At 37.1% G+C, this 72089-nt stretch overlaps 4 protein-coding genes and 1 long non-coding RNA gene across 5 annotated transcripts; 1 reads left to right on the top strand and 4 right to left on the bottom strand.

Annotated features, from left to right (window-relative positions):
• Positions 1-10704: 10704 nt before the first annotated feature.
• Positions 10705-11136, bottom strand: LOC133856713 (uncharacterized). The gene has a single exon (XM_062291768.1). The coding sequence runs from the start codon at positions 11134-11136 to the stop codon at positions 10705-10707; it is 432 nt and encodes a 143-aa protein (XP_062147752.1).
• An 8093-nt stretch (positions 11137-19229) lies between these two features.
• LOC133856712 (auxin-responsive protein SAUR32-like) lies at positions 19230-19511 on the top strand. The gene has a single exon (XM_062291767.1). It carries the CDS (start codon positions 19230-19232, stop codon positions 19509-19511), a length of 282 nt encoding a protein of 93 aa, XP_062147751.1.
• Positions 19512-41685: 22174 nt separating this feature from the next.
• Positions 41686-43247, bottom strand: LOC133856711 (uncharacterized). Its single transcript, XM_062291766.1, has 2 exons — positions 42285-43247; positions 41686-42201 (listed from the first exon to the last, which is right to left on the bottom strand). The coding sequence occupies exons 1-2, from the start codon at positions 43245-43247 to the stop codon at positions 41686-41688; spliced, it is 1479 nt and encodes a 492-aa protein (XP_062147750.1).
• Positions 43248-51319: 8072 nt separating this feature from the next.
• On the bottom strand, positions 51320-52551 carry LOC133856710 (uncharacterized). The gene is made up of 3 exons (XM_062291765.1): positions 52426-52551; positions 51449-52326; positions 51320-51380 (listed from the first exon to the last, which is right to left on the bottom strand). The coding sequence occupies exons 1-3, from the start codon at positions 52549-52551 to the stop codon at positions 51320-51322; spliced, it is 1065 nt and encodes a 354-aa protein (XP_062147749.1).
• A 1070-nt stretch (positions 52552-53621) lies between these two features.
• On the bottom strand, positions 53622-54529 carry LOC133856607 (uncharacterized). Its single transcript, XR_009898229.1, has 2 exons — positions 54498-54529; positions 53622-53884 (listed from the first exon to the last, which is right to left on the bottom strand). It is a non-coding gene; the product is annotated as an uncharacterized LOC133856607 (long non-coding RNA).
• Between the last annotated feature and the right edge of the window lie 17560 nt (positions 54530-72089).

The following is a 72089-nucleotide window of genomic DNA, read 5'->3' as shown; positions in this document are numbered from 1 at the left end:
AAAAAAAAAAAGAAGAAAAGAAAAAACAAAGGGAGGCCTACAAGCCACGAGCCACCCCAGAGGTGTCCAACGATAACCTCCATTCACCTATCACGGGTTGCTTGAAAGCCACCCCTCTCCTATTGGAGATCATGCGTTAATCAAATTAGCCGCAGCAGAATACCAATCTCATTAAAATTTTCTTCAAGATAAACAAGGCTCAATAATATAAACAAACATGTTTAGAGTATTTACTTGAACGTGTTTAATAATAAACTGACACTCATTGACTATATGGGCTAGTTAACTTTGAAGCTTTCATGTTGAATGATAAAGAACTTATTCTTCATGTTCTTGGCTCAACTTTCAGACCTTCTCTTCTATGATTAAATATGACAATGAGTGTGGACTCACAACTTGAAGTAATAAAACTGTTGTCTAACAATTGTATGCTTAATACTTCACTATAGCCATCTATTTATAGACTTGGATTTACTTTTTCTGATAGGATTAGGAGATAAACCAAAGATGTAGTTAAGATAGCATAGGATTAGGAGATAAACCAAGTCTTATTTCTTTGAGAGTAGTGGTGAGGAAGATCTTAAGGAGGCTTACAAGACCCTGTTCATCAAGTTTGTGAAACTGAGAGAGAAATACCAAAAGAATGTGCTAGAGCTGAACATGTTGAAAACAGAGAAAAACACATTACTATAGAAGATCAAGGACTTGGAAGATGAATTGGTAGAAGCTCAGTTGATGTTGGAGAAGTTCACAGACAACAAGCTACCCCAGATGTTGTCAGGACAAAAGTGCTCATCGGACAAGACTGGTCTAGGCTTTGTAGCTACGACTTTTGATGTCTCCCACATTGTCTTGTCTTAAAAAACGGTGTTTATGAAGCCTAAAATTGCAAAGCCCCAAATTACTTGTGTGGACAAAGGTAAGGGCATAGTTATTAGTGAAAATGCTAACATTAAATTTGCAGAGTCTGTCAAGAAGCATTTCAACAAAAGAAGTCTGCCTACCTGCCATCATTGTGGCACAAGTGGTCACATCCGACCTCATTGTCCACAGACCCATGCTCTGAAGCCCAAGGTCAAGAAGCAATCGCCAAAGAAAGCAAAATCAGACACTAAAACTCCCAAGGCTAGTTATGCTCCTCGACATCAGCGGCAACATTCCTAGAGATTTGTTCCGAATTGCCATCAATGTGGTAAGACTGGTCACAACAAATCCAGGTGCTTCAAGTCAAAGCCCCATGAGCCCAAAACTAACCATCTCTATGAGGGGTTATTAAGTATGATGCAGAGTGTTCTAAGCATATTGGAGAAGCTGGACACGACCCACAATCCCGCTTCCAAGGTTAATAAGGTATGAGTAAGAAAGGATGAGACCATTCACCCCTTGAGGGGGAGTGGATTCACCTAGTTGGTTAGTACATGGCATGCCTAGGATCATGGTTCCTAATCCTAGAGTATGTCGGGTTCTATGCATTACCTCTTGCATTCATTGCCTTTTTTTTCACATGCTTTGCACTTTTGTTTGGAACTGTTATTTTTATCATCATATTTCTGTTGTTATTTTGAGAAAATCTTCTGCATGTATTTATGAGGATGACAAAAAAAAGTACGTCAGGCAGCTTCTTTTCTGTCTTGGTAAATTCAAACCTATCTATGATGACAAGTTTGTTTTAATCTTATATGCTAGAATTAGATTTCATCTTTTTCCCTAAGAGCATGATTTTGTTTTATTTTTTTTTATTATTATTTTTTGTTTCTTTCAAAAAAAAAAAAAAAGGTGGGGGTGAAAAGATGCAGTAATATTTATTTTTCTTTTATTAACTTTTCAGATATCGTATATATTTTTACCTGATATCTCAATTTATTGTGCGTTGATGGAATATGCTTATATATAATTGAGATTTTTAACTCTGATATCTGATGAGTTTCTCTGCTGCATCTAAATGCTAGATAGTCTATTCCTCTCATGTGATGAAATTATGCACTATCCAAAGCTCCCCTCAGGTAAATTTTTTCTCTCTGGTTTTTAACTTCTGACAATTCTAGTGAGAGAGATTTTTGCAAAGATGGTCAAATTGACCAACTCGCTAGTTAAACTTAGAGCCTAAAAATTCTGGTATTCTCTCTAGGTTGCAGCATAAACAATAAAAATCATTAAATTCTCAAAAAAATCTGGATATAAAAGAAGATTCATTGCTGAATGTGCTAATAAATAAATTCTTGCACTTGTCCCATATAGAAAGAGTCAGTGACCAAATCTTTGCCGAAATAGACGGTCACTTACGGATTAAGTAATAGAAAAAGTGTTGCTTCTTAGGGGGAGTGTATGAGATGAGGGTGATTAGGCCCTAGTAAGATAAGGTTTGATTTTTGACTAATCAAACAATAAATTTTCTCTTTTTAGAAAATTCAGTTGTTTTAAAAACCTTATCAGTGAGCATATGCCTTACTGAGAAAGTTTTCACACACAACACGTATAGTATGAGTTGAGTAATCCGTTTAAAATTTCTATCTCTTGAAAAATTTGTGCTCATAAATTACTTAACTCTCAATTATATATTTGTATATTTTTATTTTGCTATTTGATTGTGTTATCTGTTTTAAAGCTATGCGTGTTTTGAAGCTAATATTTGAAAAAAAAAAAAAAATTACTCTGCCTTATTTTTTCCTAAAAAAAATAATAATAATTTTCTTGGACGGCTATTTAGTGTGTCAATTTTTGTTTAAACTGCCCATTTCCTTCCATGGCTTGTTTTTATTTGATAAACAGCTTTTTTGTTTTTCTGGACTATTGAACTTTTTTTTTTCTTTTTTTCCTATTGGCCCTTTGTCCTTGTGAGACAAACAAGGGGGAGAAATTTTATTTTTGGGTTGCGATCATTTTTGTCTCAAAATAGCCAAAGGAGGACTTTCTTGGATACTGGATCTTGGTTTTACAATATTCAAGTTTGCGTATCATGTGTTCTACTGTTCGTGGCATTGCAATTCATGCATGGTCATTGATTTAATTGTTTTTATTACTAGCCACTGTGTTTGATTTTTTTTTTTTTGGAATCATTTTTCATTTCGTGACAAAAAGGGAGAGAATGTGTGATCAATAGTGTGCTAATGTGTTCAATGATCTATGCGTTTAATGGTTTGTTCATGTTTCAGAGAACAAGTTAGACTCAGAGATTGACAATTTATGTTGGGCCGTGGAATTTAATTATTCTTAACTTGAGCTTCTTGTTATAATTAGTTTTGTCACCGAATTGCCAAATGGGGAGTTTGTTAGGTTTTTAATATTGGCAAATTTGGTGTCAAAACTTATTTATTTTATTCAAGAAGGAAAGAGCCAAGTAAGAAAGAATATTGTAGAGTTTTCCTCAAGAAAATGAATGAGCCAAGAAAGAAAGAATATTGCAGAATATTCTTCAAGAAAAGGAAAGAGCTGAGTGATGAAAATATTGCAGAATATTAATCACGAAAGGAAAGATCTATGATGTGAAAAATATTATGCATAATTAATTGTTCCTAATTAGTTCTTATTCTGTTGGCATAAATCTTCTATATCAAGACACTACTTAATTAAGGACACCGTAATCCAGAAAACTTTCAGATATTGTTGCAGAATATTAATTCCAATATGGAAAGAGCTGAACAAGAAAGTATCTACATAAAATATCCCTAAGAAGGCAATTTTCTGGTGAAGGAAATATTCTGGAGACTTTACAGCTCAGAAAGTCAGTTTTCCCTACAGCTCGTCTCGACTTCCAAATGCTAAAGTCTGAACGCCTAGCTCAAAAAGTTAGAGTCTTTTGAAAGTTCAAATAGCTCAGTAGACGTTGAACTCCCAAAGCAAAAGTCCAGAAGAAGTCCAGACGGCCTAGCATACACGAGCCACGGAGAGCACTTGTTTGCATGAAGGTCCAGATGCAAATGCAATGACTACGGACAGTGGAAGTACTTTATGCAACCATCCAGACGCTAGGGTTGCAGGTACGGACGCGCTTCAGTTTTTGCCTAAAGTTTTAGTTGCAGGTCCAGATGCCACCTATGCAAATCCAAGTTTGAGTAGAATTAGGATTTCTGAAGCCTATTTAAAGAGGCTCATAGGCTGTGTAATTTTAAGAATTCCTTAGCTGCATTCTCATTATGCTAAGAGAGGGTGTTTAGGTAGAAAGTGTTAGATGTGCTAACTCTCTTAGAGTTTTTATTTTATTGTATCGTTCAACCGTTTGAAGTCTAACTTAGAGGGGAGCTAAAGGAATCCATTAAAAAACTCTCCACACTTGAAGTCTGGTTGAGAAGCGTTCACGTATAGGTACGTGTCAAAGTTAAAGGTACGACTACTGCATTGGGTTATGTGACTACAACTGTCTTGTAACTTGCTTTTTCTTCTGAATAGTGGATTCCCTGGGTTTGGCTGCCCCGAAGTTGCTTTTCTCTTTGGTGCAAAGAGTTTCCACTTTGTAACCAAAATATCTGTGTTCTTTACTTTTACGTTTTATATTTTGGTTGCATGTTTTATGGTTGATTATTTAGGAGTCTTTATTTTTCACTACTTAAGCCTTTGAAATTTATGCCAAGAGTCCATAGCTCTTAACTGCTTAAGCCCATAGCAATTAAATTGCTTAAGCTCATAGAAATTAATTATTAAACTCAATCATCTCTAAGTAATGAGCCACTTAGGAATCATATTCCTTTGGCCCATGTTTTTTTAAATAAAACAATCCAACATAAATAAATACATAACCAAGGCTTGTAATATCTGGTCAATTTACATCAGCTCAAAGAGGGACCTAAAGGAAAAAATACAATTAGCTTTAAATAGGTCTATGAGTATTTCACACGACCCTATTTAATCACAATTGATTCCGCTAAACAAATGTGATTGCACTTTAATATGTATTTTCAAATTAATGAAACAATTACTGTGACATTCTTATTTATTACATATTATCCTTCCATGGAATCATTTCGTAGTCCAAACAAAGTTAATAAACTATACTTAGTTCACTACCTCTTTCCTTGATACTCCATATTTAATTATATGATATATCTTTTTTGTACCTTGTGAGTTTTTCATCTCACCTTACACAAAATAAAGTTTCAGTAAATACCACCGAAACACTCAGGTCCGAGCTTTAGAATAATCAACCTCATTAAATTTACATCAAGGGGAATATTCCTTATCGCTTTGTTCCATGACAAAGGATTTGGATTCCTTATTGAAGAAGATGTTCCCACAATGCTACATACGATCACCCAACGTACAGAAGTTTTGACCAGTGATTTGATCGCATTCTTGTACATCAAAGTAACCTACACTTCACATCTGAGTTCGCAATCTTCTCAGGATTTAGAGTAACTGTTATAAATTGTCGTGTACATACATCATTCTTAATCATAGTGTTGAAAGAATGATGACTCACTTGGTCACTGTTCGGTGCATGGCACTACATTGCATTTACACCAATGAATCAACCTGAAGCCTTACCTATTTCTTCTAATCAAGATAGATTGTTAAGGTTGACATGTTATAGTCTAGATGGATTTTCCAGTTCTATTTACAACTACGAACATTCATTTATAAATTACAATGACCTATGACTATGATCTTCTGTGTGATAATCTCATTACTTAAACCTTAGTCAAATACAATATAACTTGGGGTGCTTACATGTATATCATATGACAATATATATATATATATATATTGTTTAATGTTCAATTTATACAATTTAGGAAAAACAACTTAATGCAGTTGGAGTTTTGGACACCAGTTCTAACATCTCTCCCAAGCCACCCCCTCCCCTAAGCGGTGGCTGCCGAACTATCAACCACCCCCTTTGTTTTTATTTCTTAAAAAATGATTTTTTTAAGTTTTATATATTTAATATATTGCTATTTTTTTCTATTAAAAGTGACGAGTTTCATCATTTTATTGGTGCTAACGTAGCACACTAACGGAATTTGTCAAGTATTTTAATGAAATTTGACTGTAGAGACTAAATTGTTATTTTTGCCTACCTGAGGTGGTTTGGCCACCCGAGGTCTTTTTTTATTTTATTTTTTAGTTTATTTTTTTATTTAATTCTGAAGTTTAAAATTTTAATTTTAGTTTTTGATATCTTTTTTTTTTCTTCAGTTGGAACTATTCTTTTTTTAAAAGAAAAAATTAAGTTTTATTTTGTGTTTTTTTTAGTTGTTTTTTTTTTTTATTATTTTTTTTCCCCATTGGAACTGTTGCTGATACATTGATAATTTTATTTTTTTATTATTATTTGTTTAATTTTAAGGATATTGTATGTAAATTTTGTTCATAAAGTTAAGGTATTTGGGTCATTTCAAGTCTTTAAACAAGGTTGACTAACAAAATGGGAATATGGGCAAGTAAATGGTAGGTCGAGGTTGTCGAGTGGTGAGGCTATCAATTCTTGGGGCCATATTGCTGGAGGGTGGTAATTCGTGGGGAAAAATGTAATTACCCTTTAAATATTCTTTCTCAAACAATCATTTTTTTGAAGCTTGTCATTTCCTAAAGCCCATATTTTTAAAATTTATCTCTTTCTAACGGTTATACTTTTTAAAAATTTGTCTTTTCCTAACTGTTGTGTTTTTGTTTTTCATATGTTCCAACAAAAGATGAAATATAGTGAATTGTTGTAATTCATGAAGTTCACGGCAAAAATAAATAAATAAAAAGAGTCGTCCATGGAGTTGCTTGGCCAAAAAGGAAAAAGGTCAGGAAGTTTCCGTTTTTGATAAATATTTGGACACTCAATAAAAAAAAAATGTTGAAATTGTTTAAAAAGTAAAGATTAATTTGTTACAAAAAAAAAAAAAAAGAAAAAAAAAAGGAACCCACACGAAAAAATTAATAAACTAATTAATTTTTGACAAGAGATATTCTGAAAGAGTAATCCTAGGTGCATTATTCTCTCATCATTACTTTGTTCACCCAAGAAAGATGCATGATTTTTTTTTTTTATTAGAGGAGATGAATCACATTTTTGTTATATTAGTTTTTTTATCCATTTTTTAGCACTATAGTAGCTAGCAAATTTTTAAGCGAAAGTGGTGGCTAGTCAGATGGGAAGTTTTTTTTTTTTTTTTTTTTTTTTGCTACAGGGTTATCTAAAATAACATTTGGGCTATTTTGTTCCATCCAATGTGAATGCTCTAAGAGTTTATAAATTTCAAGTCTCTATATGTAGGCTGGAACTAGAAATATTTCGAATTTGTAACTTGGGTAGTGGATAGTCTTATCTTTAAGGTTAAATTGAACTTACACTAGATGACCTCCTGAATTGTTTTAAATTGACAATGATGAGTGGGAAGAGATGGATGCGAAGGTTGCCAGTTTGATCCGTCTTAATTTGTAAGATGAATTCATTCACAATGTGATTGATGAGGAAAAAGCAGAGTCAATTTGGAAGAAATTAAAGAGGCTGTATATGGCAAAGAATTTGATGAATAAGTTGTACATAAAGAAGCAACTATATGGTATATAGATGTAGGAAAATACGGATTTGTTGGAGCACCTCAACAAGTTCAACATGCTGAATACCACTGCTAGTTGAATTTTGGAGGGAAGATTGAAGAAAAAGATAAGGCAATAGCTTTGTTGGCATCGCTTCCCTCTTCGTATGATCACCTGGTTACAACATTGTTGTATGGAAAAGAAACTCCGGCATTTGAAGAGGTGACTAGATCTCTTTTTTCACATGAAACATAGAGAAAACCTGTCAATGATTACCTGTATAGGCTTGTGGCGAGATTTGAGCCAAAGTGCAAAAGAGATAAGTCTAAGGGAAAGAATGACAGAGGTAAGCAGTCTCAATCTAAGTCACAATCAGCAAAGGATGAAAAATGTCGATCAGATGCAAAAGATGTGGTGTTCTATCAGTATCACAAGAAAGGGCACTACAAAAGATTTTGCATATTGTTGAAACAAGACTAGGAAGATAAAAAGAATCAGAAAGTTTCACAGATTCCTAGGGATATGCTTATTCATCCAAAGATGGGTTTATGAAAATAATTAAAGATGCTTTCGTGCTAATGAAGGGTAAGAAAATTGAAAATTTGTATAAGTTACTCGGGATATAGTTATAGGTGGAGCTGTAGCATCCAATTTGGCAAAACCATATACGGGTGATACAGTTTTGTGGCATATGTGGCTTAGCCACTTAGGTGAGCATAGTAAGTTTGAGTTTCACAAGCAAATTTTTTTGAAAAGTGTGAAGTCATGCAATTTGGGTTTCTGCAAGCATTGTGTGTATGCAAAGACATGAAGAGTCAGCTTTAAGGTGGCATCGCATACAAACAAAGAGTATACAATTATTTCCATTCAGACATTTGGGGACGAGTAGTTGTATCTTCAAATGGAGGTGCGTATTGTTTTGTCAGTTTCAATGATGATTTTTCAAGAAAGTTTTGTGCTTATTTTATGAAGCATAAGTCAAATGTTTTCACTATCTTCAAGCAGTGGAAGGAGCGGGTGGAAAATCAAACTGGAAGAAAAGTGAAGTATCAGAGATCTGATAATAACTTGGAGTACATGGACAATGAGTTTTTGGCATTTTGCAAAACAAAAGGCTTTACTTGTCATTTCACGGTTAAAGGGACTCCACACCAGGATAGAGTTACCCAAATGATGAATAGAACATTGCTGCAAAAGGCAAGATGCTTGATGTATTGCCCTAAATCGTTACGACTAAGTTTGTCAATTTATTCACTCAGAGGTGCAAATAATAATAATTTTTTCCCGAGTAATTAATTAACATGTTGAATTGTTTGCATAAAGAGGAAAATAGTGTTATTTCAAAACCACAATAAATGCGAAAATTAAAACAACATTTATGTCCAACAACATAAATGAAACTTATTATATTGAATTTCATGAAATGACTCTACTGTTATCCTAAGCTCACATTTCGGCCGCCTAATCCCCCTTGCTCGTAACCTGAAAACAAAACGTAGTAAGGGTGAGCGAAAAATGCTCAATAAGAAGATTCTCAACCATCAAAATGGTTTAGTTAAATTTATTTTCTTTAAAACTCTTATTCTTTAAATTTCAGGAATATATATATCACTTTTCAGACATTTAAATCATATAAAAATTTGCTTGTAAATACATTTTCTCATAACAGGGCCATGTACACCATTACACCTTGTGTTCTAGGGTTGCACAGTCCTTGTGACCATTGTAGCAACTGTGGCTGCAGACCTACTTGTCTGCTAATTAACCAAAGTGCGCTCAACGTGACATAGAGATAAATTATTGCATTCTCAAATGTCCTTTAGTTGTTGCACTTCCATCTCAAGTAATGGTACAACTTACATACATCTTTAAATATCTCTAGGGCCGAATTAACCTCCTCGACACACGTGCCTTTGTCAATCATAATAAATTCTTTCTCATTCCTTTACTTCTTATGAAACTTGTTAGTACTACGTGTGGGAGCATTTTTACATCACCTTTCATTTAAAAACTTCCATAATGGTTGAACGTTATACCCATATCAATTGGTTGTTAAAAATGGTTGCAATCACACATGATAGAGGATGAGAGAGTTTGTGATATTGGAAGAGGGAGAGATAGAGAGATAGAGAGACAGAGAGATTGAGGACTACACAGCTATGGTGAAAAAGTGGGGCTAGGGTTCTGTCTTATTCCTATTTATTTGGGTGGTGGGAAGAACAAGGGGAGAGAGTGTGGTATAGCGAACAATTGTGTCATGTGTGGGAGGCTAGGCTTTTGTCTTATTCTCACATCTTTACTTCTAGGGTTTAGAGATAATGAGGTGGATTTTGAGAAAAGAAAGAAAATAAAATAATAATAGGTGGAGACAATTTCGTGAATGCTAGAAACATTAAAAAAAAAAAATGTATGCTTATGGAGTTGGGGAAAGTATTAAATTTTGAGACCGTATTTTAAAATAATTCCCTAAATGTAACTTCAATTATCCTTTGTCACTTAATTATTCATTGACCAATATTTTGAAAGATTTAATGTGAATTAAAAATTTGTTCTCTTCCAAAAATAATTCTCCATGAATACTAAAGTTACATAAACTTTCTTTAATGAATATCGGGATTGTTACAATCCTCCCCCTTATAAGAATTTCTTCCTCGGAATTGCTAAGATCCTTCACGAAAGCCAACCTATGGTCCAAACTACCAAAAGGTTGAACTAAATAACTCATAATAATTTGACCAAGATGATAATTCATGCAATCAACGTAAGAACTCCATGTCTTTCGGCAATTCTCGCAATCGACGGCGGCGACTCCGTGGTGCCTTCCTCCTAGACTCATCCACTCTCTTGGGAATGGTTACTCTCTCTGGAGCCCTTTCCGGCAAAACCTAACCACGATCTCCCCTCCAGCAGATAACATTGGGAGTTCTCACCCTAAAAGGGCACAAATGGAGGATCTCATATCCCTCTCGACACACCCAACTTACAAAACTAAGCAACCGCCCGTTAGGGTTTTGAGCATCTTCTGGGTGGTGCCTGTCTGCCATACTGGTCTCGAGAATATATATATAGAGGAAAAAGAAACTTACATATGACAAAAAATAGCGCATGCATTTATTTTATTAAATATCCCTTTTTTTATAATTATTAAAATTTCATCACTAAAAAATGTGGGGGTAGTTTGCTCGCATGTCCTCCTCTAACCCCCATGAAGCTTCAGCTGGTGATTGATGATTATTCCACCTACTTTGACCATTGGGATTTGTATATGTGTAATTCATTCTCCTTCTTATCAACAATTCTTACGGGTACCTCCTTGTATGACAGAATCTTGAGGAATGTAATAGATTCGACCTCCAACACATGTGAAGAGTTGATGACATACTTTTGTAATGCTGACATGTGAAAAACATTGTGGATCCCAGATAGATGTGGCGGAAGTGCTACGAGATATGCTAATGAAGCTACTCGCTCTAAGATTTCATAAGGGACAATGTATTGAGGGTTCAATTTAACTTGCTTCCCAAAATGGGTCACTCCTTTCACTGGTGCAACTTTCAGAAACAACTTATCTCTTTCTACAAACTCCATATCTCTGCTTCTATGATCTGTGTATCCCTTCTGTCGATTCTGAACCTCGATAAGTCTTTTTCGCATTAGAGTGATCTTCTCCATGGTTTCTTGAATTAATTTTGGTCATGTTAGGTGTCGCTCTCTAACCTCATCCCAATAGAGTAGTGATTGACACTTCTTTCCATACAGGGCTTCGTACGGTGCCATCCTGATGCTTGCCTAGTAACTATTGTTGTAGGTGAATTCAATCATAGTGATATAGTGAATCCAGCTACCTTTAAAGTCTAGGATGCATGTTCTTAACATGTCTTCTAATATGTGGATTGTTCTTTCTGATTGTCCATCTTTCGGAGGGTGGAATGCCTTACTAAAGTTTAGCTTCGTCCCCATTGCAACCCATAGCCTCTTCCTAAATCATGAGGTAAAACGTGGGTCACGATTCGAGATGATGGACATTGGTACACTGTGTAACCATACAATCTCATCCACGTACTCCTTTGCCAAATGACCTATATCATAAGTTGTTTTATTGGGTAAGAAGTGTGCCGACTTCATTAAACAATCCACTACTTGTAATGCCCCAATAAAATTAACTAACTGGTAGTTAACCTCATGGTTCATCTCTCAGTCTTACTCGAGGAAGAATAAGACCACATGAATTTCATCCTCTCCGAAGAGAGTGCAGCAGAAGGCTTTCACTTAACAGTAAAGATAGCATTTTAAAGCCCACAATCAGATCATGAACAATCACAGCAATACAAAAGCAACATAATATAGATAACCACCAAATGTCAAGGTCAAAAGACCAGTCACCTAAATCACTTAAATATTACAACTTAATACAAGTAGTCATGTAAATAACATCAAAAGAGTCATGGCCTAATCTTGATAAGATAGAGTGCATAGATAATCTCAATTATGCTATCCTGGTTTCCCATCCTCATCCCACATTGTCTTAAGTCGAACCAGATCCAATTCTTGAAAAATCACACGGATCACATCCTCCAAACGAACCATCCTCCTCTCTGGCATCGACATCTAAATAACTAGCTATACAACAACACATGTTTAATAGGTAAAAATGATACAAGCGTAAGTCCATGAATTAGTGAGCAATAATACACATATTGCACTTGTTATCATGAAGTGAATTCAGATGTTTAAGATAGAAATCACAAGCAGCAATTTACATTTATAATTCCTCATTTCACAAATGGTCATGGTGTTGATCTGTAATACAACACTAATGCCCCGAATATTGTACGTTACCATTCATCATTAGCAGCCCGACTGAGTCCAACCATGGTTGGCCCATGCTGCTCATGATATCCGTCTATAATGACCACTACTCAAGCATGATAGCGCAGGTAAGAAGAACCATTTGATCCAAGGTCAACCATAACAACAAACCTTTGACCATAGAGAACAACTTGTATAATAGTAAGCCTATGGTCATTATCGCGTACGTACCAGTGTACCATGCCATACGATCCAATAATATATTCATCGTCTTTAACATGCTTGTTTTTCATAAACTGAGCATTTTCATTATCTTGTCATTAATTACTCATTTTTTCCAAAAATAGAGTTCACAGTAATAAAAAATATATTTCATATGAGTTATAAATATGTCTGTTTTAGTACACAAAATAATCATGCTATGCGAGAAAAATAATAAGTATCCATGTGAGTTTTTACTCATTTGAGTTGTTGGATGCTTCCATAAAACCTCGAGAGGTTCCTTGAAATCTGAGAAAATACCCAGTATTAGTTCTAGACCAAAATTGTAATCTTAAAAGCTTAAAATAGACATTCTGCACGAGGGTCAAATGTTCGTACAAATAGGCCAAACATTCATCCAATGTAAGGTCGTAAGTTTTATTCTGGGGAAGAATCTCATTTTCTTACCTAAAAGACACCAAAATACCTCTAAGCAAATCATAAGACCTCAATATGGTCCGTAAGAAAGTCCTAAACCTCAATAACACCTTCATGCAGCATTTGTAGGTTAAATTATCGACATGACACTAAACCAGTGCTAAACTATTTTTAAGTTCAAAACTAAGCAAAGAGGTATAACTATCTACAGACAAGGCCTAAACAATAAGCAAGTAATATGATATTTCTACAAAAAATGAACAAGGTCAAGAAGATTACCTTCTTAGTGTGAAAATAGCTAATTCCTCCTCCAAAACACTTCTTACACACACAGAAGGGATACTATGAGCAAAAATGCATGTAAGTGGGTTGAAGTGTGAAGGGGTAGGTATTTATAAAGCTAGGTCGCATGTAGATAAGAATGAGATGGTTATTACACACTTCAGCATATCATCGAACATTCAGTCACTTTAGTCGGACGTTCGATGTACTATATTACCCAGCGGTTTTGGGTCATGTCGAAATTTTGGTGGTCCCTTTCGACACAAAGGTGATGCTTGAAAAATAACTTTTGTCAGGTCATTGAATATTCATTGACTGAGTATCCAAAATTTTGGTGTATCATGGGATCGAAGATTTGGTAACCCTAGTAGAACGTTCGATTTTGGACATAAAAATCAAAATTTATCTCATATCCAACGCTAAACCTTTATTGACACTAAGTAAGGCTTACTTATCCCTAAATAATGTTTGGGGTATTACACTACTACCTAAACTGCATCCAGCCCGATCACTGTCTTCGATAAACTTGTGACGAAATCCATTTTTATGTGTTCCCACTTCCATTCCAGAATAGTTAATGGCAGAAGCATCCCTGTTGGCAAGTGAGGCAACGTCCGACAAATTGTGCTACTTCTTTCTTCATACCGTTCCACTGGTAGTGCTCCCATAAGTTCCTAATACATCTTGGTGCTACCCGAATGTATGGTATACAATGATTGGTGAGCTTCTATCAAAATTACCCTCTTCAGATTGTCCTCATTAGGTACACTTAGGCGGCTTCGGTACTTCACGTTCCATCTTCAAAAATACAAAAATCATGCTATCCACCTTTATCAACTTCTTCCTGGATCCTAATTAATTCAGCGTCTGCTAGCTGGGTAACTCTAATTTGTTCAAGTAAAGTTGGTTCCAAAGGTTAACTTATGAAGGTAGGACTAGATTTCCTCCATTGCCAATTCAATGCCTGCTCGGTCCATATCAAGGAGTAATTCCTTCCGATTGGTGAACATCGCTGCCAATCCACTTGCTGTGATCTTTTTGCTGAGGGCGTTGGGCACCACGTTTCCTTTCCTTGGGTGATAATTGAGTCGTAATCATTAAGAAGTTCTAACCATCGTCTTTGATGCATATTAAGTTCCTTTTGAGTAACGAAATATTTTAGACTCTTATGGTCCGTTTAAATTTCCCAATGCTCCCCACAACGATAATGTCGCCAAATATTCAGAGCAAAGACCACAACAGCGAGTTCGAGATCATGGGTCAGATAGTTACGTTCATGCAATTTCAATTGCCTACAGGCGTATGTGATCACTTTCCCAAACCTTTGTGAGAGGCATCTCTATAAATCGCAAAACCACTAGTAGCTGATGGAAGTGTAAGGACGAGAGCTGTGACCAAACGGTGTTTCAATTCTTGAAAACTTCCTTCGCATTCGTTAGACTGAAGAAATTCCTCATTCTTCTTGGTTAGTTTAGTTAAGTGTGAAGCTAGCTTGGAAAACCCTTTGATAAACCTTCTGTAATAACTTACGAGACCCAAGAAACTTCGTATCTAATGGACGTTCATCGTTCTTATCCAATTTATTACCGCCTCCACCTTACTGGGGTCCACTAAAATTCCTTCTTTTGTTATGATGTACCTTAAAAATGCAACCTTTTTCCAACCAAAACTTACACTTCTTAAATTTTGCAAAACATTTATGCTTCCTGAAGGTACTCAACACAGTACATAGATGCTCCTCGTGTTCCTCCTAGCTCTTCGAAGAAATCAATATGTCGTCAATAAATACCACCACACTTAGATCAGCGAAGTCTCGAAAGACTCGATTCATCATATCCATGAACGCGGCTAGGCGCTGGTTAACTCGAAAAGCATTTCCAAGAACTTCTAGCGCCCGTATTGCGTTCTAAACGCTGGATATCTTCTTCCTTTATTTTGAATTGATAGTAACTGGACCATAGATCAATCATAGAAAACACTTGAGAACTGTGGAGTTGATAAAAAAGGTCATCAATTCTTAGTAGCGGGTACTTATTTATTACAGTTTCCTCATTCAGTTCCCTACAATCAATACACAACCTCATCAATCCATCCTTCTTCTTCACAAATATAATTCGCGCTCCCTAAGGAGATACACTTGGATGGATAAATCATCTGTCTGGGTGTTCTTGCAGCTGCTCCTTTAGCTCTTTAAGTTCAAGCAGAGCCATTCGGTAGGAAGCCTTTGATATAGGATCCTTGCCTAGTAATAGGTGTATGGTGAATTAGATCTCCCTGTCATGAGGTAATCCAAGTAGTTTTTCCGAAAATACATCCGCAATATCTCGCACGATAGGTATCTCATCAATTTTTTCTTTCAATGTCTCTTTCGTCACACAAGCCAAAAACCCTAAACATCCCTGCTTTAATAACTGAGTTGCCTACATTGTTGATACCAACTTGGGAAGATTGGTACCTCGATCCCCATAAAATTTGAATTCTGCTGCCCCTAATGGCTAGAACACCACTTCCTTGCGAAAGCAGTCCACACAAGCATGATACATCGCCAACCAATCCATGCCTAGGATCACATCAAACTTGCCCATCTCGAAAACAACAAGATTTGCTGGCATGACATGATACTACAAAGAAATAGGGCAACTCTTAATTACAGAGGTACATACTACTATTTTTCCTACATGAGTAGCTACTTCTAGGTCCACATCCAATCATTCAAACTCCAAACCACAATTCCTAGTAAAAGAATGACACAAAAGAATGTATCGCCCTTGAGTCGAAGAAAAGCACAATAACCTTGCCAGATGCAATCAAAAGTTTATCTGTCAACACTTCGTTCAACGCCCCGGTATCTGCTAGCGTCAATGCGTTCACACGTGCTGGCGCAGAATTCTGTTGTCCCTTTGAGCGGTTGTAACTAGTTGAGTTATTGGCGAGGGATCTACAATCCTTAGAAAAATTTCCTAGTTTACCACATCTATAACAAACAGGTTTTCCAACACGACAATTCCTAAAATGCATCTTTCCACAATTTTGACACATAGGACGTTGTCCACTCCCTCCCTGCAGATTGGGCTATTGAGGAGTGTTGTTTCTTCTTGCGAGTGGGTTGAATCTTCTCTTGTTGGGGTTGTGAGAGTGTCCTCAATCCCACTCCCTTGTGGGGCATTTCTTTTCTTTTGGTTGAAATACTCTGCATTGATCTTCAATGTCCGCTCAATCATTGATGCTTTGCTGACAAGGTCCATTAGGTTACAAATCTCGAAGCCACCACTTGATTCACAATTCTTGGTTGCAAACCCCTTTTGAACTTCATTGCCTTCAGATCTTTTGTGGTTACTAAGTATGTTGCGAACTGTGGGAGTTCTACAAATTTTATAGTGTATTGCTCCATTGTTAGTGATCCCTACACCAGGTCGGTAAACTCTTGTGCCTTAGCCTGTCAAATTGACTAGGAAAATAAATGCTACAAAAATGCATCCTTGAAATTCTTCCGAAGTCATGGGTACACCTTCACCTAGTCACTGTTGTAAGTGTTCTTTCTTGGCTATCCACTAGCGTTCTACCTTAGTGGTTAGCTTGAAAGTGGCATAGCGAATCATTTGGTTGTTCGTACAACACATGACTTCCCTAAGATTTTCCATGTGCAAGACCCAATTCTCCACAACCACTACTTTAGGTTGTCCTTCAAAAATCGGGGTGGTGTTGCTTATTGAACCACTCAAAGTTGCAGTCACGTTGCTCTTCTCCATTTAGTCTCACGCCTCGATTGGCGTTAGTGCCCATCTTCAAAAGGTCCAATAGTTGAGCAGCAAACGCGGTCAAAGCCTCAGGTTTTTGTTTGGTGCCTGGTTTCCCATAGTTCTGTCATTCGCATTCTCGGGGTGGTTCCCTTGGTTGTGAGTTTGAGTTGCCATCTCTAGAATTGACGTTATATTGTTAGAACCAATCTAGGGAATATTTCCTTTGTACTACACATAAGACATAAAAGATTGACTATACTAGGACGGAATGTGACTTCTCATTTCCCTACTAAGTCTAACCTAATGCTCTAGCTCCTAAGAGTTTACAGAACCTTATAAACTTTGTTGTGATACCAAAATTGTAACGCCGCCAGACCATTAGGGCTAGTTTTTCCAATTTATTTACTTAGAGGTGCAAAAAATCATAAGGTTTTTGCTAGAGTAATTAACTAACATGCTGAATTGTTTGCATAAAAAGGAAAATAATGTTATTTCAAAAACTCAATAAATGCGGAAATGATTCCCTTAAAACAACATTTATGTCCAACAACATAAATGAAACCCAAAGAGTATAATTTTTGTGCTAGTGCATTTATTATAGTGAATTTCCTGAAATGACTATTGTTATCCTAAGCACCCATTCCGGCCACCTAATCCCCCTTGCTCATAACTTGAAAACAAAACATAGTAAGGGTGAGGGAGAAATGGTCAATAAGAAGATCCTCAATCATAAAACGGTTGAGTTAAATTCATTTTCTGTAAAACACTTATTGTTTAAATCTCATATATATATATAAATTCTTTGTGGCCAAATTAACCTCCTCCACACACGTGCCCTTGTCATAATAAATTCTTTCTCATTTTTTTACTTCCCATGAAACTTGTTAGGACTACGTGTGGAAGGGTTTTCACATCACTATAACTTTCCTTATTTAAAACTTTCCATAACTAAAATCCTTACCTTAAATAAAACTTTTGGAAAGTTTCGAAAAGTATAATTTCGTTAAAATAGATCACCTTTCATTTAAAAACTTCCATGAAGGTTGAATGTTGTACCCATACCAAATTGAGTAACATAAATAATTTTTTAGGCATTTAAAATTCTCTTATAAAAACATTTCATGTAAGCACAATTATTTGATGTAGGCATAAGAATAACATAACGTAAGCAATTTACATAAAGAAATAAAGAGCTTTTATATTAAAATCATGTGATGAAATTATATTTTGAAGGATTTAAGGATTCCACTTACCTCGATATTGCTGCTAGAAAGACTAATTGGTATTATCACACATCTGGATCGATAAAACTTAACTATATCAGCCATAAACTAGAATGTAAATCCTAATTAAAAATTAGACCTAACGTATTCCACCTTTCCTGATTTCTAACTATGCTAGTATTGTAGTTGTTTTAATTTTATTGTTATTAGGAATGTTGTTAAACAATAATCTCTTTTGTTTGATAGTGAATTCGGGTTTGTTGAGGCGATGGGTTCAGAGTGATCTATTCTCTTCACAATTTTGTACTCTATCTTTGCATAGTGAATTTCTTCTTGATCGTCTAGCTCTATCTGTTGACGTACCTCACATTGAGAAAATCACATAAATTGTGGTGTTATTGCTCTTATCTTATTTACCATAATTATGGTCTTTTGCACAACAGTTTTTATTCAAATATATTAGTAATAAGATTTTTTTTTATTTTTTTTTATTTTTTTTTTATTTATTTATTTTTTTTTTTTTTCCTTTTACTGCCATATACAATCACATTTCCAAAACTTAATTGAAATTTTCTATTACTTAAATTTATCGCTGTGGTCTCATCCTTAATTTGATAAGGTCAAAACCTTTTTCGGTTGGAATCCTAATTGCAAAGGGCACAACATGGGGCTTTTGGAGCATGATCCGAGCATCCCTTGGATCACGCAGACATTGTATCCCGTACAGTAAAGGGGGTGGGCACAGTAAGGAATCATAATCATGTAATAGAAAAGAGAAAGAGACCTCCGTAAAAGCCACAACATGATTCCGTAATTAAGGACGAATTACAGACACACAAACGTACACTTAATATCCTAAATTAAATAGAACAAATATTCCAAGTACCCACCTCTCCTTTTGGAATCTGGTCTTATTTATTTATATATATATATATATATATAACCCCTTCATTCCCTAGACATTCCCACACAAGCAAGCTAGTAGCAACTGAACATCTACATCGATCCCAAACTCTTCCAAATTAAGCCCTAGCTAGCTAGATTATTAGCCTTAACCATAATCAAGAAAGAGATGCAGGAGGACAAGAAGATGAAGGTGAAGAAAGGATGGCTCGCAGTTCAAGTGGGGTCGGAGGACGAAGACGGCGAGTGCCAGCGTTTTGTGATTCCCATATCCTTTCTCTACCATCCTTTGTTCAAGAGGCTTTTGGAAAAAGCTCACGAGGTTTATGGCTACCACACCACCGGCCCTCTTAGGCTGCCATGCTCGGTGGACGATTTTCTCCATCTCCGATGGCGGATTGAGAAAGAGTCCAACCATCATCCTGGTGCTTTGTCCTTCCACTCTTGTTGATCATCTACGTAGATATCACACCCATGTTTTCCTTTTTTGGGGCAAAGAACCATAAAGGGGAAAATAAAAAATAAACTTAGCTAGCTAGACAGGCATTCAGTTTATTAGTGGTGCTTGTCGCTGTATTTTTATTTTTCCTTTCTAACTTAATCATCTGGGAATTAAGCTGTTTTGTAATGCCAAAGGGAAATCAAGAAATAGATTTTACGCATGATCAAAAATTGTTGTCCTCTCTCTCTCTCTCTCTCTCTCTCTCTGGTTTTTATGTTGGGATCCATCAATATCCAAAGCGGGGGAGGAGTACAGAAAAATAAAATTAAAAAAAAAGAAAAGGTTTTGTTACCCAATTGTTATATATATATATATATGAGATTATATATCCTCTTTCTTTCTTCAACAAGGGATTGACGTATGGTTGGTGCATGCATGTGTTGCTGGTGATATATCTGGCACCGAAAAAGAAAAGAAGAAAAGGAAAGATCGAGGCTAGCTAGGTGGTATTAATTACCATGAGTCTGAGCCACCCCACACACACACACACACAAATGGACAAGATCAAGTGTGGTCTGCTGTGGCCATTATAAGTTTATTCATGTAAATCCCTACTTTTGCCAACACCAAGCACTAGTTCTATTTCTTTTATTTTCTTTCTTTTTCTGTAACAGGACTATTAGTGTTAGTGGGATGGATTACCATTAGTGTTAGTGGGCTATGTGTATATAAGGCTTAGAGTTTAATTGTAGAAGGCATCTGATTAGTGAATTAATGTGAAATGGAGTTTGAGCACTTCGAAATGTTCTAAGAGACTAGACATCTCGAATTGTCCAAATTCAATATAGTTTCGTTCATCAATTATATAGATCTTTTATTATTCTTCTATTCTCACATCAATTCATCAATTTCTTTCCATTTCATTCCATTTCCATTTATAATTCAGCAAAGCATACCCTAGAATTCAGTAACAGATAATCCTACTGTTACATTTTCTCTCGAGTTACTTCTGTATGATTTTGTTCTGTCTGTTCTCTAGACGTTTGTGCCTTCTTTTTCCTTCAATTATACTACAATAATTCTATCAAATTAAAAAAAAAAAAAAAAAAATTAAATAGGTTCTCTTTTATTTTGGATAATTAACAAATAGGTTCCCTTTATTCTAGTTTGTAATCTTCTAAATTCTAGCAGTTAGAAATAGCATATTTTTAAAATATTATTGACGCCGATTCTATAATGATATATATATATATATATACTTCACCTTCTTTAATCCATTCGTATATATAGAGAATTAGTAATTATTACTGTTTTATAATTGTATATTACTGAAAGAGAACAATAAATTTATATAGATCTTAATGAAACTGAGTAAAATTGCAAATCTTAAAACAGATTACGATTCTCCTTAAGACAGCGTGGAGTTAAACAACTTTTCTTGGCTTTGGAGACATTTTCCGATGTATCTCTAAGATTCTTTTTTATATATATTGCTAGCGATCCATTTGGGTCAATTGGACAAAATTAAAAAATAAAATTGAACTAAAATTAATTAAAAATATTAAAGAATGTAAACAACCAGATAAATAAACAATTCAACAAAAATCATTTGAAAATGTTCTTTTTGTAGATATGATATTCGGATTTGGTCTCTTTCACTAGGACAATAATTTAAATTTTTTTTCTTAAGCAAACATCTATCGGTAGATTTGCTAAATGGAATCTCAATGAAATCATTGCTATTCTCCATAAGCTCATATAACTACAATTATATAGTTCATACAATTAAAATATTTAATAAAACTATATATATATTCATAAACATTTAATTTAAAAGAGCAATCTAAATATATATAACAAAAGCTTACATAAACAATTTTATTAGGGAAAAGTACACATACTCCCCTCAAACTACCACCCATAGTCAATGTCCCACCTCCCTGGCGCAAACTATCAATTGTGTCAATATCCCCCCAAAATTACCAAAAAATTTCAATGTCTTTCAATGACAAAAATACCCTTTATAAAAAATTATAAGGGGTAATTATCTTCTCCCCCCACGAATGGAATATTCTCTTTTTAGATGATATGTTTCTTTTAAAGATAGACATACCCTCAAAAAATAATTTAATAAAATAAATAAATATTAAAAACTTAAAAATACTAGTAAAAAATAAATAAAAAACAAATAATAATAATAATAATAATTTTTTTAAGAAAAAACTTAAACTAAAAAAAAAAATGGATAAATCCAAAATCATTCTATGTGATTGGCCTAAATTACAAATCGTTCACTATGGTATAAAAAAAATTAAAAAATAATTCAAAGGTCCTCAAGGTAGGCCAAAATAACAATTTTGTCCCTGCAGTCAAATTATGTCAAAACATTTGACGAATTTCGTTAATGTGTCACGTCAGCACCAATAGAATGATGACACATGTAACTCTTAATAAATGAAATATTAAAAATTCAAATATATAAAACCTTAAAATTTTAATTTTTTATTTTATTTTTTTTTTATTTTTTTTATTTTTGTAAAAAAATGACCGGCAGCCACCCCCTTTGGGAAGGGGGTGGCCTGCAAACCACCCCCAGAAGTGGTGTCGGCCACCTCTAGAATGGCTCGCGCGTCGGCCCCGGCCTATGGGGTGGCCGCGCGGCCCTTTAGCCCCATCTGAGGTGGCTCGTTGGCCAACTGAGAACAGGCGGGGTGGGCTGAGCGGCCACCCAATAGATTAGATGTGCCACGCGAGGAACCCCAAAGGTGGTTGGCGCCACCTCTAAGAGTCGCTCGAAGGCCACCAACTGCTCTACGATGGCCACGCGACCACCCCAACCTGCTATGGGCAGGCGAGCCACAATAGATCAGGCAAGGGGTGGCGTGCGACCACCCCTATGGGCCGGGATTGGTGGCGAGCCACCCCCCGCCCCCAAGGGATAGGCAGCCACTTCCTTTCTTTTTCTTTTTTCTCTTTTTTTTTTTTTTTTTTTTTTTTTTTTTTTAATTTGTTTAACTTTAAGGGTATTATTTGTAAATTTTGTTTATCAAGTTAGGGTATTTGTGTCATTTCAAAGTTTTAACAAGGTTGACTTGTGGAATGAGGGTTTTGGTAAGTAAATAGTAGTTCAATGCGGTCGGATAGTGAGAGTGTCAGTTTGTGGGGCATATACGGAGACTAATAGTTCATGGGAAAAAAGGTAATTACAAATTACCCCAAATTCTTTAAATTTAAAAAAGAAATAATAATAATAATAATAATAAAGAAAGAAAAACGGAAAAAAAAAAAAAAAAAAAAAAAACCAAGCTATCCCTTGGGATTTTGCCCAAGCACCTAACGTTCTTCCTTCACTGGACGAACGAACGATGTCAAAGACGAACGTTCATCATTCATTGGACAAATGATCGCCAGACGGATATAAAGCCTATTTTGAGTTGTTTAGGACTTAAGACTTGTTTTAGCTTTAATTTAAGGCTGATGATAGGGTTTTTTTTTTTTTTTTTTTTTTTTTTTTTTTTTTTTTTTTCCAGATTTCAAGGTTTTGGAGCCTCAAAAATACTTTTTGGAGGATCCTTGCGATACAAGTGAGGAAAATTCACATGGATACTTATTATTACTTTTTCACGTAGCACAAATATTTTGTGTATCAAAATGCATGTTTACAACTCACATCAAATGTCATTTTACTACTGTGAACTCTATTTTGTGAAAATGTATGATTAATAGCAAGATAATGAAATTATGAAATTATGAAAGCATGCATGTAAAATACGATGAAGACTAAATTACATCATATGACTTGGTACATCGTCTTGTGCAGAAAAACGGTCATAGGCTTACTACTATACGGGTTATTCTATATGGTCAAAAGTTTATAAAATATGGGCCTTGGATCCAATGATTTTTTTTTTTTTTTTGGTGACCGGCACACCATTCTTGAATGGGGGTCACTATTACGGACGTTATTAGCAGCGTGGTCCACTCGAGATTGGACTCGTTCAGGCTACTAATGATGGACGGTAGCGTACATATTCGAGGCACCGATATTGTATTGCAGGTCCCTCGGGAAAGTGCCAACTCTACCGGGAAAGGGTTAATATCCTAGGTAGACCATATGAATTTGAACTACGACATGATTCTCTTATTACAACATATATTATATTTGTTGGCTTTATTGGCTACATCTAGTAGACAAAAATACTTCCTTTTCTGGACACTGACTTTTAGGGACACCGTAATTCATAGTCTATTTCAGATATTATTGCAGAATATTTATTCCAGAATGGAAAGAATTATACAAGGCAAGATTTGCAATATACTGCACAAGAAATGAAAGATTTTGAGACAACGAAGATTCTGGCAACTTTACAGATGTCAAAGTCGATTTTTTCTTGTGACCATCCGGACGATCCATAGGAAGCATCCGAACACTAGCCAGTGTTTCATCCTGTCCGAACAGCGTATCAGACGCAAACCACAGGGACTTGGTATTCGCACTGCCGTCGGGACTCCCAAGGACGCGACCCACAAAGAGCACATGTTCACACAAGTGTCAAGACGCAAATGTGGTAGCTACAAACAGTGGAGGTGTTCTGCACAACCATCCAGACGCGCTTCAAAAGCTTATGAAGAATTGCTGCTTACTGTTCGGACGTCGCCTGTGCAAATTCGAGTTTGAGTAGAATTAAGATTTCTGTAGCCTATTTAAAGAGGCTCATAGGTTGTGTATTTGTAAGAATTCGATATTGAATTCATGTGTGCTAAGAGAGGGTGTTTAGGTAGAAACTGTTAGATGTGCTAGCTCTCTTAGAGTTTTTAGTGTGTGATTTGATCAATCTATTGAAGTCTAACTTAGAGAGAAGCTCTAAGTTAAAGGAATCCATTGAAGAACTCTCTAGACATGAGGTTTGGTTGAGAGGCATTCACGTATAGGTACCTGTCAGAATTAAGGGTAGGACTACTGTATCAGGGGTGTGTGAGTACGATTGCTTTCTAGCTACCTTTTTCTTCTGAATAGTGGATTGCCTGGGTTTGGCTGCCCTAGAATTGTTTTTCTCTTTGGTACAAAGAGTTTGCACTTCATCACCAAAATATCTGTGTTCTTTACTTTCTGCATTTTATATTTCGGTTTATTGGTTGATCACACGTACACACAAATGAGTCTTTATTTTTCAATTGGTATCAAAGCGGGTTCACTTGTGTTTGGATTAAGTTCCTAAGTGAGATCCATGACTCATTTTGATATGAATTCTTCCCAGTTATCTAAAGTTTATTTTATTTCTTCTCAGTTATTTGAAGATGATTTTGATAATGAGCTCTCTAAAGATTTTATAAAATTAAGTAAACTTTTTATGACTTTTGATAAAGAGCTTAAAAAAGTTAAGCAAGAAAAATAGTCTTTGGTTATTCAATTGTCTGAATCACGTGATTTAATTGACTCTTTAAAATCTGAGAATATATGCCATGCTTTTTGAAACTGTTCAATCACTTGAAGATAAATTGAAAGAATCTGAAGATCTCTTAAATAAACTCTATAGTGACAATTTGAAAAGTATGCTTTATGTTCAAAAAGACGTTTCTAACAAGCCTAATATGATTATAGATGACTTGGGTACTTCTACTTCACATGCTTTTGATTCTGAAATAAAGTATCTATTTATTAAGCTTGTGAAAGTTGATGAAGTAAAAGCCAACATAGCTTGTTTGAAAAATTGTGATAAATCTTGCTTAAATAATTGTGTGAAGCCTGAAGTTGCAAAGCCTCAGAATGCTTGTGAAGGTAAAGGTAAGACAATTGTTATTGTTTCTTGTGAGAATGCTAACATTAAACCTGCAATACCAGTCATAAAGCATTCCAACACAAGAAACTTGCCTACATGTCCTCATTGTGGGATTGTTGGTCTCATAAGAAAAAATTGTTGTCAGAGACCTTGGAATAAGAAGGATGCTCCTAAGAAAGAAAAAGGTGTTGAAGAACCTTCTATGTCCAAATATGTCCCTCCGCATAGGAGACAATCTACTCAAAGGTTTGTCCCAACCTGCCATCATTGTGGCATGAGCACATTAGGCCACACTGTCCTCAGATCCGTTCTCAGAAGCCTCGAATCAAGAAGCAAAAGCCAAAGACAGGTAAGTCTTGCTCTAAACCTTCCAAGCCTCATCATGCTCCTCTGCCAAAGTGGCAATACCCTTAAAGGGGTCGTCCCTCATGCCGTCACTGTGGCAAGACTGGCCACACCAAGGCCGAATGCTTTAAGTTGAAGCCTCGCAAGCCTAAGTCAAATCAGATCTATGAAGGGCTTGTAAATGATGTGCAAATTTGTTTAACTCACAAGCGCACGAATCGTATGTAGCATAGTACGTGCAAGTGCGAGGTCGAATCCGCAGGGAAGTGTATGTGAAGAAAAGAAAATCACTTTCTATTTAAATAAATCTTGTTTTAACCTAGACCCAAAGATTTTGGAATTTTTGTCAACAAAATAATAAACAAAAAAAAACTAAATAAGAACAATTTATAAAGAAAGACACTAAGGTATCGGAATTCACCAAACCAAATCAAACACCCTACTCTTGCATTTTATTCATAAATTCAATTCAATGGGCTCAATAGTCAAATTCAAAACATGAAAACATTTGAAGAAATCAATTCAAACAAATCACAACGATTATCCATTTTTAATTGAAATCATCTATTGTATCCGGAAATCACAATAGATATCTTAATCTCAAAGAAATCAATCAATGTATCCATCGATTGAATTACAACAAACATTAAATAAAGATCATCAATCTAAAAAAATAAATTGACGTGGAATTTGAATATATATATATATATAAGAACAATGAATCTATGAATATCATAACAAGAGTATAGGTGTTATCATTGATGAGGTTTCATCCTCAACCTTAGTTGAGGATTTTAGCCTCTCATGATTAAAAACACCAACAACTTGTGAAATGAAATCATGAAATAATAAAAGCGAAGAAGAAAAAGAAGAACAGAAGTTTTTTTTAAAAAAAAAGTAAAATTAAAACAATGGGAAAGAAAGGAAGAACGGAAACGAAGTAACAATAAACAAAAGATAAGTGATGAGAAAGAAAGAAGAACAATTGAAAATTAAATAACAACGTCAAAGAAAGAAAGAACGAAAATTAAATAAAAAGTAAGCAATAAATAAAAATGAAAAGAAAGAAGAACAACTGAAATTTGAATAACTTAAAATTAAAAGAAAGAGTAACAACTTACAAAAGAAAAGAAAAGAGCTAAGACAAGTGCTCTGAAGAGAAAAGTTGATGCCCTAAGTAGTACCTAGCAGGGGGTATTTATAGCAGAAGATTAGGTTAAACCAATCTTTTACAAAATGGCACCTCTACCCCTCTAAACCCTAATAGGAGAAAAGAACGCTAGGGTTTAGGGCCATATTTTCAAAATGGCACCTCTACCCCTCAAAAGCCCTAATAAGATAAAAGAATGCTAGGGTTTGGAGTGTCTGCAGTCGACAGGAACAAGGAAATTTGCTCTCTTATATTGCGAGGCATTTATGACGTGGCAGACATTCGAATTGGGAAAATTATATTTCACAATGATTTGTAGTATTTTGAATTATCTTTCCAACTCCCCTAATTTCACTTCAATCCGATACTTGAGCTGAAAGTTATGATCAAAATATTATGACTTGTGCAGAACTTGAAATTTAATCCAATCCGATTTTGACTTCCAAAATTTGCAAATTTTTTTTTTTTTTTTTTTTTTTTTTTTTTTCACTTTAAAACTACGGTTTTCTCTCCAGGATCTGCAAAATACCAAAATACAAAAACTAACCAAAAATATTAGAAAATAACAAAACTAAAGGTCTAACTAATGCAAATTAAGGGGTCCAAATAGACAATATTTGGCACTCATCAGTAAACATGATGAAGACTGTCCTAACAAGGTTGGACAGATTGGACAAGGCTCACAGCCCTATGCCAAAGGTAAGTAAGGTATGGGTAAGGAATGATGAGGCCATTCACCCTTTGAGGGGGAGTGGACTCACCTAATGGTAGGTGAGTACTTGGCATGCCTAGGATCATGGTTCCTATCCTAGAGCATGTCTGATTTATCCAATGCATCTTATTCATTGACATATTGTTCATGCTTTGTATCTTTACTTGGAACCCTATCCTCATTATTCTCTAGCTCTCTTTAGAAAATTTTTTTACAGATATTCATGAGGATTACAGAAAAAGCACGTCGGACTTGCTAGTTGAACCTAGAACCTAAAAATTCTAGCATTCTTTCTAGGTCACAACACAAAGTATAAAAAGCAAATAAATTCTCAAAAAAATATGGATGAAAACTAAAGAGACTTTTAATTTACAGTGTGTGTGTGTGTGTGTATGAACAATGTGTAACAAAATATCATAAGTGTGGAATTTAAATGAAACAGATATTTTGTTAACAAAGTGAAAACTCAAATAAGAGAAAAATCACTCCGGGGTAGCCAAACCCAGGAATTCCACTATTAAGAAGACAAAGCTAGTAACAAGACAGTAACATTCACATATCCTTAGGCAAAGATCGTATCTTGCACTCTGACACGTAACCCAACGTAAACGCCTCCCAACCAAGTCTCCTACTTCAAGGGGTCTTCAATGAATTCCTTTATCTTAGGGTCCTCCCTAAGCTAGACTTCACACGAACAAAGTAATAGCACACCGGCAATAGTTAGAGAGCTAGCAGATCTTCACAATATCTCCATAAACACCATCTCTAAGCTATAGAGAATTCAATACCAAATTCTGTAAAAAATACATGCCTAGAGGCCTCTATTTATAGACTTAGAAAACCTAAATCGCTACTGATTCGGATTTCTCTAGGCGGCGTCCGGGCGGAGGCATAGAGCGTCTGAATGGTGTTGCCCTAGCGTCCAGACGGTATCAAGCTATCTTTCCCAATCCATGTCTGCAAAGGAAAACTGGAATCTTCTTGAATACTGAACAGCGTCCAAACGTGTTGCCCTAACGTCCAAATGGATGCAACACTGAGCTTGTCAGAATCTCCTAGACACTAGAGGGTGTCCGAATGGCAACTATGGAATCGACTTTTGCTGAGTTGTAAATTCTTCCAGATGCTTTCCTTCTTCAAGAAATTGCATTTTCAATGCCAGACTATGCAAATTACTTCATTGTTGAGCCCTTTCCATCTTGGAATTAATTCTGCAATAATATCTGAAAGTCTTCTCAATTATAGTGTCCCTGTTATGGAAATTTCTGACATGGAATCTTTTTGTCAACAAAATAAGAACCAATTAGACACAACAGAATATGTAGAATATTTTCCACATCACATATCTTTCCTTAATAGATTAATATTCTGCAATATTTTCTCCACTCAGCTCTTTCCTTTTCTTAAAGAATATTCTGCAATATTCTTTCTTTCTTGGTTCTTTTCTTTTCTTAAGGAAAGCTCTGCAATATTCTTTTTTACTTGGCTCTTTCCTTTCTTGAATAAACCAATTAAATTTTGACACCGAATTTGCCAATAATTAAAAACCAACAAACTCCCCCTTTGGAAGTTCGGTGACAAAACTAATTATAAGAAGAAGCTCAAGTTAAGAACAATTAAGGCCCAACATAAACTGGCAATCTTTGAGTCTAACCTGTTTTTTGAAACATGAACAAAACAATTAAACGCATAGAGATTTGAAGCAGCAAACCTTAGATTGCCATAAAGATGGATCATTGAACACATTAGCATACTGTGGATCAATCAAAATAAATACTCCCCCTATCAGTGTATTTCATCAGAGTAATTCACACATTCTCCCCCTTTTTGTCATGAAATGACAAAGCAAGACTAAACACAGTGGTTATAATAAAAACAAAGACTTATGTATGAAATGCAATACCATGAACAATAGAATGCGTGATCTGCAACCTTGAATATTGCAAAACCAAGATCTAAGAAACTCCCCCTTTGGCCATTTCGGGACAAAAAAGATTACGGCCCCAAAACAATTTCTCTCCCTTTTTGTCTCACAAGGACAAAGAGCAAACAGAGAAAACAAATCACATTTGTCCCAAAAAAAAAACAATCTAGAAAAAAACTGTTTATCAAATAAAAACAAGGGGTAGTTTAAGCAAAAAATGAACACACTAAATAGCTAACCAAAAAAAAAAAAAAATTTAGGAAAAAAAACATAATAAAATTTTTCCAATGTTAGCTTCAAAACTCGCATGTATTTAAAGCTGATAACACAGTCAAATAGCAAATAAAAAATATGCAAACATATAATTGAGAGTTAAGTAATCAATGAGCATGAATTTCCCCGCAGATAGAAATTTTAAATAGATGACTTAACTCATGTTATGCGTGTGTGTGTGTGTGTATGTGTGTGAAAGCTTTCTCAATAAGGTATGATGTTTGCTGATATGATTAAAAACAACTGAATTTTCTAAATGAGAGAAATATTCAAAGTTAAATCAGTCAAAAGTTAAACCTTATTTTACTAGGCCTAGTCACCCTCATCTGATACACTCCTCCTAAGATACGTCACTTTTCTTTTACTTAGTCTGTTAGTAGCCGTTTATTTCCGCAATGATTTGGTCATTGACTCCTTCTATAGGGACGAATGCAAGAACATATTTTACAGCACAATAAGCAGTGGATCTTTTTATTTATCCATACTTACTGAAATTTAAATGCTTTTTAATTACTTGGTGCTGCAACCTAGAACGAATGCCAGAATTTATGGGTTCTAAGTTCAACTAGCGAGTTGGTCAATTTGACCATCTTAGCAAAAAAAAAACCTCTCTCATCAAAATTTTCAGAAGCTCAAAATTAGTGAGTAAAAAAATATATCTTAGGGGAGCTTTGAATAATGCAAATTTTTTCATCGCATGAGAAAAGTAACTATTTAAGATGTACAAGAAAACTTAGTAGATATCAGGCATAAACTCTCAATCATATATAAGCATATTTAACCAATGCACAATGAACTGAGATATCAAGCAAAAAGACACGCAATATCTGAAAAGCTATCAAAAGAAAAAATAAAAATTTTGTATCTTCTCCCCGAATTTTTTTTTTTTTTTTTTTTTATGTTGAAAAAAAAAAGATAGAAAAACAACAAAGACATGCTATGAGGAAAAGAACCAATATCTAGTCCTAGCATGTGAGGTAAATTCAAAGCTGTCCTCAGGGAGAGAGGTTTAGAAATACCAAGACAAAAAAACAACTGCCCAACGTGCTTTATCTGTCATTCCAAAAAAAAAAATCTACAGAAGTTTCTCAAGACAACAAGAGAAAATATGGGGATAGAATAAATGGTTCTCCAAACAGAATGCAAGGCATGAATAAGATATGACGTGATAAATAATGCAATGCAAACGTACCTGACATGCACTAGGATTTAGGAACCAAAATCTTAGGCATGGTGAGACTGCACCTCTACTAGGTGAGTCCACTCCCCCTCAAGGGGTGAATGGTCTCATCCTTCCTTACCCATACCTTCTTTACCTGAGAGGTAGGATTGTAAGCCATGTCCAATTTGTCCGAACTGACTAGGACATTCTCCATCATGTAGACAAGCCCTTCATAGATCTGAATTTCCTTGGGCTTGTGAGGCTTCTCTCTAAGTATTTGGTTTTGGGGTGGCCATTCTTGCCATTATGACGACATGAGGGAGAACCCCTTTGAGGGTATTGCTGCTTTTGCCGAGAAGCATGATGCGGCTTGGAAGGTTTAGAGCTAGACTTACCTATCCTTGGCTCTTGCTTTTTGATCTGAGGCTTCTGATGCCGAATTTGATAACAGTGTGGCCTGATGTGTCCTATGACACCACAGTGATGGCAAGTATGTTGTCTTTGTTTGCTGAAATGCTTCTTAATAGGCTCTGCAATTTTAAGTTTAGCATTCTTACACAAAACAAAATTCTTACCTTCTTGAGATAAATGTCTCCTATGGCACGGGACATATTTGTTAGAAGAAGGTTTTGCAATATTTCCTTTTTTAGGAGCAACCTGCTTATTCCAAGGCCTATGGGATTTCAATAAATAACAATTTGGTCTAATATGAACAATCTTCCCACAATAATGACAAGTAAAAACAAACTTACCTTATGTTCCTAATTTCATAGACTTAGGCTTCACACCATCAATTAAGCAAGAATTTTTAGAATTATCTAAACAAGTTGTATCTACTATCACAGGCTTAATAACAATAGAATCTAATTCAGAATTAGAAGCATATGAAGTAGAAGCACTCAAATCATCAACAATTAAGTCAGGCTTGTAAGAAATATTTGTATGAATACAAAGCATGCTTTTTAAATTATCACTAGAGAATTTTTTCAAGAGATTTTCAGATTCTTTTAATTTATTCTCAAGTGCATCAATAGTATTAAATAGCATGGTATTCTCAGACTTTAAAAGAGTCAATCAAAGCATGTGATTTAGACAATTAAATGATTAAAGACTCATTTTCTTGCTTAATCTTTTTAAGCTCTTTATTGGAATTTTTAGAAACTTTTCTCAATTTAAGCAAATCTTCAAAGAGCTCATTATCAGAATTTTCTTTAGATAACTAAGAAGAATTCATGATAAAAGAAGTTAACAAAAATATGAATCACACTCAGGAAATTAATCCAAACATAAGTGTACCCCCTCTGATACCAATTGAAAAATAAAAAAAACTTCTAATTTACAGTGTTGTGAACAATGTGTAAAAAAATATCATAAGTGCTGAATTTAAATGAGACATATATTTTGTTAAAGAAGTGGAAACTCAATTAAGAGAAAAATCACTCTGTAGCAGCCAAACCCAGGAATTCCACTATTCAGAAGACAAAGCTAATAGCAACACAGTAACACTCACATACCCTTATGCAACGATCGTATCTTGCACTCTGACACATAACCTAAGGTGAACGCCTCCCAATCAAGTCTCCTACTTGAAGGGGTCTTCAATGGATTCCTTTAGCTTAGGGCTCCTCCTTAAGCTAGACTTCACAAGAACAAAGTAACAGCACACCGGCAACAGCTAAAAAGCTAGCAGATCTTCACAATATCTCCCTAAACACCCTCTATAAGCTATAGAGAATTCAATACCGAATTCTGTAAAAAATACATGCCTAGAGTCCTCTATTTATAGGCTTAGAAAACCTAAATCGCAACTGATTCGGATTTCTCTAGGCGGCGTTCGGAAGGAGGCATAGAGCATCCGAACGGTGAACTGTGCAACCGCCTTTCCATAACGTGTTTCACGCATATCCATATTAAGGTCATGTCCGGAAGGTGTTGCTCTAGCGTACGGACAGTTGCAAGCTATCTTTCTCGATCCGTGTCTATAAAGGAAAACTGGAATCTTCTCGAACACTGAAAAGCATCTGGACGTGTTGCCCTGACGTCCGGACAGATGCAACGCTAAGCTTGTGTAACGACCCGCTTTTTACAAAAAGGCGTAAGTGAAAATTTCGATTTCCACGTATCGTTATGAGATCAACAACGACGTAATCAGAGTATAAATTGACAGCGGAATACATTTTCTTCTTTTACAATAACACATCAGAGCTGACTGAATAACCTCAATATATAAAATAATAAGCATTTGTTCTTATATAATAAAATACATCCAATTAACAACATACATACCACATGTGGCACAAACATTACATAATCATTATATATAACATCTACAAACTAAAGGTCTCATCCATAACCTAGCAACTCTTGCCTTCGTTCCTGCAAAACTCGCATGTGATTGTGGTTAACACCACAATCTCATACTGTGGTCGAGTGAGTCAACGGTCCTCAACCACATAGTGACATACTGATTTATATAACCATATACAATGCATCCAAATGTTGACAGTTATATCCACGTATATATAATCACATTCACATAACCATATCTACATATTATCATGCTAGTTCATCTACTTTACCTCTTTACTGCTCATAGTCACATCTCTTCTTAACACATTATTAGCGCTATCTTCTTCGCTAATTTAACACATCATTAGTCAACCATATACCTCATTCTTCTATCACTTCTTTTCTCTATTATTCCTTCAACCTTTGGTTCATCAGTCGGTCTTATCAATGGATCCATGCCTCAGCACCTAAACTTTTGGTTTATCCATCGGTCTAGTCAACCTCTTGATGCCTTGGTACATAAACCTATGTTCATCTGTTGGTCTACTCAATCCACCGACGCCTTGGTACTTAAACCTCCAGTCTTTTTATTAAGACTTATATCACACCACAGTATAATCATACAGACAACATCACATCCATAATCTCAACCAAAACATGTTACACATATTAAATGTCAAACATCAAGTAGCATATAATTAAATAAAGCAGAGATCACTAGTCATTAAAGACTAAACCACACATATCACCCTCAGTGAGTAAGAAATACTCACAGTTCTTTCCTGCTACAAAGATTGATCCACATATATAATCACTGTCTATACATGTATAATACAAGCAAATAGTGAATCAATACAATTCACTAAGCATAGATTTTAACCCTATACTCATTTCTGATTTCATAATCTTATTATTGTTTCGATATAGTAACGGCATATAAAATCCTTAATCATAATGCCATATATTTCATGTGGACATTATAACTGCATTCATTATTAAATTACCAAAATATCCTTAACCATAACAATTACCAAAATTCAATTCCTTTAAAAACACTAATTTTAGCATCGCATAATCAACACATAGTTAACACTACACAACCCTAGATTAGCAAATCCACAATATCCCCACATCACAGTCCATTCGGCCAATTACCACAATTCTAAGATTCCCAACTATTCACAACAACAGAGTTTATATTTAAAACCCAAATTACCTAACTTTTCACACCACCCTAATATTTAGTTAATTAGACTTCAAACGCTCAACCAACAACAGGGGATTAAACTCCACTTTAAAAACCTTATTTTAAAAACATTACTTAAATCATTAAAGGATAAGAATCTTATCCGAAATATCTAAAATATCTTTTTAAAATATTTTGTAAAATATCTCAAAATATCTTCTGGGATACTTTGTAAAATATCCCAAAATATCTTTTGAGATATTTTGTAACATACGTAATCATAAAACATGTTATTCATTTCGTTTCTTAATCTGTTCTACCTCTTATCTTTTAAAGCGTTCTTTTCCATTTTCTTATCTCAATCCGTTCTACCTATTCTTTTAAAACATCTTTTCCATTTTCTTAGATTTCTACTAATCAAGAGATAACGTAGAGAGGATCTTAGAGATTCTTACCTTAATAAAAACCTGAGAGAAAGATTGATCCTTCATTTTCTTTGATGCAAGGCACCCGAGTGGAAGAGAAAGAGAGTAATTAAGAGAACCTTTCCCCAACACTCACACACACCAAATCTGGCCAAGAGAGAGTGATGAAGAGGATCCTATTTCATGTTTTCCTTCCTTTCATCGACCCCACCGAACACACAAACACATAAGAGAGAAAAGAGGGAGTTAGGAAGAGATTTGAACAACCAAAAGCACAAGAGAGGAAGATTGATCCTTCCCATACAAACCAAGAGGGAGAAGGAATGAACTTCTTCTAGTGGTTAAACAAGAATAATAAAACCAAAAAGAGAAGAGTAGAGAGAACTCACCAACTTCTGACTCGTGAGAGAGAAGAACTGTTAGTTTTTGTGTTGATTGCATTCTGTTGGACAAAATCACTTCTATGTAATGTTGCTGCTTTCACAGGGATGCTGCTTTATCCAGAGTCTACTCTTCAACTATGTTCTTCGAGAAGATTCTGTGAAGTTTTCAAGGATTTATTATGGTTCCCTGTTTGCCGTCCGGACGACGTGGTATTACGTCAGGACGCTCATCAGTCAGCAACATCCGTTCGGACGACGAGATCTTTCCGTCCGGACGCCCATCAGTGTCTAGAAGCTTCGAACAGTTCAAGATTGCATCCATCCGGACGTAATGGCAAATTGTCCGGACGCTCTTCAGAGTTCGAGAAAATCCCAGTGTTCCAGCTCATCTGTCCGGACGAAGTGGTTATACCGTCCGGACGCCATTCAGTGTTTGACAAGAAATAGGGTTTCTGCCTCAAGACACAGTTATGGGAAGACGGCTGCTACCGTCCGAATGATGTGTGATCCCGTCCGGACGATGTCCTCTATAAGGCAAGAGCGTGCATACCAAGTTCAACCGTCCGAACGATCAAGCTTCATATATGGAAATTGCGTGCACCAGTTCAACCGTTCGGACGTTAGCCTTCAAAGTCCGGACGCTCCAAAGCCTTATTATGGTAATTATGTGCCGTCAAATTGTAACCGTTCGGACGCTAGGGTAATACCATCCGGACGTGGCCTTGTTATGGAAGCTTTCAATGCTATTTTGGAGAGGCAGTTGCAGTTTACCGTCCGGACGCTCGGTCAAGCCGTCCGGACACCTTCCGGTATTTTGGTCATAACTTTTTATTCAAATATCGAATTGGGACGAAATATGCGTCGTTGGAAAGCTTAGAAAAAATGCTGTAATTTGAGCATCAGGACGGACCCTAGTAGCATCTGGACGGCCTCCCAGTACTCGATCAGTTTCTGATTTCTTTCCAAGTTCCAAGAAAGGGAAGATCAATCAACCGTCCGGACGATGTGGTATCCCGTCCGGACGCACGTCTTCGTAAGGTAAGAATTGTAATTCAAATATGACCGTCCGGACGTCTGACAGCTATGGTCCGGACGCGCATGCATCAAAGAAGGATATTGCCGATTCGACTTCAACCGTCCGGACGACTGCCTATCATGGTCCGGACGCGCGCATTACCGATGTGGAAATTGTGTGTTGAAGAATAGCCGTCCGGACGCCCATCCCCATGGTCCAGACGCTTGAGAGCCTTAAAAGGAAATTACTTGCAGCGGAAGTGTGACCGTCCGGACGATGTGCCATCCCGTCCGGACGATGTCCTTAAACAGGAAAGATTTCTCCGCGGGAATTTCGGAAAATCTGTTTGCACAGTTGTCCGTCCGGACGGCCCATGTCCACCGTCCGGACGGTGCCTAGGTATATTTTGCCTGACGCTCATTTGAGCCCCCAGCCTATAAATAGATGCCCTGGGCACTGTGAACTGCAAGAATTCGGTATTGAATTCCTCACTTGCTCAAAGACGTGATATTTCCTCTGAAGCCGTTTTACAAGTGTGCTGTGCTGTAAACCGAAGTCTATCTTAGAGGTCGGCTCTAAGGTAAGGAGTTCCATTGAAGTCCCCTTCAGGCAGGTGAACCTGGTTGGGAAGCGTTCGTGTTGGGTTACATGTCAGAGAGCAAGGTACGACCACTGCATCAGGGGTATGTGAGTGTTACTGCTTTGTGTCTAGCTTTATCTTCTGAATAGTGGATATCCTGGGTTTGGCTGCCCCGGAGTGATTTTTTCTCTTAATTGAGTTTCCACTTCGTCAACAAAAAACTGTGTCATTTACTTTCTGCTGTGCTTTAATTTTTGTTGACACTTATGCACACACTTTATTTTTAAAAGTCAATTCAATTTTTCAAGAACTTATTCTTCTTTAATGCAATTCCAATTAAAGAGGACTAGAGGAAGAGCTAGAGAGCTTCTTCCTTTCTCTTGATGCAACTGAACCAAAAGAGAAGAAGAGAGAGTTACAAAAATAAGAGAGAAGCTGAGAGAGAAATTTGAGAGAGTTTCTCCAAGAGAAGAAGAAGATGTGATTTGTGCGAGGATCCATCCTTTTATAAAAGAATGAATGGCCAAGATCTTTCCACCATAATCTCATCTAATGGATTAGAAACTAATGAGTGCCAAATATTGCATATGTGGACCCCTTAATTTGCGTTTACCCTTTAGTTTTGTTATTTTCTAATGTTTTTTGTTAGTTTTGGTATTTTAGTATTTTGCAGGTCATTGAGAGAAAACAATAGCTTTAAGGTGAAAGAAAGCACACTTTGAGAAGACTTAGATGATGTTGTTATGGTCAACCAAATCAAGGAGAGGACTAAATTGGAATTTCTCTAATTGGAGTCAAAATAGGATTAGAATTCAGATTCTGCACATGTCATAGTATTTTGGCCATAACTTTCAAGGCAAGTATCGAATTAAGGTGAATCAAGTGGTGTTGGAAAGCCAACTCAAATTATTACAAATAATTGTGAAATACAATATTTACAATTCGGAAGATTACTATGCCAAAAGTATCCCGTAATAAAAGATCGCAAATCTAGACGAATTTGGAATCATTTTCCTTCTTCAATTGAGTTTTTAGACTCTTACTCAAACTAGAAGACTAACCTCCGATTTTACTAGAAATTATAGGTCTTCTAGGGTTTGCTTTCTCTCTATTAATAGACCTCTAAGCCTCAAGAAGAGGTGAGAAGCTAGAGACCAAATATATTCTTTTGGAGAAAGTACACTTTACCCCCTGATGTATCCACCCATTGGCAATTTGACACCCAATGTTTTATATTTGGTAGATGACCCCCCTGAAGTTGTATCCGTGTGCCAACGTGGACCTTCAGTCCACATGCCCGTCATTTTAGATGGAAATCTTGTCATGTGCAGTGCATGTTCACGTTTAACACAGTTTACATCCCCAAATTACCCCCGACATCATCTAACCCACTCCACTTATATTGGACCATTATGGGGCTTATTTCTTGTCTTCTCCCACACCGAAACAGACCGTAGGAGCTAGAGAAATTAGGTTTCAAAGTCCTGCTATTGCCGATAATGCAAACATCTGGACCGTCGGGGACTGCTACCTCAGAGTCGGATTCTTCAACGAGTTGGGCAACATCTGCAGTGAAGCCACTCTGTTATTGCGAGCGTCCGACTTGTGTGTTAACCTCATACACCGAAAAAAAAAATTGGTAAAAGGTTTCGAAAATGCGAGAATTACAAGGTATAAGTCTAAAACTCTCATTAACTGTAAATTTATATGATGGGGATGCTGCAGATTTTCATTATTTTGAAAATTAGGGTACTAGTTGTGCCCATTGTTAAAGTGGACAGTGTTCATGACTTTTGGATTTGGAAAATTATTTCGCATTTATGGGTTTGCTTGATTTTGGAACAATGTAGAGCAATTCTTTCATGAGTTTTTGTCTAAAGGAAACAAAAATTCAAATACGCACACAAGGTGTATGATGAAATGCCTCAATCAATCTGCCGAATAATGGGAGGCTTGATGGAGATTCTTGGGAAATACTAAGTTGTTAATGCACTGTTCCTCAGTGTTTTGTTAATGTAGGTATGAGTTTTTGCATGAAATTGTGATCGTTAATGCATAAGAATAGAGATGATTGAAAATGTAGTTTCTTAGTAGTTGTAGTTGTTTAAAATGTAGTTTATTAAAATGGTCATAACATTTTAAGTGTAGTTTTATTCTAATTTATAGGTACATTTGGTGTGGTGGTTTGTTTTTAGGGTTGAGGGAATGTTGTTCCTATTTTATTTACTGTTTTTTTTTTTTTTTTTTTTTTTTTTTTTTTTTTTGTGTGTGGTTTTGTAGATAAATTGGGCACATGGTTTTTGGGAATGGATTGATCCTAAAATGTGTCAATATGGAGAGAGGGTAGTAGGTTGTTTGCGAGAATGGCATGTAAGTTTGATTCAAGAAGCCAACCGTTGTCGTACAATGGTTGAAACCGAAGTTTCAAAGTTGAAGGAGAAGATGTAGAGTGAAGCAGCTGAACAATGTCGTATAATGGTTGAAACTGAAGTTACAAAGGGGGTGGCGAAGATGGAGATTGAAAATACCGCCCTTCGTAAAGAACTGGAGATTGGGCATATCAATTATCAAGCAATGAAGAATAATTATAGGACAATAATTCAATGTACATGGATATTGATCGAGGCGCACCTTTTTATGGCAGGATCAACTTCAAAAGGTGTGTTTGAAGATGGACGTGGTCGTATGTTGTTGCCTTAAAGACAATGGCCTTTTGTTTTGTAATGTAGACGTTTTTGATGTAATGTAGGCCATGTTATGTTGTAATGTAGGCCCCATTTTTATGTTGTAATGTAGGCCATTTTTTGTATGTGTATAGGGTTGATCTTTTGGACACAAGTTTGTAACCTAAACACGAAGGGATGTATGTGATTTGGTAATTGATTATTTTTTGTATGTGTCCTAGAATTGTTGATCTTTTGGTTATTTTTAGCTTAAAATTTTGGATAGCTTGAAGGGTAATCCAACCTAATATGAGATATGAGTTATAGTTTGGTAAATTTGCACCTAAATTCTTAATGGAAATAGATAGATAGATTGGACTTGAAAAGCTTTAAAAAATGGGCTTCACTTGTTACTATTTTACACATCACTTACCAAATGACAACGTTTATTAGCTATGGTTTGTTATCAACTTATCATACTTTCCCATTCTCAGGACACAAGCCAGGTTTAGTCTCATGCCCAGTGGACATTGCCATGACATTTTTATCATATATAAGGGAGAAGATTCGAAAGCAAAACACATAATTACATTGCACATTTCATTGTGCAAAAATCCCTGCAGTTTTTACCATGCAACCCTAGCTCCAAACACATAATTACATTGCACATTTCATTGTCCAAAAAACCCTGCAGTTTTTACCATGCAACCCTACCTCCAAACACATAATTACATTGCACATTTCATTGTCCAAAAAACCCTGCAGTTTTTACCATGCTACCTACATATTTCATTGTCCAAAATAAAACATTACACCAAAAAAAGAAAAATAAATAGAGTTAATTAATGCTTCCACTCTGGCCTTTTCTTCTTCATCTTTGAGTCCATGATCTGTATCCCTTTCTCAATTGAATGCACCATTCTTTTACCGTTCCCTTTCTCCTTGGCAACCGTTAACGATTTCACAGCTGGGGTTGCTGGGCTTTTACCATACACTTTCCCTCCGCATCCATCTGTTGTTCTTTCAGTAAGGTCAATCCAAACTGGTGGTTTGGGATATATTGGAACTTTCAGTTTGCCTGACATCCTCCTCGGTGGTGGAGGTGGTCTAGGTGCAGGTGCAGGAGGTTGCCTTTTCCAGCTTGGCAGTGTTAATTCCGTAATATTTCCCTGCCATCAGTTTAGTGTCAGTTGGAATGATAAATACTCAAAAGACTATTACATGTGAAGTTATAAAAAAACAAAAATAAAGTAAAGTTCTTTCGGTAAATACCACATCTCTTTGCACAGATGTAGAAGGTGGTGCAGTGGGTTGCTGTGTCAATTCCATTGCATTTCCCTGCCATAGGTTTAGTGCCATTTAGAATGTTAAATACTCAAATGTACAGCTACAAGTTAATTTATAAAAACACTGAAACAAAGTAAAGTAGCAAATAAATACCACATCTCTTTGCACAAATGAAGAAGGTAGTGCAGTGGGTTGCTGTGTATTCCTACTACAACCAAGTGTTGAAACACCTGTACTTACAATTTTCCTTGCACTTGTCTAATAAATACAAACAAATAGGATTAATCAATATCATGCAAGCATGCAATATATTACTCAAAAGTGTGACTTTCTGCTTACTCTTTTGTTATGTGGTTGCGCACCTTCCCTTCTTATGTTCTTCGCTGGATTTGTGCCCCCCCTTGATACTACTGCTGCATCCTTCACTCTGTGTCTGAACCCCACTATGATGAAGAAAAGAAAAATGCCAAAGGTAAGCAATCCAAACCATGTAAGCATCAACAACAATAGTAATATGATTGGGTAGTAAACTCACACTGGCTGGGGGTGGAGTAGGCAACTCAACCTCTGCCACGGGTTGCCTATAATTTGATGCCAACTGCTTCTTCCTTGGACAAGTTATGCTATTGTGGCCCAACATTTTGCAATAACCACATTTACCCCCTAATCCAAACTTCCTCATCCTCTGAGGATTCTTGGGATCTCTTGACTCATCAGGAGCTCTTGTCCTAGCCTTTCGAGGTCTGCCTGGGGTCACTCGTAATCTAGGCAGTTCCAAAACACCGTGGTGGGTCCGAATCCACTGTTCCTCACTAGGAACTGGATATATAATGGGAGCATACGCCTTCTTGTACATCTCAATGCTATAGCAGTGATCTACATAATCCTCCGGTTTGTGTCCATGGAAGGTAATTGCAGAATGTGCATGAGCACATGGGATCCAAATCATCTCCCACTTCTTGCACCCATATGTCCTCTTCCTCAAATCCACGACATATGTTCTACGTCCCTACTCTACTTCAAAGAGGTCATCACCAGCATAATGGGAAAGACAGTTTGTTGCCTCTTCCCCAATTGCCTCAAGCTTGTTAACAATTCTAGGGCACAACTTTCCCTTCAAAGTTTTAATGCCGTCTCTTTTTACTTGATACCTTCTTTGAAGTTGCTTCCTAATCATCTCCAACATTGTCAAAATCAACTTGTCACGAGCCTTGAGGATATATGAGTTGAAACACTCAGACATGTTGACAAGAAGGTCGCACTTTGGATAGTCACTGAACCATGATCTTGACCATCCACTGGGGTCAATCTTGTCTAGATACTCGAAGGCCGCAAGATTCAACTTCTTAATCTCTTCCATGTGATGTCTGAACTCAATATCAGTGTAAGACGATGCTGCAGCCCACAATAATTCCTTCAATGCCACCCCCCTAAACCCTTTATCCCGAAAATTGGCATATAAATGCCTTACACATATCCGGTGGTCTGCCGTAGGTATAACAGCATCAAAGCTTGGAATAAGACCCTGCATCATTCCAATGTAAAATTATGTAAAATTATTTATAATTCTAAAAAAAAAAAAAAAGTTATGTAAGGAATAAAGCAAACCTTCTGCCGATTAGAAATGGAAGCAGGCCTAACGTGCCTCGCATGGGACCCAAGGTCTGAAACTAGGCACTCCATGAACCAAGTCCAGCTCTCTTTTATCTCAGCTTCCACAACTGCAATTGCAATAGGGTACATGTTGTTGTTGGCATTTCTGCCAACTGCAGCTAGTAGTGTTCCCTTGTAGGGACCTTTTAGAAAGCACCCATCCAGGCCGATAACAGGCCTACAACCCTCCAGGAATCCTTGCTTCATGGCTGGAAGGGACATATAAAGTCTTTGGAGCATAGGTTCTGAGTCAGGGGTAGGTCTCTCAACCTTCATCATAGCACAGCTGCCCTTGTTTGTTTGCCTCAACGTTTCACAGTAATCCCACAACCTGTCGTACTGTTCACCCAGATTACCAAAAATCTGCTTTCCTGCCCTTCTTCGACCCCTATATATTTGGCTCCTGGTCACTTCTACGTTCCATTTTCTCTTCACTTCATCTTGTATCACCTCAAGTGGCATGTCTGGTTGAATCTTAAACTTGTCAAACAACTTATCTGATATCCACCTAGAATTTACAATTGAGCTCTTGTATACACGAGTACAATACTGTTTAGGTCTTAAGGACCTTACTTCAAAAGACTGCTCATCACTCATCTGTCTACAATAGACTCTGTAGTCACAAGAGGGATCTCTACAAACTGCAACACATCTGGCTCTTTCATTTTTTACAAACTGTATGTCTTTGCCCCTTTGTGCATTGTACTGCTTAACAACTTCTCTGAACAGCTGTAAACTAGAAAATTTCATCTTCAGCTTTAGGCTTGGATTGACAAGGTCCATCGCATGGAACTCCGAACCAAGATTAGATGAAATCCCACCAGAATCATCATCACTAATAGGTGGTGACAACAGGATGTCACTTCTACCCATTTCAGAATCATTGTCAACCACCTCAACATCTTCAAATGACTGCATGCCGTGGTCAGATATAGATGGCCCACGTCTACCCTGCTATGTAGATGGCCCACTCCTACCCTCAACTCTAGCACCCTCAAACTCATCCCCATCCCCACTCCCATCCCCATCCCCATCCCCATCCCCATCCCCATCCTCATTCCCATTCCCATCCCCATTCTCCCCATTACCCTCCACACACTTATAAGTTGAGGGGCCAGCCCTATTCACATCATAATTAACTTCAAAAACATCTTCATCATCTCTAATTTTATCATCCCACCATGGATCATTAAGAGCAACCCTACCACGAACACCTTCCTCTTCATCATCTTTCCCCATCTCCATCCCCATCATCTTGGAAAGAAACAATATACAGCTCAACAACATTGTTCTCCACATGTACCGATGACATATATTGCACATCATAATCCGAGGACACTAGATGCAAACCCACAACTAGATCTTTATTGGGGTCACTAAAATAAACTAAGTCACCCGAATTGTACCCATATTGTTCCACAATAGACTCAAGCATAGAAAAAGTAAAACTATCCGGAACACTTTTAGGATGAATAACCATTTCACCCCCCATAATAGATGACTCCATATGCTCTGTCGAACCTACCCCCATAATTTATCTCAAACACCAATTTCATCCTACACATGCAAAAATATCACATTATCAATTGGACTAGGGGACCACTAGTACACAATTTTAATTTTACATTACATTTATAACATAATTCATCCAGGGAAAAATAAGCTATGAACCCACTGCCCTCAATATGCCACCAGGGAATTAATATGTTATGCACCAAGAGAGACCATGGGACCACTATATTATGCAACCTGTTAGTATTTTATTGGCTACATTCTAGATAAAACAAAAACACTTTATGTAATGGTTGCAATTTAAGAGGATGGTCGGTTTTAGATTCAGAATCTTCATGTATTTAGACAATGATCAAATCAAAGACAATAACTGATCACAAGCTGTTTAAAGATGTCCATGAAGTGTCCTTGCAAAATCCAAGACAAAAACAACCGGTTCTTGTGTAACCGTCTGGACAGGCCTTTGAAGACGTCTGGACACCCCCAGTGTCTCACAGATAAACATTGAAGACGTCCGGACGTCAGAACAACACCGTCCGGACGCTAGGTCAATCAATATTCAACAAGGACTCTGTTTTCAGAAGTCGACATTGTTTGGGAAGTCTCTGCAAGCCGTTCGGACGATGTGGCAACACTTTCGAACGATGTCCAGTAGTTCAGAATATTCCAGAGTTCCGTTCGAACGCAAAAAGGATTTTAGAGAAGACTGTCCAGACGCTTGGTCAAGTCGTCCGGACGTGAACCTGATAAAGATAGAATTATGCTGTTTTTGAAAGGATATCGCAAAAAATCGTCCGGACGTTGCTAACTTCCGTCCGGACGCTCACCAGCCAGAGTCCGAATCTTAGCAGTTTTTTAGGTCTCTTGAAGCCTATAAATAGGGGGCTCTAGGCTAGTGTTTTGTACAGAATTCGGTGGTGAATTCCATAGTGCTTTGAGAGGGTGTTTATGGAGAATCGAAGATCCGCTAGCTCTCAAGCCGGTGCCAGTGTGTGCTCAAGTGTTCGTGTGAAGCCTGGGGTCGGCCCTAGGGTAAAGGAATCCATCAAAAACTCCTTCAGGTGGAAAATTTGGTTGGGAAGCGTTCGTGTTGGGTTACATGACAGAGTTAAAGGTATGACTACTACATAGGGTTATATGAGTACAAGTGTCTTGTAACTAGCTTTGTTTTATTGAATTCATGTGTGCTAAGAGAGGGTGTTTAAGCAGAAACTGTTAGATGTGCTAGCTCTCTTAGAGTTTTTATTATGTGATTTGATCAACCTATTGAAGTCTAACTTTGAGAAGAGCTCTAAGTTAAAGGAATCCATTGAAGAACTCTTCAAACAGGAGGTCTGGTTGAGAGGCGTTCACGTATAGGTCTGTGTCAGAGTTAAAAGGTACAACTACTACATTAGGGGTATGTGAGTACGACTGCTTTGTAACTAGCTTTTTCTTCTGAATAATGGATTGCCTGGGTTTGGCTGCCCTGAAGTGGTTTTTTTCTTTAGTACAAAGAGTTTCCACTTCGTCACCAAAATATATGTGTTCTTTACTTTCCGCATTTTATATTTTGGTTTATTGGTTGATCACACGCACACATAAAGGAGTCTATATTTTTCAATATCTGTATTACATCCATGATCATTTTGTTAAAAGGAGAACTATAATTTACATTGCTGCATGTAATTTTTATATCTTAAACTGAGTTCACCAAATGATAACATAAGCCTCATGCGTATTATTACTCACTAAGTCGTGGACTTACGCTTGTATCTTTTTCAACTATGAAACATGTGTTGTTCATAGTTGAACCACCTTTAGATATTGGATTTGAGATTGTAACGCCCCGCTTTTACAAAAAGCGTAAGTGAAAATTTTTCGAATTTCCACAAGACATTACTAACTTATCAGAGGTAATTATTGGCAACGGAATAAATGTAATATAAATTGGGAATAGGTTGACACCTCAGAGCTACTACTGAAATACCTCAAAATATATAATAAGCTAGTCAGCATAATTATACAAACAGTAATACCAGTCATGCCTCACAGGGCTAGATAATTATACAAGCCAAATATCTACATATAACTGGAGAATTATAAGTACTATCTTAAGTTAGGCTAATGAACTACAACAGGGTAGTCCCAAAAGGTAGGCTATCCAGCCTTACAAAAACTGAACTAGGAACCATCTATGTGTCGGGATAGTCCTGATAATCCTCTTCTTCTTCATAGCCTGAACCATTACAAATACCATACAAAGAGAAGAAAACAACATAAACACTAAAGTGAGTCCGCTGTTTCCAATAATAATATGAGTGCTGATTTATTTAATTAATGCAACACAATGCAATGGCCATATAATCACATGTATATACAAAATATAATCTATGATCGCGAATCATAGACATAAAGTGAACATAAACGTAATCATAAGGCAATGACAGTTTTAAGTTTAGAGTTTTAGGTATTTCCCTTTTTCCACTACTCTATTGGCCTTGGCACGGTTAGCGTGTTATTTGAAACCTTGGTTTCCTCACTTAACTTTTAATTATAATCTTTGGGAACCTTGGCTCCTGGAAACCTTGGTTACCCTGGTGACCTTGGTACACCAGTTTTTGTATTTATTATTCTTTTCAGGTACCTCCTCATTCACTAAGAACCTTGGAACTCATGTGAAGCCTCACATACCCACCGTGGATCTTGATCCAACAGCTTGTTATTAGACAGGTTATTAAAAATAATAAAATATGCAAAATCACATGCGCAAACAAGTAAATAAAACAGTAAACATAATATTATAGGAAAAGTCAACCAGCTTCGTCCTCAGTAAGTATAGAGATACTTACTAGTTTCTGCTCCAAAAGTCTTTCTCTATAACTGCATAATTCCAATCATATAGTAATACTAAATTAGTGAAAAGATGCTACAATATGTTTACTATATTTATCCTTAAAGTATCATTTTAACCGTTGTCCTAATACTTCCGTTTTTGGTTCTCTTAATCAAGATATTGAATGCCATCTTAGGTTATTGAATAATGAAACTAAGACATCCTCTTTTACTAGCCATTAACTCCAACTAGTATGTTGATATATAACTCCCATTCATACCCATATGTAGCCAAAATAATACTTTCTACACACAAACACATTAGCCATATACCCATATACACTTACTTACTAATTTTATACTTTAATATTCTCATTCATGCAGGGAATTCCAGCATACAACACACACACACATTCACTTCACACATTCCTTTTCATTAATCAAAACTCCTATATTTCAGCAACTCATTCCCACACAAAAGTATTAAAGCAAAGCTACTATCTTGCTTGTTTAAAGCTTCATGAGTGTAATTCTTTTAAGAGGAGAAACTACCCATGATCCTAGGGAACACATACTGAATTTTAGAGAGTAGAAAGGAAGATTTACTTACCAAAATTTGCACTCAACAGGTTGGATAGAAGGAAGGGGTCTAACTCCAAAACAAAGTGCTTGAAATGAGTTGGAAGTTGCTGGTTTTTGAGCTAGAATCAGAGAGAGGTTTCAGATGTTGATTTCTGGTGTTTTGTTGAGAAACAAGAGGAGATTTAAGGCTTCATTTCTGGCTATAAGTGCTGGCTTTCACAGTGAAGGGAAGAGTAGCTTACGTGAGTGGTATGGGGAGAGCTTAGGCTGGTTTTTGATGTCCCATGCATGCTATATATAATAACTTCGAATGGCTGAGATCAATCCAGCACAAATTCTTCCAATGGTCGGATCTTTGACAGCAAGAGAGAGAAATATCCATGCAAGATCATCTAATATCCAAGATTAGATTTTCTTCCATATCTAGTGTCATGATTAAATTGTACCACCATATCTAGTTCATATTCAACCAAACTAAGCTAACTTAGGCTAACTAAATAAGTTTCAATCATTTGGAGCCGTCCATAAGCAATGGGTTCAAAATCAAAGGTAGGAAATCACTTCTCTGTTGTTTACCCGTAAGCTGCGTCGCACTGGATAAAATCGCTCGATCGAAACTTAGTCGATCGATCGACATCAACCTATAATCGCTCGATCGACCAGAAAGTCGCTCGATCGATTTCAACTTTACTGATCTATTTCTTTACATGCATAAATACATAATTTTTATTAGACTATATAGCAATTCTTAAGCCTTGTACTCATGCACATATCTTAATAACTTAAGTAGGGTGTCTTTCCCGGGTATTACATCCCACCCCTCTTACAAAAATTTCATCCTCGAAATTTGCAATCATAAAAGACATAATAAAAATCTAATAACAGTCAAGAAATAATAATTTATTTCTTGTTACCTAGTCATCTTCATTGTCAGTGAAGATATCCATGGGTGGCGCCGCAGGGATCTCCTCTGCCTGATCAAAAGGAGCTTCTGCCTCCTGCGGATTTTCATCTTCATGGGCAAAATTTTCCATCGGAATATCCCAACCCATCTCATGATGTATCTGAGCCATCCTATCAAGTATTACTTCATTAAGAGCCTGATTATTAAAGTAAGTCTGCTGCAACAACATGAATTCTCCTACGGGGTCGAACATACCCAAAGGAATAGGTCCTAAAGCAAACAATTCTGGGGCCGTTGGCTGCTCCAAAGGAATATCAGCAGGTGCCGGTAGGTCCTCTGGAACATTAAGAGGTACTAACGGAAAACCAGGTGGCATAGGATTCCCTTCTGGATCCATGCCTGAAAGTCAAGACAAATATATAACACAAATGTATGACATTTAAAAACATAGCAAGTATTTTAATCAAATACCGCAAAGAGTTTTCAAACCTCAAAACAAATGTGGATATTTGTTCCTCATTTCATGTTCAAGTTCCCATGATGCTTCCTCTACGTCGTGGTTTCGCCATAGAACCTTAACTAAGGGAATAGTTTTGGTCCTTAGTCGTTGCTCTTTGCGATCAAGAATTTGAATTGGCAGTTCTTCGTACTTGAGATTGTCTTGCACTTGAAGAGGCTCGAAGTCTATGATGTGGCGCGGATCATGACCATGTCTTCTCAGAGTTGAAACATGAAAGACGTTATGGATTCCAGATAAAGCTGGCGGTAACTCAACTTTGTATGCCACGGGGCCAATCAATTCTTTAACTTCGAAAGGTTCTACAAATCTTGGGCTCAGCTTTCCCTTCTTGCCAAACCTCATTACTCCTTTCATTGGCGAGACCTTTAGATAGACGAGGTCACCCACGTCGAACTCCAATTGACGGCGGTGCTTGTCTGCATAGTTCTTTTGCCGGCTTTGGGTTGTCAGCATCCTTCTTCGAATAACAGAGATCTTGTCCTTCATGTCTTGTATCATTTCCGGCCCGATGAGATATTTTTCACCCACTTCATCCCAATATAGCGGGGATCTACATTTCCGTCCATACAGAGCTTCATACGGTGCCATTCCAATAGTTGCTTGAAAGCTATTGTTGTAGGCAAATTCGACTAAGGTAGATATTTGATCCACTTACCTTTAAAATCCAACACGCACAATCTCAACATGTCTTCCAAAATCTGAATAGTTCTCTCTGATTGTCCATCGGTCTGAGGATGATAAGCAATGCTAATGTTTAGCTTAGTGCCCAATGCGTCTTGCAAGCATTTCCAGAACCTAGAAGTAAATCGGGAATCTCTGTCAGATACAATAGAGACAGGCACTCCATGTAATCTGACAATGTCTCTAACATACATTTCAGCTAACTTAGGTACCGGATCGGTGATATGAAATGGAATGAAATGAGCGCTTTTGGTAAGCCTATCGATCACAACCCAAATGGAATCTTGGCCACCGGGTGCCTTTGGTAAGCCTACTACAAAATCCATGGCAATCTGATCCCATTTCCATTCCAGAATATTTAAAGGTTGAAGAGACCCTGCAGGTCTTTGATGTTCAACTTTCACTTGTTGGCATACATGACATTGGAACACGTATTCAGCAATATCTCGCTTCATGCCCTGCCACCAGAATTTCTTCTTCAAATCTTGATACATCTTGGTACTCCCCGGATGAATCGTATATCGCGTTTTGTGGGCTTCATCTAAGATGTCTCTTCTCAGTTTCACATCATTAGGTATAACAACCCTAGTGTCACCCATTCTCAACAAACCGTCATCCGTGAAATAAAATCCAGAAGCGCTGTTGTGATTAGCCTTCCTCACCAATCCTTGTACTTCAAGATCATTCCTCTGGGCCACTTTGATTCTATCAAAAGTTAGAGGATAAATGACCAAAGTTGCCAAGACTGCTTGCTCCTCCGCAACGTTCAATTGAATCACTTCTAGACGTTGAGCCAGTTGATCTGGGGTGGTGATAGAACTTAAGATTCTACCGCACGACTTCCTGCTTAACGCATCTGCTACAACGTTTGCTTTCCCCGGATGGTACATAATATGGCAATCATAATCCTTGACTAACTCAAGCCACCTTCGCTGCCTTATATTCAATTCTTTTTGCGTGAAAATATACCTGAGACTCTAGTGGTGGGTGTAGATCTCCACTGTCTCTTGAAGTAGGTAATGTCTCCAAATCTTCAATGCATAAACGATGGCTGCAAGTTCCAAATCATGCACAAGATAATTTCTCTCGTGGTCCTTCAGTTGTCTTGACGCGTAGGCGATCACCTTACCTTGCTGCATGAGCACGCAACCTAGGCCTTGAAGAGATGCATCGCTAAAGATAACGAATTTCTCTGACTCCTTGGGAAGGGTCAAGACAGGTGCAAATGCTAACCTTTGCTTCAGTTCTTAAAAGCATTCCTCACATTCATCGCTCCAGATGAAATGAGCATTCTTCTTTGTCAACGCAGTTAAAGGCCTTGAAAGTTTAGAAAAACCTTCAACAAATCTTCGGTAGTATCCCGCAAACCCTAGAAAACTCCGTATCTCATTTACATTTGATGGTCGCTCCCAATTGGTCACTGCTTCAATCTTTCTTGGGTCAACTGCTACTCCATCTTCCGAAATTACGTGACCTAAGAATGAGACTTCCTTCAGCCAAAACTCGCACTTCTTAAGCTTAGCAAAAAGCTTCTTCTCTCTCAAGATGCTCAGCACTGTCCTCAAGTGCTCTTCGTGATCTTTGCTAGTGGCAGAATAAACTAAGATGTCATCTATGAACACCACCACAAACTGGTCAAGGTACTTGTGAAACACTCGATTCATTAAGTCCATGAATACAAAAGGTGCATTAGTCACTCCAAAGGGCATGACTAAGAACTCGTAATGTCCATAACGCGTACGTATTGCCGTCTTTGGAATGTCTGCTTCCTTTACCTTAAGCTGGTGATACCCCGATCGAAGGTCGATCTTGGAGTATACCGTAGCTTCCTTCAATTGGTCAAAGAGATCGTCAATCCTTGGTAACGGATACTTGTTCTTGATTGTCACTCGGTTGAGTTCGCGATAATCAATACACATATGCAGGGATCCATCCTTCTTCCTTACAAACAGAACGGGTGCTCCCCATGGTGAGACGCTAGGGCGAATGAAACCCTGGTCTACCAAGTCTTCGAGTTGCTTCTTCAGCTCCTTCAATTCTGATGGCGCCATACGATATGGTGCTTTATGAATGGGTTGAGTTCCTGGCATCAGATCGATAGAGAACTCGATTTCTCGATCAGGTGGCAACCCAGTTGAGATCTCAGCGAAAACGTCTGGATATTCGCGCACTACAGGTATATCTTCCAGCTTACGTTCTCCTTCCGACTCAGCCCTGACATAGGCTAAAAATGCTTGTGCACCACAGCTAATGTTCCGACTTGCTTGAATTGCAGAAAGAAGAGGTGGAGTGGCTCGTACTCGAGATCCACAAAATTTGAATTCCTCTTCGCCTGGAGAGCGAAAGACGACTTCTTTCTTCCTACAGTCAATATTGGCATAGTGCTTTGACAACCAGTCCATTCCTAGAATTACATCAAAACCTAACATTTGAAATACTGCTAGCTTTGCCGGTAGGATTCTATCTCCTATGACGATAGGGCAGTTTTTAATGGATTTCCTACAAATAACAATATTCCCAGTAGGTGTGGATACAGTTATGTTTTGGTTCAAGGGTTGAGGAGTCATGCTACACAATTTAACGTATGTAGATGATATGAAGGAATGCTTTGCACCTGAATCAAAAAGAGTACTCGCTACTTTACCAAATAGAGGAATGGTACCTGTTACCACATCCGCATCCTCTTCGTCACCTTCGACTCCTTCTTCTCCTCCGGGCATAAAAGAATACACCCGCGCTTGAGTTCCGCTTCCTTGAAGTTTCGCTCCTCCCGCAGTATTCATAGGACAGTCCTTCAGAAAATGCCCAGGCTTACCACATCTAAAACATGTGGATGCTCCTTGCTTACAATCCCCTATGTGCGTCCTTGCGCATTTGCTATTGACGGCCTTCTGATTCGAAAAATTCTTTCCCAGGGTAGGCTTGGAGCCACTTCCAACAGCCTGCCTCTTGACGGGGCGCATCATCGGTTGTTTCGAATGTTTCTTCAATTCATACGCAGTTGCTGATTCTCGTATTCCTCTTTCAGCTTAGGACGCCACTTCTACCAATCTGGCGTATTCCTTTATTTCCAGACAAATCACCTTTTCTCTGATGCGAGGGTTGAGGCCATTCTTGAATCGTTCTGCTTTCATTTCTTCGTCAAGGATAAGATTGGCTGCAAACCGAGCTAGCTCCATGAATCTGGCAGAGTATTGCTCTACAGTCATGTCACCTTATTCTGGAATTCTATAGCTCGTAGTTGCCTCTGAGATCGAGGGAAAAACCGTCGATTGCACTCCTCCTTAAACATCTCCCAAGTAATTACTGTTCCTCCCCCAAGCAGCACCTTCCTTGCAGTCCACCATCTCTTAGCTTCGCCCGTCAACTGCAGTACAATGTACTGAACCTTCTGCTCGTCTGTGCAACCGAGGGTGGCATACAGTACATCTATATCTGTGAGCCAAGCCTCTGCAACATTCGGCCCTTCCGTTCCTTCAAAAGTTCGAAAGTGATAGCTAGCAAAATCGTGTAATGAACAACCCACGGGTTCGGCTCGTTCATTGGGTCGCGGAATTCATGATATCACTTCGGCTAATTGCCTAGTGGTGTCAGCAATAAGTTGTACTAAAGCTGGGTGTATGCCATCATTGAATGGTGGCGGTGGAGGTGGGGCTGGCAGATCCTCCTCACCATTTTCTTCAGGACGGGGGACACGATTAGAGTCATAGAGGGGACGGCGTCTAGGAGGCATGATTCTGTGTTTTAAAGGAACAGTTATTCCACATTTGTTGGATACTAACATTCCTTTAAGCGACTATACAATGTTTAAAACCAAACAATAAACTAACAACCTAACTATTTAACAATTAGCCACTGACAAAGATTTCATAAACAAATCATGTTATGAATAATTGCAGCACTCAAAGTTACTCAAACAAACAATGATCGTAAACCACAAAATTCTAAGTGCACATATACGTCTATCTATTGAAGCGAGTTATTTTATTCTTATCTAACTCATGAAATTCAAATTAATATCTAGCATATATATATATATATATACAAGCAAAAATACTTTTATGTCCCTATAGCTCTGTGCGCCTAGATCTTATGCTAAGGTCAAACCTAAGGTCCTCAGAGCAAACCGCTCTGATACCAAAATGTAACGCCCCGCTTTTACAAAAAGCGTAAGTGAAAATTTTTCGAATTTCCACAAGACATTACTAACTTATCAGAGGTAATTATTGGCAACGGAATAAATGTAATATAAATTGGGAATAGGTTGACACCTCAGAGCTACTACTGAAATACCTCAAAATATATAATAAGCTAGTCAGCATAATTATACAAACAGTAATACCAGTCATGCCTCACAGGGCTAGATAATTATACAAGCCAAATATCTACATATAACTGGAGAATTATAAGTACTGTCTTAAGTTAGGCTAATGAACTACAACAGGGTAGTCCCAAAAGGTAGGCTATCCAGCCTTACAAAAACTGAACTAGGAACCATCTATGTGTCGGGATAGTCCTGATAATCCTCTTCTTCTTCATAGCCTGAACCATTACAAATACCATACAAAGAGAAGAAAACAACATAAACACTAAAGTGAGTCCGCTGTTTCCAATAATAATATGAGTGCTGATTTATTTAATTAATGCAACACAATGCAATGGCCATATAATCACATGTATATACAAAATATAATCTATGATCGCAAATCATAGACATAAAGTGAACATAAACGTAATCATAAGGCAATGACAGTTTTAAGTGTAGAGTTTTAGGTATTTCCCTTTTTCCACTACTCTATTGGCCTTGGCACGGTTAGCGTGTTATTTGAAACCTTGGTTTCCTCACTTAACTTTTAATTATAATCTTTGGGAGCCTTGGCTCCTGGAAACCTTGGTTTCCCTGGTGACCTTGGTACACCAGTTTTTGTATTTATTATTCTTTTCAGGTACCTCCTCATTCACTAAGAACCTTGGAACTCATGTGAAGCCTCGCATACCCACCGTGGATCTTGATCCAACAGCTTGTTATTAGACAGGTTATTAAAAATAATAAAATATGCAAAATCACATGCGCAAACAAGTAAATAAAACAGTAAACATAATATTCTAGGAAAAGTCAACCAGCTTCGTCCTTAGTAAGTATAGAGATACTTACTAGTTTCTGCTCCAAAAGTCTTTCTCTATAACTGCATAATTCCAATCATATAGTAATACTAAATTAGTGAAAAGATGCTACAATATGTTTACTATATTTATCCTTAAAGTATCATTTTAACCGTTGTCCTAATACTTCCGTTTTTGGTTCTCTTAATCAAGATATTGAATGCCATCTTAGGTTATTGAATAATGAAACTAAGACATCCTCTTTTACTAGCCATTAACTCCAACTAGTATGTTGATATATAACTCCCATTCATACCCATATGTAGCCAAAATAATACTTTCTACACACACACACATTAGCCATATACCCATATACACTTACTTACTAAGTTTATACTTTAATATTCTCATTCATGCAGGGAATTCCAGCATACAACACACACACACATTCACTTCACACATTCCTTTTCATTAATCAAAACTCCTATATTTCAGCAACTCATTCCCACACAAAAGTATTAAAGCAAAGCTACTATCTTGCTTGTTTAAAGCTTCATGAGTGTAATTCTTTTAAGAGGAGAAACTACCCATGATCCTTGGGAACACATACTGAATTTTAGAGAGTAGAAAGGAAGATTTACTTACCAAAATTCGCACCCAATAGGTTGGATAGAAGGAAGGGGTCTAACTCCAAAACAAAGTGCTTGAAATGAGTTGGAAGTTTCTGGTTTTTGAGCTAGAATCAGAGAGAGGTTTCAGATGTTGATTTCTGGTGTTTTGTTGAGAAACAAGAGGAGATTTAAGGCTTCATTTCTGCCTATAAGTGCTGGCTTTCACAGTGAAGGGAAGAGGAGCTTACGTGAGTGGTATGGGGAGAGTTTAGGCTGGTTTTTGATGTCCCATGCATGCTATATATAATAACTTTGAATGGCTGAGATCAATCCAGTACAAATTCTTCCAATGGTCGGATCTTTGATAGCAAGAGAGAGAAATATCCATGCAAGATCATCTAATATCCAAGATTAGATTTTCTTCCATATCTAGTGTCATGATTAAATTGTACCAACATATCTAGTTCAATTTCAACCAAACTAAGCTAACTTAGGCTAACTAAATAAGTTTCAATCATTTGGAGCCGTCCGTAAGCAATGGGTTCAAAATCAAAGGTAGGAAATCACTTCTCTGCTATTTACCCGTAAGCTGCGTCGCACTGGATAAAATTGTTCGATCGAAACTTAGTCGATCGATCGATTTCAACTTTACTGATCTATTTCTTTACATGCATAAATACATAATTTTTATTAGACTATATAGCAATTCTTAAGCCTTGTACTCATGCACATATCTTAATAACTTAAGTAGGGTGTCTTTCCCTGGTATTACAGAGATGAACCTCGAAGCAGATGTAGCCGTTTAGCGTAGTGATATCCATCCGGTTGTGCTTAAGGACTGATTGCAGGATTATGAAGATGACTCATGTTAATTAGTACTTTTGGGTGATGTTGTAGGCTTAGCATTTGAGGTTCGATTAAGTATTAAGGTTTAGCTCTGATCTTTTATCAATGATATGTATAGTGTGATTTCAGTTAATGTAATGAATCTTTGTAGATGCTCTGGTTGTAATTAATGATTATAGATTATTTTATTCCTTGTGGAATGTGAATGGGAGACAAACCATATTTTGGGGGCATTACGATCTTTCCCTATAAAAAAGGGACAAAGTCCCCCCTTGTTGCTCACACAGGAACGTGAGAGAGAGAGAGAGAGAGAGAGAGAGAGAGAGAAGACAAGACAAGGAGGGAGGGTCTGGTGCATGAGAAAAAGAGAGAATAAATAAAAAGAAGAAAAGAAAGGAAAAAGGAGGGAAAAAAAAAAAAAAAAGGATAATTGCTGTGGTGGTGCTCGATGAATAGTACGTCAGGGTTCATAAATGCAATTTTCTCAAATTAGATTAGTAAGTTCCTTTCTTCATTCTCTTTAATTCTGTGTATGTCCGGTTTTTCAAATTAAGTTGTTACAATGCCCAAATTGCTCTGCAAAGTTTAGATTAATATTTTAAGAATTATTATATTTATATAATGTTTTTATATTCAATTTATTTTAGAAAAAAAAAATTATAATAGCATCGTTGTAATGCCCAAATGAAGCAAAAAAATTTACAATAGTGTCATTATAATGCTCGAGTAACATTAGAATATTTTCACAATATTTATATTTACATCGTAGTAATGTCCATATAAAAATACGAGTAAATACTACGATAGTCATCATAATGCCCAAATAGGAGTGTGATGATATAGATATGCCGTCATGATGTCGAAGTGACAATATGACGACATAGATATACCGTCATAATGCCCATGTGATTGTACAACCTCATAGATATATCGTTACTCTGCCAAAATAAATAATGAAAATATAGCAACATGCTTAGTACAATAAAATGATACCTAGGATTATGTTCATGCTATCATGTTGGAGGGCCATGCATTCGTGTGAAGAGAACCAAGCGTGCACTACCGCAGTGCCAGCGAGATATTTACAACTTTTAAATATGTCATTATGCTACCTATTTTTTGACAGAGTATAGGGATAAAAATTAAGAGGTCATTATTTTAGCCTTTTAAAAATAATTTAAAACCGATATATTGTCACGCGTTAGCGCACTAAACTATAGTGAATAAGAGTGGGAGTCTAATTTAACGGTCCACGGTGAAAGGTAAGTATAATTACTTAATGAGACTTGATACTTATTTTTAAATGTGATATTTGTTTTAGAAATCGAGCCTAATTATTTTATGAATTAATATGATTATTTACTTTCGATGAGTGTGATATTTTTTAATAGGGGTAATTACCTTTTTCCCCCATGAACTACCAAAAAATGCGCAATGCCCCCATGAACTACCAACTCGACCAAAATAGAGCATTCAACTACTAAAGACAACCATTTTCCCCCCTTCCGTCAGTCAAAGGGGTTAAAACAAACGGTCAACGGGTCATGTGCCGTTTTATATGGGGGCATGTTGAAAGATGATGATAGTTAATGGGGGGAAAAGAGGAAGATGGTGGTAGTTCATAGGGGGAAAAGAGGAAGAAAATGAGGGTAAAACGGCGTGTGACTGTCGGAAGGGGGAAAAATGATTATCTTTGGTGGTTGAATGCTCTATTTTGGTCGAGTTGGTAGTTCATGGGGGCATCGCGCATTTTTTGGTAGTTCATGGGGGGAAAAGGTAATTACCCCTTTTTAATATGTTTTATGAAATGAAATGTTGTTAATTATTGCATGATTTATGAAAAGAAAGAAATGGATTTAGCATGATCATTTTATGAGATATATTCAATTTACTTTTGATAAGTTTTATATGTTTTATGATTTATGAAATGTAAGATGACATGCATCATGATCATGATACTGAATGAATACATATTGCATTAAATGAATAATAAGACACGTAATGAAGTGGGCACCTGATAAGTCTTGAATTATTCGATTCAAGACCCCTTAATTTGCATTTGTTAGACCTAGTTTGTGTTGTATATATAACGTATTGTTGTAGTTTTGTTTTATGTCTTATTTTTAGGTCTTAGTTGAAATCTAGTTCAAAACACTTTGTTAGTATTTTGGCCTCATTCTGTGTTTGGACAAAATCACTTAAGTGTAAAGATGCTGTAAACAGGGATTCCACTATTCAGAGTCTACAAGTCAGAAGAATCCAAGTTCCCTGTCAGCCGTCCGGACGATCGAGCCATCCTGTCCGAACGCCCATCTGTCCACTGTTCCATCCGTCCGGACGACATGTCATCCCGTCCGGACGCTAGACAGACCAGCATCATCTGTCCGGACGAAGTGTTCATTCCGTCCGGACCCCATACTGTATCTAGAAGTTTCTGTGCCAGCTTACATCTGTCCGGATGCCTCCCAGTACTCGATCAACTTCTGTTTTCTTTCCAAGTTCCAAGAAAGGGAAGATCAGTCAACCGTCCGGACGATGTGGTATCCCGGCCGGACGCGCGTCTCCTTAAGGCAAGAATCGCAATTCAAATATGACCGTCTGGACGTCTGACAGCTATGGTCCGGACGCGCGTGCATCAAAGAAGGAAATTGCCGATTCAACTTCAACCGTCCGGACGACTGCCTATCATGGTCCGGACGCGCGCATTACAGATATGGAAATTGCGTGTTGAAGAATAGCCGTGAGGACGTTCCCCCATGGTCCGGACGCTCGAGAGCCTTATAAGGAAATTACTTTCAACGGACGTGCGACCGTCCGGACGATGTGCCATCCTGTCCGGACGATGTCCTTAAACAGGAAAGATTTCCCCACAAAATTTTCGGAAAATCTTGTCGCACAGTTGTCCGTCCGGACGGCCCATGTCCACCGTCTAGACGGTGCCTAGGTATATTTTGCCTGACGCTCATTTGAGCCCCCAACCTATAAATAGAGGCCCTTGGGCACTGAGAACTGCAAGAATTCGGTATTGAATTCCTCAACTACTCAGAGACGTGATATTTCCTCTGAAGCCCTTTCCAAGTGTGTTGTTGCTGTGCTACAACTGAAGTCTATCTTATAGGTCGGCTCTAAGGTAAGAAGTTCCATTGAAGACCCCTTCAGGTAGGTGAACCTGGTTGGGAAGCGTTCGTGTTGGGTTACACGTCAGAGATCAAGGTACGATCACTGCATCGGTACATGTGAGTGTTACTGCTTTGTGTCTAGCTTTGTCTTCTGAATAGTGGAATTCCTGGGTTTGGCTGCCCCATAGTGGTTTTTCTCTTGATTGAGTTTCCACTTCGTCAACAAAAATCTCTGTGTCATTTACTTTCCGCTATGCTTATTTTGTTGACACTTTGTGCACACATACTTGTTAATTAAATTAGAAGTCAATTCAATTTTTCATGTTGCACACTATTCACACACACTGTTAAATTTAGAAGTCCATTTATTTTTCACACTTGAATTAGACTTGAAAATACATCAAGGGCAATTTGGTCATTTCCAGAGTTCGAGGCTGATCCTGAAAAGATGAAAAATTGACCAAGGCAAATCGATCGATCGATTATTTCTTCAGTAAAGAAATCGATCGATCATATTATCAGTCGAAGAAAATCGATCGATCCAAAGTCGATCGATCGATTATTTATGCAGCTACGAAGTCGATCGATCGAATCTGGATATTTTTCAAGAAAATCTTCGGATGTCGACATGCTTTGTGTGGATGAAATTAATCCAATTTGGGCGGTTCACAGAGGATGTCGACACTATTTTGTGCGGCCAAAAATTGATCTTTGATGTCACCTTTGTAAATTAAATCTCTATATATATGAGATTAGGATTTAGGGTTTAAGGATGCATCTTTTGGGGATTTTGGATTTGCTCAGGTGTATCAACTTAATTTCTTGTAATTTTAGTTTCATTTGATGCAACTCTCTGGACCAAAATCCAGAGAGCTTAATTCCTTTGTTGTTCTTCCTTTAAATTTCATGTTCTAGCTTAGTTTTGTATTTTCTTTTCTTATCTTTCTTGTAATCCGAATTTCTTAAGTTTTAATATACTATTTTAGTTCATTTTCTTCTAGTTCCTTTACTGTTTTCATTAATTTTCATGCTTAAATTAGATTCAATTATGTCTAGCTAAATTAGTTCTTAGGGTTTGATCAAAATCCTCTCCAAAAACCATGAAGTGTTCTTGAAGTTCTTAGGGTTTTTTAGATGTGTTTGATGATTGTGAAAGGCTAGAGGATCTCAAAACCCATGCTAAAAGGTTTTGTTTTCAAGATTCCAATCTACTTATTCATGAAAAAGAGTTAAACTTGTCTATGAGTTTTCTTAGATTTCTTGAACAAAATCAACGTTCTTGGAAACAAGAATGATGTCTTTTGTAAAGGTTCTAATTTGACATGATGTGTGTTTACTTGTTAGAGTCACCTTATAGAGTATGCTAGGGAGCACCGGTCGTATCACACCTTTGGTAGTTTAAACTGTTTTTCAATTATAGTGTAACTTTTACGTGATTTGATCGGTGTGAACTTAGATATCTTATCATTGTGGCCTAATTAGGGTTTTCAAGTATTGTGTATGCTTATTAGGATGTGTTATTGAGTAGTAAGCTAGGGAGCATTAATCACCCCACACCTTTAGTAGTGTAAACGTTTTTCAATTATAAACTAATCTTTACGTGGGGTTGTTTAATGTGAAACTAGGAGCTTTATGATTACGTCTTAACTAAAGTATTTTCATGTCGAGGTCGTCGTAATGGTTGACGCCCATTACGCGCTCATATCATGCATGTTAGGAAGATCCATGTAGACTTTAAGCATTTTATCGGTTGAGGATTGGATAAGATCAACACCCTAAGTTTCCTTTAAGTTTGTTTTCATTTTCCGCTTTCATTTCTTCACTTTACTTGTTGTAGCGTCAATTCTACAACCCTTGCTTTTATTTTTATTGATTAAGTTAAGTTAAATACATTCCCTTGAATATTCTGTTACACAAAACAACCTTAAATCTCTGTGGTTCGATAACCATTACTATAGTACAATTGATTCGTACTATTGCGAAGTGGTAAAATTTATAAATTTAAAATCCACGTAGCCGGTTTGCGGCTACCAGCACCAAACCACAGTACAAGAGCTAGTCCTAGTGTTGAGAACGGAAATAATAATAAGATTGGGTGCCAGGCCCAGGCTTGGGAGCCAGACCTCAAAGAAAGCCATTTGGAGCCAGTCCTAAGAGAGTAGTAAGTGAGATAACAAGAAGAAGACATGGCATGACATGACATATGAATCATGAATGTTTATGACAGTTATCTTGCTTTAGATGTACTTGTATGTATACATTTTATGGTATGAGATATGAAATGTATGTATGTATTTACAACTAAGGTTATTTGTAGTAAGGACATAGCTAAGGAAAAAGATAATAGACATTTATGCATTAGTAAATGACTTTGCTGCACTTATTTTATCAATTATATTTTTATATCAAAAACACTTCTTTTTATGAAACCAATCATAGATGTTATTATAATCACCTATAGAGATTATTTCCCAAAGAGCTGGCTCATAATAAATATAGTGATTTTTATACTTACTGAGATTGTAGAATCACTAATCCGCCAACAATTGCATAGATTTTGATGCAGGTTAAAAGATAGTAGTAGATCTGATTGCAAGAAGAGATCTCTTTGAGGATCTCAAGGGTATCTAGCTTATGGAGTACTGATTTGAGATAAGTTAGTCTTGTCAATTGCATCTTTATGCCTTATGTGGCATACTATTATGTTCAACAATAAAATTTTAGAAGTTCTGGTATATTTTATTGATGGGTTTTAATGTTATTGTGAAAAGAAAAAATTCTTCCCGCTGCGTTTATTTGAGGTATTAATAGTAGTGTCATGTAGAAATTTAATTAATTCCACTTTTGCCCTTGTAATTTAGGGCGGGATGTTACACGATCTGTGAAATTAGTGTTCTAACACTGAGAATTGTGTTTCTAGTGTTAGATTTGACTTTAGAAACTCTCTAGAATCAATACCCTAGCTTTTGGATTCAAACCCTATAGAGACAATGAGATACACGGGAGGGAGAGAGAGAGAGGAGAAAATCACATTCCAGCTCTTTATAGTCGATCCCTGAGCTCCCCATTTGAATTGATAAATGCCCAGTTCAAACTAGATATTATAACAGTCTCATCAAACTGGAAAAATGCATGTTTGAACCAAACACACAATTGCAATTCCATTCAAACTGACTTTAGAATGAACCTATTTGGAGTATTTTTCTGATTCCCCGTCCGAACTAAACGTGGAATAGGAATTAGAACAAATGCCTCTAAAGCTCCACAAAAACATGTCGTTCAAATTGGATTGGAGTGAACATCTCCGGAACTCTTTTTACAGTGCATCTCAAAGGCCCTTTTGAACTAGAAGTCTCCCAATTTGAACCGAAGGCTTGAAAACTGACATTTTATAAAATTTTAATGTGTTCTTTTATTTTATTAATTTTTGATTATTTTATTTACTTGGTTTAATTACAATAACTGCTTTAATTAATTTTTTGGTGTTACACCCTTAATCTTTGACCTTTTTCCATCTCCAAATGGGACAATGCTACCCTTGTACTCATTGAAAAGTTCGACCACATATTTGTCCCTTGACGTGTCAAGAACAATTACTGTCAAGATACCAATGATAGGAATCAAGACATCTCAAAGAAGTGTGAGCAACAAAAGCAGAATGTTAAGTGTTATCGTTCCAAAATCTCTTGAACTTAAGTAAAGACACATGAGAACAACTCTCATCATTGGGGGGAACTTTGGAGTTCTTAGAAGATGAACATTGGGGGGAAATTAATGTTCACCAGAAAATATTGAAGTACCAAAGCACTATTAATACCCAATAACTCATGACACCACAAACTCACCTTATTAAAAATACCACGGTACTATATCATCGTGAATCATATCACTATTTCATTATACATGCCATATTATTTTCCTTTACTTTACAATAAATAAACTAATACATGTCTTATGCCAAAGAATCATTTCACACAAAAATTCTAAAAACTTAAGTCTTCAGGTTCTTTATTTTTCTTATTTTCTATAAAGCTTGAACCCCTTGATCCTGTCTTGAACATTTTACCATCTTTGAACGTCCCTTTCTCTTGTCATGTACACTGCACTTTCTGTAAATGCAGTTTGTAAACACATATTGCATTTACAGGTAGAAATTGGGTAAGTACTCTACGACTTAGTAAGTAAGTTAAATAGTGTGTGCATGTGAGTTTATTCTTATACCTTCAAAAATAACATTTCATATCTTATTTCCCAAATCTTTACTTTAAATCATTACTTTAAAAATTTACCTTTAAAATAAAGCATCCAAGAATGGTTATCTTTAGACCATACTTGATTTCTTTTAGAATTGTTCCTTGTAACTTCAACTATTAAACTGTACTTCTAAAAAATTTAACTGTATAATTGTACTATTAACTTCAATCATCCCTTTAAAACTTTGATCTATAACTTTATTGCTTTATTCCATGAAAAGTTAACCATAGACTATTTCATGAATGATCTCTTTTAAACTTTTAAACATATATCTTGATCATCCATGAATGGTTATTAAAACATAACATACATCTCTTTTAAACTTTTGCTTTGTAAACTTTAACTTTATAATTGTACTTTAAAAACTTCTGTCAGATTTCCGTTTAATTTTTCGACATCCGTTAGTGCCACATCACCATTTTTGCCACATCACCTGAAAATAATATTTTTTTATAATATTATAAATTAAAATATAAAAAAAAATTAAGAAGTAAAGGAAAAAAAAACTGTCACACACCACCCTCCCCACCATTGGAAGTGCTCCCTTGGGTGGCTGAAATCTAGTGTCTTCACCTTTCGACAAGGAAACAAGGTTCACAATCGGATTTTGAAATCTGGATTTGAGGTCCATAGGTTTTTCTATAATTTTCTGATGCGTTTAAATTCAAAAGGCAAGAGGTAGAAAGAAGTACATCAATTGTTCGAGAAATTTCGTGATAAACATGTGATTAGTTGGAGGCCCAGAGGATGCATCAGAAACCATTGACAAGTCCTCTTCTTCTTCTTCTTCAGCATCTTCTACAGCTCTTTTATATGCCTTTATACTCATCACCAAAACCATTTTTTCAATAAAACCAACTATTTGGAGAAAGAAAGGAGTGTTCCAAGTACAAAGTCCAACCAGAGTTGCACAGGCTACTGCATTCTGAAGCCAACACATCTATTGGGGATAAATTCCACTCAACCGATCCAAGGAGAAGATAGACATTCAGCAACTACTTCAGAGAAATCAGGTATTAGTTATCTCAGTAAATTCGAATTAGGACTCTACTCCAAGTTGAATTGGAGTAAGTAGTCTTAATCCGATCAGTACGTGATCCTATCCCTAAGAGAATTGGGATAGGACTCTAATTAGTCAAATAAGAGATCAGATAAGAAGAATGATCAGATCAGAAGTCTAAAAAAAGATATCAGATTAGAAGTCTAATAAAGGATCAGAGTCCAATTAGAACTCTGACATCAATTCTAGATCTCGATTAGAACTCTGACAGCAATTCTAGATCGACAAGGAGCAGGAATTCTAATTCAGGTTTGACTCTACCTCTTTGCCTATAAATAGGCCTATACTCCAGGTATAAAAAAAGACTCAATTTTTATGCATAGAGCATTATTTTCTTACAGAAGCTAATTTAGGCATCGGAGAGGACCCCCGGAAGGGTCCCTTAGTTTTTGTTGTTTTGCAGAATTATTAAGAAGCGTGAAGAACACCAGAAGAACATGCAGATTCACATCATACCAGAAACTGTACCAACAGTTTGGCACCGTCTGTGGGAAACGATTAGTCGTTCCTCATAAAAGAAAAAGAAGATCCAGCATGGTGATGAACACACGTTCCGGAAGCCAGACCAACCGAGAGCACGGAGCCCCACTGGAACCAGTTATTTAGAATAATCCACAGCCTCCACTGCCCGATGCAGACCAGGATTGCATAGCAGCGTTGGAAGCCCAGATTGAATCCTTAACACAGTGGAATGCCGAGTTGCTGCGCAGGAAGCCGGAACAACCCAATCCCGAGATGAACAGGGATGAGCGTGAGGAAGAAGATCACAATAGCAACACTAATCCTCGAAGGGAGGATGACCGCCAAGGAGATTTGAGCAGAGTTATTGCCGAGCTGGAGAGAAGGTGCACGTACATGGAGATGGAAAGAAAGGACAAAAGCAGATCCATAGTTGTGGATAAGCTCCTAATGGGTACAGACTCACCTGTCACCAGACGAGTAGCAGACTATCAGCTACCCGAGAAGTTTAAGGTACCCCAAATTCTAAGTTATGCAGGAGACGGAGATCCCCTAGATCACCTAGAGAATTTCTTAGCTCATCTAGACCTTCACGGGACACCTGATGAAGTAGCGTGTCGTGCCTTCCCCCTTACTCTTTCGGGGAATGCCCAGGACTGGTTTAGGAAGCTGCCCCCGAATTCTGTTGATCAGTTCAAGGAGTTATCCAAAATATTCCAAACGGAATTTCTAGCTTTTCGAACAAGGAAGAAGCCCTCAAGATATTTGCTATCATTGCACCAGCAAAGCAACGAAAGTCTTAAGGAGTTCATGGCTCGGTTTAACTGAGAGAAGGTAACGGTCGAAGATCCGACCGAGGATATGGTCTTTGCTGCCATTTATCAAGGAATTTCACCCGAGGAGCCTTTGATGAAGAAGTTGGTCTGGAAGCAACCGAGTACCTTGCAGGGCCTCATGGATAAGGTAGAAGAATTCATCAATCAGGAAGAGACGCTGAATTCTATGGCCAGTTCTAGCCTACCCCGAGAGACAGCGCCGGAAAAGAAAAGGAAAGAATTCAGGAAAACTTATGGGGAAGAGCAGAGGCAGGTAAAGAAGTTCAAAGATTACAATTTTACACCTCTCAATGCCGAGATATCAGAAGTCCTTATGGAGATCAAAAGAGATCCGGCGTTTCGGGAACCACAAAAGATACCAGGTAATCCTCCTTACAGGAATGCATGCAAGTATTGTGATTTTCATAAACAAGCAGGGCATTACACCGAGGGGTGCGTAAACCTAAGGTTGTTAGTAGAAGAATTTATAAAGAATGACAAGCTAGTTCGGTTCTTGGGAGAGCAACGGAACCAGCCAGGAAATAACAGGCCTCGGAATCATCAGGACTATCAACCCCGAGATCAGCAGCCACGGGATTACTATCCCTGAGACTATCATCAGCCAAACGAAAGGGATCAGGAGAATGATCCCCGAGATGACATAGAAAGAAGAGAGGACCGAAGAAGTAGAAGCCCATGGCATAGAGAGCCGAGGCAACAACAGAATCTGCCCGTGATCAAGTAGAAAGGACTCTCGGAAATTTCAGGCTAGACTTTTTATTTTTAGCATTTATGTTTGCAAAGAACTAGACTTTTATTTTTAACTCAGACATGTTATAATAAAAGACAGAAAATTCCCCAGATTTTGGGAATAAGTATTTTCATAATAAAAGAATAGAGCTTACTTAAGCATCGGAGTGTTCCCGGTTTAGGGACCGGGAACCTATTGATGTCGCTTCTTTTGTAGGCAAAAGACTCTCGAATCAGTCCTAGCCGGGAGCAAGAAGAAAGCCTCTCGGATCAGTCCTAGCCGATAGCAAGGCAAAACCTCTCGGATCAGTCCTAGCCGAGAGAAAGAAGAAAGCTCTCGGATCAGTCCTAGCCGAGAGAAAGAAGAAAACTCTCGGATAAGTCCTAGCCGGGAGCAAGAAGAAAGCCTCTCGGATAAGTCCTAGCCGAGAGCAAGGCAAAACCTCTTGGATCAGTCCTAGCCGAGAGAAATAAGAAAGCTCTCGGATCAGTCCTAGCCGAGAGAAAGAAGAAAAGCTCTCGGATCAGTCCTAGCCGAGAGTCTCGAATCAGTCCTAGCCGAGAGAAAGAAGAAAGCTCTCAGATCAGTCCTAGCCGAGAGAAAGAAGAAAGCTCTCGGATCAGTCCTAGCCGAGAGAAAGAAGAAAACTCTCAAATCAGTCCTAGCCGAGAGTCTCGGATCAGTCCTAGCCGAGAGCAAGAAGAAAGGGGGGTCGGATTTAACCCTCGGTTTTTGCAGGTTTCTCAGGAGTTAGCCATTCCAAGAGACAGGGAGAAAACCCTAAGGAAAAACAAGAAGGTAATGGGGGATAAGATTTAACCCTCAGGTTTTGAAGGTTAGCAGGTTTTCAGAAGGAGACAAAGCTCGAGTTTCCTTAGACATAAAATTCCCGTTATTCAAGCAAGCTTCGGATAAGGGAATTAGGGGGTAGCTGTTGGGGATAAATTCCACTCAACCCGATCCAAGGAGAAGATAGACATTCAGCAACTACTTCAGAGAAATTAGGTATTAGTTATCTTAGTAAATTCGGATTAGGACTCTACTCCAAGTTGAATTGGAGTAAGTAGTCGTAATCCGATCAGTACGTGATCCTATCCCCAAGAGAATTGGGATAGGACTCTAATTAGTCAAATAAGAGATCATATAAGAAGAATGATCATATCAGAAGTCTAAAAAAAGATATCAGATTAGAAGTCTAATAAAGGATCAGAGTCCAATTAGAACTCTGACATCAATTCTAGATCTCGATTAGAACTCTGACAACAGTTCTAGATCGACAAGGAGCAGGAATTCTAATTTAGGTTTGACTCTACCTCTTTGCCTATAAATAGGCCCATACCCCATGTATACAAAAAGACTCAATTTTTATGCATAGAGCATTATTTTCTTATAGAAGCTAATTTAGGCATCGGAGAGGACCCTCGGAAGGGTCCCTTAGTTTTTGTTGTTCTGCAGGATTATTAAGAAGCGTGAAGAACACCAGAAGAACGTGCAGATTCACATCATACCGGAAATTGTACCAACAAGATCCATTTTCCTCTGCTTTTTCTAAAGAGAAATCCCAAATGGTTTTTCTGCTATCAAGAAAGAGAGATATTATGCCACTCTACAAGGACTTTAAGGGAATGATGTGTCTCACTGTTTTTTGTGTTCAATAAGTAAGGTAAAATAGAAGAGTGGAGGGGTGAAAAAAAACAATGAAGTAGGAATTAGAAAGATTGCAAAGAAAGTAAAGTTCCTTGGGAATTCTATGTTTCACTTGATAGGTTAAAAATACAATCCTGGTAAAAATATATATATATATACTCTCTCTTTTTGTCTCAAAGTGACAAAGGGTAAACAGAGCATTAAAACCACAATAATTACAGTACTAATATCCAAAATAATTGGAATAAAAGTAAATTGTCTCAAAAGTAGCCCAAATAAACAGAAGTTTATAAACAACTAAAAAAAATGAGTGATCACAGCACTCAATCATCATTAGCATCATCATTCTGTGGCTCAAAGTGCTTGAGGCACTCTTTGATGTCGATCTGGCACTAGTCAACCCTGACACCAATAGTGCTAACCTCTCGCTGTAGAGAACTCAATGCATCCATAATCTAAGAAAAAGCAGAATTAAAAGATGGAGGAGGTGGAGCAGTCTAAGATGAAGAAGCTGTAGTAGGATCAGCTTGAACTGGAGAAGTAGGAGGAGACTCAGCTTCCCTCTGATCATCAAAACGTAGTTGTGCATTAGACTTCATCACTGTATGCTTTCCAAGGGTATCTTTGGTGTTCTCCTTTGGCTCCAAGTTTGTGATATCAAGTACAAAGCGCATGCAGATTTTCGTGACTAAGCACGCAAAAAGAAGACCTGTCTGATGCTCGTCTCGCATCTCAAGCATAGTAAGCACAATGTGCTTGCAAAGGCAGAAAGGCACCCGTTGTATAAGGGCATACAAAAACCTAACTCTCTTGAGCACTAGCTCACTTCGTCGAGCTATAGGCCACATATTGTGTTGCACAATCTTTGCTAGAAGCTGATGATGAGAGAAGAATACACCAATTTTGATAGACTGAGGGGCTCTGTCTTGAGCTCAGTGATGAGGATCAAAGAACTCAATCATCTCTTCCATTAAGGGTGAATTAACCGCCCACTAATAACCGTCCGCTAACCGCCTATAACCACTAACCGCAAAACCGTTAAAACCGCTTTAAAACCACTAACCGCAAACTGCCTTACAGGGGCGGTTAGCGGTTTTTACAAAGACAGGTCTTTATTATAAAATATATACATACTTTTTATATATAAAACAATGTCGTTTTGGTGTTAAACACCAAAACGGCCTCATTTTGGCATCTAGGGTTTTAAATTTTTTTTTTAAAAAAAAAAAAAAAAATCTCTGAAACTCTCTCACTCCCACACTTGCGCCGCACACCCTCCCCTCTCTCTCAACTCTCACTCTCTCTCACTCTGCTCTCATCTCTCTCTCTGCAATGGATTCACTCGCACCATACATACAAGCATATTTGGAGGATTAGGCTTTGTGGGTAGCTTTTGTTTGTGCCTTTTTTCATGCATACGTGTTTTGAGTTTTCCCCCTTTTTGAAATCTTCTTTTGCTCCCCCATTCAGGCCTTGCTTGTTATTCGCCATGGATTTTTTTGAAGCCATTCTAAAGCTTTCACAGAAAGGAGAATTAAAGAAAATGCAAGATCAGTGACAGAACAAAGCCATCCTCTGTCGCCTTCAGTGAGATCTGAGCTCCTACGAACATGTTCTCTTTTATTTCTTCTTAGATCTGAATATTTGTGCCTTGATTTGTTCTTCTAGGTCTTAGATCTGAATCTTTGTGGTTGACGATTTGAATTTTGTTGTATGAACGGTGATCAGCGTTGGACACAACAGCTTTGCTGGCTGAAAAAAAAAATAAAAATAAAAAATAAAATCGGTTGCCAGTTGGGGGAGGTGGTTTGCAGATTTTTGATAACCGCTAGGCGGTTGCGGTTAGCGGTTTTAGCCAATAACTGCTAACCGCAACCGCCTTTGCACCCCTATCTTCCATGGAGGGGGCATCCACGGAATCTGGATAGGGAACATCCTCAAGTGGCATTGGATCAGTCCTAATGAAAGTACCAATAAGAGCAGTATATATCCTAAAAGTCACTTCTCTGACTGTGGCCTGTAACGTGAGACTGCGCTGCTCATCCTGGACTACCTCCATGTATCCATAAAAATCTCGGACCAATCTGGGATAGATGATATCGGAGCAGATGTAGAGAAACTGCCAGTGATTCTTTTAGATCATCTAATCAATGAAGGAGAATGGAGGTACCATAACGTTGGCTCTAACGACGTTTCTCTCAATAATCACTTGTCTGTGTTCCACCATGGCTCTGGTAGCCTCAAGACCTGCCTCAGTCCTCTGGCGGACTCTGCGCTGGGAGCTGCTGGAAGACATTGTCTTGAAAAAAATTTAAACACAAATATTCCAAAAAAAATAATACCAAAAATAAATTAGATCCTGTTAGTTCTAGAAAAAGTTTGGCATTATAACAGCTGTAATTTGGATGCCCAAAAATTTACTCAATGTAAAAATCAGCAGCCCAAATATCACAGATATATCATACCAATACCAGAACATAGATAGAAAATTTATTTCATGCGTATCTCAACAATATTCCAAAATAAATGTCCTAATTAACATTATTCTTAAAAAGCAAAAATACTTCAAAGAACAAAAGGAAATAATAAGAGTACTTGGTATGAGATAAAGTATGCAGAAACTAACAAAAATGGCTGAAAACTTTGGAGAAATCTAAGAGAAATTGCAAGAAATATGAGAAAAAAAGGAAAAGGTGCGGCTCGGCGAGGAGAAAGCGACGGATATATACATGTAGGGATCGCGTCCAGATGTGTTACTAACCCGTCCAGACAATCCACTGCCAGATCAGCAATCGGCAGGGTCGCACGCGTCTGGACTTTAAGCCAAGTTCGTCCGAACGCTCCACACTTAAAAGCTTAAATTAGAGAAAAATTTACAGAAAAATAATTTTCCCTAAGATTAGCTTTAGAACACCCATGTATTGAAAATTGATAAAATAGTCAAATAGTAAGACAAAAATATGCAAATATATGATTGAGAGTCAAGCAATCAATGATCACAAATTTCTCTACAGATAGAAATTTTAAACAGGTTACCCAACTCATGCCATGTATGTGTGTGTGAAAGCTTTCTCAATAAGATATGATGTTTGCTGATATGATCTAAAGCAATTGAATTTTCTTAAACAAGAGAGCCTAGCCACCCTCATCTGATACACTTCCCCTAAGATGCAGCACTTTTCTTTTACTTACTCCATTAGTGATCGTCTATTTCCGCAATGAATTGGTCACTGACTATTTCTATAAGGACAAGTTCAAGACATTTTTAAGCATGTTCAACAGTGGATCTTTTAGAATCCAGATTGTTTGATTTTTATATGCTTTTCATTATTGCTTGTGTTGCAACCTAGAGAGAATGCTAGAGTTTATGGTTTCTAGATTCAACTAGCAAGTTGGTCAATTTGACCATCTTATAAAAAAAAACTATCTTCTCAGAATTTTCAGATGTTCAAAATCAGAGAGGAAAAAAAAAAAGTACCTTAGGAGAACTTTGGATAGTGCACAATTTTTCATCGCATGAGAAAAGTAACTATATATCATTAAGATGCCACATAGACACTTTAGCAGATATCATGCATAAACTCTCAATCATATATAAGCATCTATCATCAAAGCATAATGACTGAGATATCAAGTAAAAATTTTCAGATGTTCAAAATCAGAGAGGAAAAAAAAAAGTACCTTAAGAGAATTTTGGATAGTGCACAATTTTTCATCGCATGAGAAAAGTAACTATATATCATTAAGATGCCACATAGACACTTTAGCAGATATCATGCATAAACTCTCAATCATATATAAGCATCTGTCATCAAAGCACAATGACTGAGATATCAAGTAAAAATACATGCAATATCTGCAAAGCTATTAAAATAAAAAAATAAAAATTCTGCATCTTCTCCCCCATTTTCTTTTCTTTTTTTTTTAAAAAAAAAAAATTGAAAAACAACAAAGACATGCTATGTGGAAAATAGATAAAATCTAATCCTAGCATGTAGGATAAGAGAAAACCTATTCCTCATAGAGCGGTTTGAAATTACCAAGACAGAAAAACAGCCGCCTAACGTGCTTTTTCTGTCATC

The sequence above is a fragment of the Alnus glutinosa genome, chromosome 14, assembly GCF_958979055.1.
Source record: "Alnus glutinosa chromosome 14, dhAlnGlut1.1, whole genome shotgun sequence".
Classification (NCBI taxonomy): Eukaryota; Viridiplantae; Streptophyta; class Magnoliopsida; order Fagales; family Betulaceae; genus Alnus; species Alnus glutinosa.
This window is presented reverse-complemented; position numbering and strand designations above follow the sequence as displayed.

Bases quoted from the DNA above. Each gene is read 5' to 3' on its own strand.
- LOC133856710 (XM_062291765.1), bottom strand. From the start codon at position 52,551: ATGACTGTAGAGCAATACTCTGCCAGATTCATGGAGCTAGCTCGGTTT. The intron at 52,327-52,425 runs GTGATTTGTCTG...TATGAATTGAAG, and splicing joins ACCCTCGCATCAGAGAAAAG to AAACATTCGAAACAACCGAT. The intron at 51,381-51,448 runs GTTCTCTATCGA...TGGCGCCATCAG, and splicing joins CCACCTGATCGAGAAATCGA to AATTGAAGGAGCTGAAGAAG.
- LOC133856712 (XM_062291767.1), top strand. From the start codon at position 19,230: ATGCAGGAGGACAAGAAGATGAAGGTGAAGAAAGGATGGCTCGCAGTT.
- LOC133856711 (XM_062291766.1), bottom strand. From the start codon at position 43,247: ATGCAGTCATTTGAAGATGTTGAGGTGGTTGACAATGATTCTGAAATG. The intron at 42,202-42,284 runs GTTTGCTTTATT...GGAATGATGCAG, and splicing joins CCATTTCTAATCGGCAGAAG to GGTCTTATTCCAAGCTTTGA.
- LOC133856713 (XM_062291768.1), bottom strand. From the start codon at position 11,136: ATGGAGAAGATCACTCTAATGCGAAAAAGACTTATCGAGGTTCAGAAT.